Source organism: Amphibalanus amphitrite, unplaced genomic scaffold (genome assembly GCF_019059575.1).
Source record: "Amphibalanus amphitrite isolate SeventyFive unplaced genomic scaffold, NRLGWU_Aamphi_draft 000617F_arrow, whole genome shotgun sequence".
NCBI lineage: Eukaryota > Metazoa > Arthropoda > Thecostraca > Balanomorpha > Balanidae > Amphibalanus > Amphibalanus amphitrite.
This window is the reverse complement of record NW_024882111.1, coordinates 290617-345056: the sequence shown is the minus strand read 5'-3', so window position 1 is coordinate 345056 and position 54440 is coordinate 290617. Positions and strand designations below refer to the sequence as shown.

The following is a 54440-nucleotide window of genomic DNA, read 5'->3' as shown; positions in this document are numbered from 1 at the left end:
AGTATTTGCTGCAGTAATCAATAGTCGGTCAAAATTGACTACAGTAGTAAAAACAATGTCAACATTTGCTACAGTGCAGGCTAAGAGTCTGTCAAGTGTCAACAAAGTCCGTTGTTGAAAGTTCGTCAGCACTGCTAACGTAGTCAAAAGTCTGCCAGTATTTGCTGTAATTGTCTAGAGTCTGTCATTATTTGCTACAGCGGTCGACAGTCCGTCATGATCTGCTACAGTGGTCGATTCTGTTATAATTTACTACAGCAGTCAATAGTTCGTCGGTATTTGCTACAGTGGTCTAGTACCGATCATCATTCACTTGAGTGGTCGAGTCTGTCAACATTTGCTACAGTGGTCGCGAGTCTTGTCAACAATTGCTTCAGTGGTTGTGTGTCCGTCAGCATTTGCTACAGCAGTTAATAGTCCGCCAGTGTTTGCTGCAGTGGTCTAGTGGCGGTCACCAGTTGCTTGAGTGGTCGAGTCTGTCAACATTTGATACAATGGCTAATAATTTGTTAGCACTTGATACAGACTTCAGTGTTTGCTACAGTGGTCTGTCAGTATTTGCTACAGAAGTCAAGAGTTTGTTAGTACTTTAGTACAGAGGTCAGTAGTTAGTCAGCAGTGGGTACAGTGGTCAAGAAGTCTATTAGTACATTTACTACAGCAGTCAATAGCCCGTTAGTGTTTTCTTCAGCGTCAGGACTCTGTCAGCATTTGCTTAAGTAGTGTAGTCGGTCAGTACTTGCTACAGTAGTCATGAGCCAAGTGTCAGTATTTACTACAGGGACCATACTCAGCATGCAGTTTATCAGTATTTATTTTAGAGATGGAGATTCCGTCAGTATTTCTTACTGTGGTTAATAGTCCTTCACTATTGACCGCAGTGGTCGAGAGTCTGTCATCATTTACTACAGTGGTCGACAGACCGTCATTTTTAATTCACTAGTCAATATTCTCTCAGTACATATTTGCTACAGTAGGCGAGTGTCTAGCAACATTTGCTATCAGTGTTCAAGAGTCTGTCCACATTCACTGCAATAGTGGAAAATATGTCAACATTTGCTACAGTGGTTGAAAGTCCGTCAGCATTGCTGAAGCAGTCAAAAGCCCGTCAGTATTTGCTCAGGTGGTCGAGATCACGTCAGCATTTACTACAGTGTTGGATAGTCCCGTCAGTATTTGCTACAAGGGTCCGTCAGTACCGTCGGTACAGTTACATCCGTCAAGAGTTCGTCAGCACTGTCAAGACCGTGTGTCTGTCAGAATATGCTACAGTGGTCGACGGTCCGTCAAGATTTGCTACAGTGGTCGCGAGTCTTGTCAGGATTTGCTACAGCAGTCAATAGTCCACCAGTATCTGCTACAGTGGTCTAACTAGTATCGGTCATCAGTTGCTAGAGCGGTCGAGTCTTTCTACATTTGCTACAATAGTCAAGAGTGCATCAACATTTCCTACAACAGTCAGTAGTCTGTCAGCATTTGCTGCGGTGATTAATAGTCTGTCAGTATTCGCTGAAGTTGCCCATAGTCTGTCATTATTTAATAGTGTGGTTTATTGTCAGTCAGCATTTGCTACAGCCTACAACAATGAAGAGTCGCTCAACATTTCCTACAGTGGCCAAGCATGCGTAAAAAATTGCTTCAGTGGTCAGTGTTTGCTATAGCGATCATAGCTACAGAAGTCTGGAGTCTGCCAGTTTTTGCTAGAGTAATCAAGAGTCTCAGTATTTACCTACCAGTAAAACGCCTTTTGGGCGAAGAACGAGCGAGCGAGATAGTGAGCCCTGCACGTGCGGAAGGGCGAGAGGGTACTTCCAACGGGCTTGTGCAAAGCACCCTTCTAACCGGTCGCTAGCGGTGTGCCAAATTTGAACGCAATCGGCCCATCGGTTCCTGAGATCTGGAAGCGGCATTCTGCACGTGCGCACGTGCAAACGGGGTCCAAAATGACTTTTGCACGGCACCCTACTAACTGGTCCCCAACCGTGTACCAAATTTGAGCGCAATCGGCCCAGCCGTTCTCGAGATCTGGAAACGCCCCCTGCACGTGCGCACGTGCAGTAGCACCCTAACCGCAACACATGGGAATGCAATGCCTGGTGGGTGCCTACCTGTATGCCAAGTTTCAGCGAAATCGCCCCAGTAATTACCGAGTTATTAAAATGGGAACAAATTTGACACCTCTTATTGTTGTATTTTGCACGTGCAATGGGGGTGACCCACATACATCGAGAGTATCCTATTTTGGGTAGAAGGGATGCTGCTACCCTACAAAAATTACCGCAAGTCAATCGCCCAAGCGGCTGCTGAGATATGAGCCTCTCAAAATCACTACTTTTGCAAAACAGCTTGAACACCCTTGACTTTTCACGTGGCACGTGCCACGACGGTCACTGAGATGTATCAAAAGTAGTCAATTACGGGGTAGAAGGGATGGGGCTACCCAACAAAAAAGACCGCAGGCCAATCGGTCCAGCGGTTGCTGAGATATAAGCCTCTCAAAAGCGTTACAGGCCGGGCCGGGCCGGGCCGGGCCGGGCCGCTCATACTGAGATTTTTCCGTTATATTGAAAAGACTCACTTCGCTCGCTGCGCTCGCTCGCTCGTAACTACAGAGTTCCATAGTTTGTCAGTGCTGCCTACAGTGGTCGATAGTCTGTCAGTATTGCCTGTAATAGTCAATAGTCTAGATTTGCTACAGTGGTCGGAACTCTGTCGTCATTTGCTACAGCGGTCTAGAGTCCGTCATTTGCTGCAGTGGTCTACAGTCGGTCATCATTTGCCACAGTGGTCGAGCGCGTGCCATTCGCCGCCGTGATTGAGAGTCTGGTATCATGTACAGCGGTCACTCAATAGCCTCACATCATTTACTTGGAACAGCGTCCAAGAGTCTGTCAGTGTTTGCTTCAGTGGTCAAAAGTCCGTCACCATTTACTACAATGATGAATAGTCTCGTATAACTATTCTATTTTCAGTACCTATTTGCTACAGCTGCCAATAGTCAGATAGCATTGCTATGGTAGTCGAGAGTTTGTCAGTATTTGCTAGTGGTCAAAATTCAGTCATCGTTTGCTACAGTAGCCAATGGTTCGTCAGAACTAGCAACAGTAGCCATTAGCCCATGGGCATTGGCTACAGAATTCAAGGGTCCAGTAGCATTTGCTGCAGAGGTTGATAGTCCGTTGGTGTTTGCTACAGTAATCAATAGTTTGTCAGCATTGGCTACAGCGGTCGAGAGTTTGTCAGTAGGTATTTGTTGCAGTGGTTGATAATCCGTCAGCATTGTATACAGTATAGTTAATAGTCCGTTAGTATTCCTACAGCGTTCAATAGTTTATGTCAGCCTATTGCTATAGCAGTAAAGAGTTTGCCAGCATAGACTCTAGTAGTCAAAAGTCCGTCTGGGTTTAGCTACAATAGTCAGTAGCAGGGGTGCGGAGTCGGAGCCGGAGTCGGTCGGAATCGGTCGGAATCGATAATTTTGACCGGAGGCGGAGTCAGAGTCGGAGTCGGTTTTGGAAACCGGAGTCGGAGTCGGAGTCACTGAAAATTCGTCGACTCCGCAGCCCTGCCAGGTCTCCGAAGTCGGAGTTGGAGTTGGTCGGAGTCGACGGTTCTGCCCGGAGTCGGATTCGGAGTCGGAGTTGGTTTTTGAAAGCAGGAGTCTGAGTCGGAGTCACCGGAAATCCATCGACTACTCAGCCCTGGTCAGTAGTCCCGTCAGCATTGGCTATTGTAGTCAAGAGACCGTCAGTATTTGCTACAGAATTCAAGTGTCCGATGGGCATTTGTATTCAAGGTAAAAAGGCGATGTCTCTGGTTGTCTGTGTCAAAGACATGGTCATGTATCGATTGTCCGAAGATATTAGGTAGTCAATGTCTAAGTGCGTGATCTGTCAGTGTCTTTTGGTAGCCAGAGAAGTGTCTGCATTCTTTGGTGGTCGAAGTTAAGGGTGTGTGGTCTTGTATCGACTGTCTTCTGTAGTCTTTGGTAATGAGGTCTGTGTAAGTATCCTCCTGTTTGAGGCGTCAAATACGTGGTCATGTGTCGGTTGTCCGTTGGCCTTTGCTAGTCAAGGGGCGTGGTCTTTATGACTGTCTTGTTAGTCACTGTCGGAGAAGTGTCGGTGGTCTCTGGTAGTCAAGGTTTAAGTTTGTGGTCAGTGTCGGTGTCTTCTGGCAGCCAGGGTCTGGCAAGTATCAGATGTCTTTGGTAGCATGTGTCGAAGAGTCTTTGCGGGTGGTCTTTAAATAGGCCGTGTCGAGGGATATAATATGTGTCAGTCAATCATTTGGCGGTCCATGTGAAAAGACCGTAGTCTGTACGGGCGGTGTCTCTGGTGGTCATTGTCAGAGGGTCATTATTTGGTAGTCATTTTATGTCCTAACAGTCATTGACAGGTGTCGTGTAGGCTTTGGTCGCGTACGACGTGCGTTGAAGATTTTTTTGGTTGGTATGACACTTGTGCGGTGGAGTTATGCCTCAAGAAATGAAACTATTGGCCTGTAATGTTCGCAAAGTCAACCATTCATTTGTTTGTCGAAGCTTAGGGTCGCTGTCGGGAGGTTGGGTCTTCATTTGGGTCTCTAGCATGCGGTCGCTATTGGTTCCCTGGTTGATGTAAGTCATGTTTGTTAGCAGACACCTATGATAAGTCGACAGATGTCAGGAAAGTTCGCCTCCGCTTCTATCTCGTCTTCGTCTTGTCTCCGTCCGTCTTTGTCCCGTCTATCATTTCCCTCAGTCTCCCTCCCCGTTTTTGTCTCCTTCCCTGCCTGTCCTTGTGTCCATCTCTGTCTCGTCTCTGCCAGTTTCCCGGTCGCATTTGTCTTAAGAAGCGTCAGCAGTCAACAGTTCGTCTCAAAGGGTCATGTCTGTTCTTTGTGGTTTATTTCACACGCATCCACGTAGTGAGGACCGGGTGTAATACACATCCACCGTAGTGAGGACCGGGTGTCACACACATCTACGTTATGAGGACCGAGTCACACACATCTACCGTAGTGAGGACTGGGTGTCACATCTACGTAATGAGGACCGAGTCACACACATCTGCGTAGATCGGAGTGCCATACACATCTACGTAGTGAGGACTGGGTGTCACACATACAGATAGCAGAGACCGCGAACGTCTAACCCTCGAAGTCAGTGGGACTCAAAACCGAGGTCGGTGACGTCTTTGTCCACAAACACACACACACGCATACACACAGTGAGCTTTGGTGCCGTGGTCGGTCAGAGTCCACAGTCGTCCCACAGGGTCAGTTACAGCCCGCGTCCGTCTGCCCCGTCCGTCAGTGAAGTCTCACAGGTAGACCAGCGATGGATGAGATATATCACAATGAGTGCGATCCTCTTGGGAGAGGAGAGCCAGCGAGCGACAGGCTTTGGTGATCTGGATATATGGCCGAACTAAAGTGGAAAAGTAGTATAGGATTTCAGCCACGATTTCGGCGATACCAGTCCAGCTGAGCATCCCGTGAATGTTTGGCCGAACCGCAGGGGACATTTGTCCGTCAGATAATTGCAGCGCCTAGCCGCCGTCGTCATTTAGTTCAATAAATAGAAATGGTCATACGTCCGCAGGACGCAGGTCAAATGCTTTGAATATCGTATATCAGTTCAAAGGTTGGTCGAGCATCAGCCCAATAAAAGAAATATCTGCTACTATACAACAGCTTTTGACGCTCCCCATATCAATGTACATCTAATGAGTGTATCCCAATCTTTAGCGAACCATGTTCCTTATCAACAAATTAACAAGAAAGGGCAACCTTAAAATGAGTTAACAAAATGTGCGTCATCTGCTTAAAACAAAATAACAAAACCCATTGCGACGTCCTTAAAACAAGTCAACAAAATTGATGGGTCCTTACAACAAGTTAACAAAACTTGAGATGTCCTAACTTCAGACATTATAGGTAAATAAGCATGCCTACTTAAAGATGATGCTGTCAGCCTACTCCTTAAAACAAAATAACAAAAACGTTAGAACTTCTACGAAACCTGAGAGTTAAATCGGTTTTGTATGCAACTACCCCATAGGAAGGCATAATTCGAAAAAAAGCATACACGCCTGGTTGTTAAACCAAGCGCATCACTGCAATACAAGCCAACTGCAATACAAAAAAATCCTTAAAACAAGTCAACTGCAAAAAACAAGCTTCCTTAAAACAAGTCAACAACAACAAACGCTACTCTACAACAACTCAACAATGTTGATTAAACAACTTAAAACAAGATAACAAATGGAAACAACAATTAATAAAAAAAAATGCGTATTCAATTCCAATACGTAATGTTATCGAAGCGGGAATAGATAGGTCTTGTCGAATGGATTATGTCCAAATGAAATGCAAATCAATTTATCTTATTTGTGCCAGTCACGTCCGTAAAGACAGCATGTTGTGCATTTTCATACCACCGCTTCTACTCCATTAATAAGCATGTAAAACAGTCAATAGCTGGGTACATTTGTCGAGCATGCCAATGCCAGACCAGTGAAAGTGATGTGGTCGTTCCATGACAGGCCCAGGACGGAAGTCAAGAATTACTTTGAGGTCACCAAGCGGTTAGGTCAAGTCAGGTTTCAGAGATGTTGACTGTCAGCTCCGGCCAAACATGAGTCGACAATTTTGAGTAGGCATACTTTATGGTCATGTCGTACTCAGCTTGATTGTCTGGCTATATATGGTCAGCAGTTGAGTGGAGAGTAAAACTCATCAACACCATAGTCAAGTTAAATCAGATTATTTGCATCGAGTCGGTTCTGCCTACGGTCAACAGTCGTGATAGTCTGGGCAACAGTCGAGTTAGTCTCTAGGAAATATTCCAGTCAGTCTTTATCAATAGTATAGTCAGATGATGGTCATCGAGTCGAGTCAGAGTCAGTAGTAACGTTACACTACGGTCACTAGTCTGGTCGGACTCCGACCCATATTTGAGTCAGATTATGAACAATAATTGAGTAGGATTTGAGTCAATAGTAATGTAGAACGAAAGTAAATAGCCAAGTCGGGATGCAATGAAAATGTAGGAAATGGTCAAAGACTACGGTCAATAGCCAAGTCTGAGTGTGTAGAGACTAGAGAAGTCTAGTCAGACTACAGTCATGTCGAGTAGGATTTTATACAGTAGTCCAGTCAAACTATAGTCAATAGCCGTGTCAGATTGTGAAGAGTAGTTCAGTCAGACTACAGTCAATTGACGAGTTAGGATGTGCTTAGTCGTCCAGTCAGGTCAATAGTAGAGTAGAAATGAGTACTTTAGTCCAATCCAGTAAGACTACGGTCAATAGTCTTGTTGGAAAGTATACAGTAGTCCAGTCAGGCTACAGTCAATCGACGAGTGAGTCAGGTTGTGCTTAGTCGTCCAGTCAGGTCAATATTCGAGTCGCAATGAGTAAACTAATCCAGTCTAGTCACGCTACGGTCAATGGTATTGTTGGAACTTTGTTGGAAAGTCCAATCCAGTCAAACTACGGTTAGTAGTCTTGTTGGAAAGTATACAGGGTGTCCCATAAGTTCGTTCTCACCTAAATTTTACGTTTTTAGGCTTTCTTGCTTAAAGGCACGCTGAAATTGGTTCGTAACTGAGCTTACATGGTTGCCATGGCTGGTAGAAATATGCTCCACAGTAACTAATTTCTGTAGACAAAATAGTTTTTGCTAGAGAGCCCGCTTCCTACAGAGACGGCTAACGCCGCAACATAGAGGTCTCCGATACGGGTACGTCTCAGTATTTAGTCAGCACGTGACCATTCGCGACGATTGAGGGTGATTGAGGCCTACCAGTCTGTAGCCAATATCCATCGCTAACTGGACGCACAGTCAGCAAGTGACGCCGATGATTTGTTGGGAGTCAATCACTGCAAGTTTATCCTCTTTCTAGCCAGCCCTCAGGAATGAGCCAAGTGGCCAAAACTGTGTGGCGCCAAAGTGGCCATCAAAAAGGTCAAAGGGTTAAAAAGTTGGTAAACAGACTTTTCATGATGGATTACCAGCTGTCTAAGAGTGTTCTTTCGGGGTACATAACTCAAGGTGACTTAAGCTTTGCTTACCGGAGGGCACAAAACAGTCAAAAACGTCTTAAAATGGCCAAACATGAGTTTCGTTATGCCTGAGGCTAAACAAAACTAGAGGGCTGATGACATCAACCAGGTCATCTGGACTAACTAGTCCACGTTCGAGATGAAACACCCGTCCAAACCCGAAAACAACCCCATAAGGGCGAAGGAGGAGGCCTTCATTTCGTCCCGTTATGTTCCTATGCAAAAGGCCAGGGTCACTGTGTTGTGGGGTTATAGGCGTTCTGGAGTTGATCAAGTTACAAGTGGCAACCCAGAAACAGTTTTAGGAAGCAGAATGCTTTTCCAAGAACATCTAGGAGGAATTTCAGCCCTCAAGCTGAACTCGAACCGCGAGTATGAACACATTTATAGAGGAGAAAATGGCATCCGGGAGGTCGTAGGCCCATCTTCAGGCAAGACAGTGCATCAGTGCACAGGTCAAGCAAAGCTTAAAAGCGGTGCAAGGAGACTGTGACAGGCGTTTGTGGCAAGATCACATGCCAGGCACCTCATCGGATCAAAATTTCATAAAAATTTGTTGGTTATGCTGAAGTTGAGGCTCGTCGAAGCGTAGCGCTGTTCCAGCCTCGAGGAGCTCACGGCGCATGTCAAGTCAGTCTGGGTTAACTTTAAGCCTGCTATGCAGCCAAACATGCCGGTTGGCATGCCGCAGCATGCATTCATGTGTTTGCCTATTAAATGGGGAGCACATTGAGGGGTCATAAATATACCAAAACGCAATGTACTCTGTTTCACATGCAAACATAATGTGAGAACGAACTTATGGGACACCCTGTACATTAGTCAAGTCAGGCTGTAGTCAAGTTGAGGCTCACTGCTTACAATAGTCCCTGTAGTCTAGTCAGATTGTGTACAGCAGTCCTGTCAGAATATGGTCCAGTCCAGTCGGATTGTACACGGTAGTAAAATCAGACTACAATCAGAAGTCGAGTCGGATTGTATACATATAGTAGTCCGGTCAGATCACGGTCAAGTCGAGTCACGCTGAACGCAATAGTCCAGCAAGACTACGGTCAATAGTCGAGTCAGACTGTCCAGTCAGATTACGGTCAAGGCGATCATATTGTAGTCCAGTCATACTACAGCCATTAGTCAAGTCAAATTGTGTAGAGTATTTCAGTCAGATTACGGTCAATGGTCGAGTCAGATTGTCTTCAATAGTCCAGTCAGACTACGGTCAACAATTCAGTCGGATTGTGTCCAGTCAGACTACGTTCAAAAGTCGAGTCAGGGTGGTCCATTCAGGTTACGGTGAAGCCGATTTAGTTTGTGTACGCTAGTCCAATCATGTTAGAATCAATAGTCGAGTTGGATTGTGCACAGAAGTATGAGACTACTGTCAACAGTCCAGTCGGATTGTGTCCAGTCAGACTCCGGTCAAAAATCGAATCGATTGTGTATAGTGGTCCGACTACGGATTGCAGAGGTCAGACTTCGGTTTAACGGTCCGGTCGAATTGCAAACAGGAGTCCAGTCAGACTACAGTCAATTCAAATTGTCTATTATGGAGTCCAGTCAGACTTCGGTCAATTCGAGTCAGATTGTATAGAGTAGTCTAGTCAGACTACGGGTAATAGTCAAGTCAAATATTGTACCGTAGTCCAGTCAGACTACGCTCTACAGTAGAGTCTACTGTGAATAGCAATCCAGTCAGACTACAGTTAATGGTCGATTTGGATTATGTCTTGTCAGACTAGGATCAATAGTCGAGTCGGATTTTACCCAGTAGTAAAATCAGACTACACTCAAAAGTCGGGTCAAATTCTATACACAAGTCCAGTCAGACTAAAGTCAAGTCGAGTCACATTGTACCCAGTAATTCAGTCAGACTACGGCCAATAGTCGAGTTTGATTGTGTCCAGTCAGACTGCGGTCGAGTCTGACAGCAGTCTGACCAGACTAGTCGGTAGTCGGGTCGGGACAAAGGTCAGAATCAATGTCGACCTACCGTCGTCAGTCCAGTCGAACTACGGATACTAGTCAAGTCTAACTACTACTGACAGTATGGATGGACTATGTTCAATGGTGTTTGTCAATAGTCGAGTCGAACTGTATTTAAATTGTCAAGTCAGACTACGTCCAACAGTCGAGTCCGATGTTGTTAAGTAATACAGTCGCACTAAATTCAGTCAATAGTAACGTCCGTAGTCGAGTGGGACAAAAGTCAATAGTCATGATGTCGAACTATGATAAGCAGTCGAGTCAGACTACACTCAAGCTACGAGTCAAACTACTGAGTCAGAAGTTAGCATGGACTACGGTGAATAGTTTGATTATTCTCTTGTCAGAAGTAGGTACTCGCCTAATGTCAGATTACGGGTAGCTATCGTTATGGAGTATGGGTTACAGTTGAGTCAGATTTCGGTCAATAGTTGAAATCATGTACCTACTTCAGGTGAACTGCCATCAATAGTCAAGCGGCACATGGGATGATAGTTAAGTCAAAAGTCGAGTCAGATTGCGGTTACTTGTGAGATTTTCCAGTCAATAGTCGAGTCGAACTATGTTCAATAGTCAGATTAGGATTAGGCTTCTGTCAATTGTTGAGTCACACGATGTCAAAAGGTGAACAAAAACAGTCAATAGTTGAGTCACACGATGTCAAAAGTAGTGTCAGTGACCAAAAACGGTCAATAGTTGAGTCACACAATGTCAATTGTCAAAAGGAATTTCAGTGTCAAAAACGGTCGAAGGTTGAGTCACACGATGTCAAAAGGAATGTCAGTGACTAAAAACGGTCAAAAGTTGAGTCACACGATGTCGAAAGGAATGTCGGTGTCGGTCAATAGTTAAAGTCAAACATTGTCACTGGTACTACGATCGGAAATCGTATCAATAGCTAATTGTCATCATATTTCAGTCGGTAGTCGAGTCAGATTTCAAGTCGCATAGCAGCTAGTAACTGAGTCAGGTCATAGTCGAAAGTCACGTCGACTACAGTCATCAGCCTAGGTGAACTATGCCTATAATAAAGTAAGAGAAGTAAGCTAAGACAAATTGTGGTCAGCAGAAGAGTCGTGCTGATATTGATGGTCCAGTGAAATCATATTTCGGTCGGTATTAAGTCTGAATTTTGTCGATAGTAAAGTCTGACCGCTGTTAGCAGTCAAGTCTGACTTCTGTCGATAGTCAATCGGGACTTTCGTGAATAGTAAATCTGACGACTTTTGTTGATACCCATTCTGTCGGGAGTCGAGTCTGGCTGCTGTCAAAATCAAGCCCGACTTTTGTCGATAGTCAGGTCTGGCTTTTGTCAACAGTCAAGTTCTGTGAGTAATTTATGTCGATAGTCAAGTGAAACAAATGTCCACAGTCATCAAACGTAATGCTATACTAAACGGCTAGGTCCCCGTCATGGTCGCGGTCAACAATAGTCGAGTCACTATCACGGTCGAGTCAGACAGGTCGAGATAGTCAGACTACCTCGTCAATAGTTCAGTCACACATTATTCAATAGGTTTAGGGCTAAAGTCTGGATGAGTCGGTCTAGTGGGTACAGTCAGTAATCTAGTCGGATTAAAATCAAGAGTCGGGTCAGTTATCACCAGACTATGGGCAAAAGTCAAACCAGAAGACTACGATCAAACGTTGAAACACACTATAAGCTCAACTCGAGTCAAGTCAGACTTCAATTGGTAGTCGAGTCAACAGTCGGAGTCAGTTATAATCACGTTCAGTAGTGAATTTAAATTACAGTCAATGGTCGGTTCTGATTTATGTCCCTTGAGCAGCTTAACTGAATCAGTCTTACGTCAGGACGGTCGGTTGTGAGAAAGAGCGTCAGTTACGGTGGTTGGTAGTCGAGTCATTTGGGGAGGTCAAATCAGCTTGTGGTATTGCGTAAGTCAGATAAATTCCACCGTTGGGTCAAGTGTGATGTCAAAGTTAGATCAGTTATGTCAAGGTAAAAGTCATTCGTAAAACAAGCATACGGTATTTGGCGAATGTCGTGACAATTAGTCATGACAAACCGAAACCGTTTGGCTCGTCCAGACGGCGGTATGTGTTGTCATTCGGCTGGTCTGGCCTAATAGGATATTTCATCTGACGATTGTCAGCCGTCAGGGGTCAATCTGGTATCTGACAGGTCACGTCACATATAACAGTCACGAACTCCGAACGCTGGTCACTTCAGGAGAAAGTTGTAAGTCCTCAGAACCAGGTCAAGTTGATAGTAACTTTGTCTTTGCGTAACTTTGTTTCATTCAGATGATTGTGTCAGTATTTTGTTGGTCTATGGAATCAAAATTACGCAAGTCAATAGTTCGTCCATTTCATTCCAAGTTCCAATTCCAATTCCAAGTTCGTCCATTCAGGTCATAATGGTCTCGAAGTGACCAGGTCAGGCTAGCAGGGTCTAGTCGTGAAGTTAGTCAGCTGTGAATCTTTGGCGTCAAGTTACAAATGGAGGTCGGGACTTGGGAACAGTCTTGTCTGATCTAAGTCAACATGAAGTCAGTCTAGAGGTCTCAGAACTTACAACATATCATGAGAAGCATTTATGTTGCGTCTTTTGTGATGCTATCGGTCTTTGAGATCGTCAAGTCAGTCCTGATTATCGGCCTTTGTCAGGACAAGTCCACTTAGGAAGTCAGGTCTTTGCGGTCGTCAAGTCAGTCTCAAACTACCATGTCGGGTCATTATGTCATTCCAACGGCCAACAACGCTGGTCTTTTTAATGCTTTTAAGTGTTAACATGCTGGGCCTGTATGGTCGTACAAGGCTAGTGAGTCTAAACCAAGAGTCTTTTTTCAGGCCAAGTCAAGCCGGTTTGTCAGCTCTTACTGCACAAGTCAGTTTATGTCCAGTGTCAAATATGCCGTGAAGCTACAGTTAGTAGTCAAGGATGTCTCAAGCTAGTTACGTGGTGCCCGCATTTCAAGTCCGACTGGGTTGGTCACATGTTAGAACTCGCGGCAGGATGCAAACTTTGCATGTCGCCAAGTCAAGACTAGAGTCGTCAGCTATAGATAGTCGATAGTCGAGTTAGCCCTGATCATCAGATTTTGCATGTCACCAAGTCTAGCTATACCTAGTTGTTACTTGTTAGTCACTATTGGTCAAGTCAGTATGGAATTATCAGATATTTTCACGTCAAGTCAGTTTTGGGATGTCAGACATTATTTGGTCAAGTCATTCCGGAACTAGGTACTGAACTTTTCGATGTCAGGTCAGGGTTGCATTGTTAGGGATTACTGGATCAGTCAGCCTGGAACGTTCATATTTTAGACTTGTCAAGTCAACCCAGGTTAGACTATAAAACCTTGTCGTGTTGTCATGTCAGGTTACGAATGTTGGCACTATTGGTCAAGTCAGTATTGAACAGTCAGTCTCGGGCAAGTCGGTCTTGGCTTTATCATGCCGTCAGGTATAGGTTTCCTGTTTTACTGGTCCAGTTTGTATAAAACAACCATATTACACAATGCCGTCAAGTCAAGCTTTAGTTGCAAAGCATTCATAGTTTTCAGCAATCAAACTTTGTCATGTTACGTGAAATTTGATCGTCATCTCTCACTGGTCAAGGATCCACGATGCCGGTGTGGATAAAGGTGTCATGTCTTGGTAGAAGTCAACAAGGGTTCTCGACCTATGTGGCGTTAACATGTGAAGCCAGACTGGACTTGTCTGCACAGTCCTGTGACAGTCACTACAGACTTTTCAAGTCATTAAGCCATGTCATCGTCTTTGAGTTATCTAAGTCTCTATCGTACTTGATAAGTCAGTCTTGAACTGCTTAGGTTTGCCGTCGTCAAATTCTGACATGTCGTCAAGTCAGGCTAAAGAGTAAAGTTGTCAGTTAGTGATAGTCAAGTCAGTCTGAAACTATCAGGTTTTGCATATCGTCAAGTCAAGCTACGGTCGTCCACCATTATTGGTCAAGTCAGACTGAATCGTCATGCTTACTCTTGTTGCAAAGTCAACCTAGTTCGTCAGGTATTACTTGTCAAGTCAGTCTTCACCTATCAAACTCAGGTTTGGTCATGGTCCACGTCGTCAGGTCATGCTAGGGTTGACGGGTCTAAGTCATGTCATGGGCTAAGGCTGTTAGACATTCATGGTTCAGTCAGTTTTTAATAAGCAGACTGGTATGTCAGGTCAAGCTAGGGCTTTCAAGCACTTAAAGTCAAGTCAGTCTCTATCTGTCCAACTTTGTCATGTCGTCAAGTCGACCTAAGGTTGGAAGACATTGCTGTCTTGTCATCTGAACACTACTTTGTCGTATCGTGAAGTCAGTCTATGGATGTGTGTGTAAAGTCAATCTTGAATATCGGTAAAGTCAGGCTTAGGTTGTCAGATATTACTTATAGGTCAAGTCGGGCTTAGACTCTTGAGCTTTGAGGTCATATTATATTGCCAAGTCATTATAAAGTTGTCAGGCTTGTCATCTATTCAAATTTGAGACCGGCCATCACTAATCAATCTTCATCATGTCAGGTCAAGCAAGGGTTGTTTGATTTTACTAGTCAGGTCAGTCTTGAACAATTATGCCTTGTGATGTCAAATCAAGCTAAAGCTGTCAGACTTAACTGGCCCAGTAATTTGAACTAGGCTTTGACATTCAAGGCAGTCAAGCTAGGGCTGCCAGTCATAATTGGTCAAGTCCGTCCATCAAACTTTGCCATGTCAAGTCAAGGTTGTAAGGCATCACTGTTCAAGTCAAGTCTGAGCTGTCAGGTCAGGCCAAGGTTAGAGGAATTGTCCGGTAAAGGGAGGCTTCGTCAGTCGTCAAGTCGGGCCAGGGATATCAGAATTGTCGGTCAATCCAGGCTTTTTCAGTCGACATGTCAAGCTATGGTTATCAGAGTTAATCGGTCAAACCAGGCTTAGTCAGTCGTCAGGTCAGGCCAGGGTCATCAAAATTGTTCGGTAAAGTCAGTCTTTGTCAGCTGCCAGGTCGGACCAGGGCTTGTCGGTTAAGTCAGCCTTTGTCAGTTGTCAGGTCAGGCATTGTCCGGTCACGTCAGACTTTGTCAGTCGTCAGGTCATGCCAGGGCATCAGAATTATTCGGTCAAGTCAGTGTTGTGCTTCTAGGCATGTCATGCCTAAGCACACCAGGGTTGCCGGGTTTTGTGGTAGTCAGCTCAAGCTAGAGTCGTCATATCTTCTTGGTGGGAAAGCTGGAATAGAACATCACTTCACGACGTCGGTCCAAGATACCAGTGGCCTTTTTATTGATCGTCATGTTAATATGATCGTTAGCCTGAGTCGAAACCCCATGGCTTTGTTTGTACGTCTGTCAAGTCGGGACCGTCAGTTGGTACGGGTCGGTCACCCTTTCACGATTTAGTCATGTCATCATGTCCAGCTAGGATTGTCAGGGCTTGCTGGGATCAAGTCAACATACATAGAACCTATCCAGGTCAATTCAAGTCAAGTTTTTCATAGTTCATTCGTGATCGAACCGGCTAAAATATTTCAGTTAATGCCAAAACAAACTGGACTTGGCACGTCGCACGAATAGTTGAGTCAGATTAGGGATATCAGTCACACTGAGTCAATACAAACAGTACCATGCCATCAAGTCAAGTCAATGCTTGTGCGGGTCTCTGGTCGTCAAGTCACTCATCATTCTACCAGTTACCAGGGCGTCAGGTTGATTTGGTCCGGCATTTAGCTGGTAGTCAAGTTGGTTTTAAAGTCGGATCATTTGCGCCCGATTGGGCAGCCATTTATAGTGTCCAAGCCTGACTGATAAATTCAGTTGCATGTGTCGAGTCATGACAGAGTACCAAGTCAAAGCAAGGCGTCTGGCCAAGAAAAGTCATGATTCTGACCGGTCAGTATGCAATGGCGGGTCACACTGTGGAGCGCGGTACAGGTCATGTCAAAGTCGGATCGTGAGCAGTCTGCTCATCGCCGTCCGTCGTTCATCAACCAAGTCATATCGTCTGTCCACATAGGTCAGTCCCGTCAGACGTCAGAGGTCAGCTGTCCAATTGTCTGCAGATTGTCCAATAGACATGGTCGGTCCCGTCAGCGTCTGTCGGCTGGTCTGCTAGAAACTGTTTGTCATATAATCACAGCTCAAGCAGTATGTGGTCAGCTGCAGGTTCCGTCAACGTCTATCGAAGCGTCTGTCAAACGTGATCGGTTTCGTCAGTTCTGTCCAATAGTCTGCCCGGATATAATGGGCTCTGTCGATTGTTCAATTGTCTAGAAGCTGTCTGTACCGTCAGCGTCTGTCTTATTGTCTGTCTGTTTGTCCACCAGAAACTGTCTGTCATGTCATGGAAAGCTGTTTCTGGTTTGGTTCAGTTTCAGGCCCAAGCGTTTGTCTGTTAAAAACTGACAGAATTGTCTGTCTCGTAAACTGACGGCCCCGTCAGGGTCTACCCAAGTGTCCGTATGTCTGCCAGGAAAAGTCGGTAACGTCTGTTTGTCCAACGTCCGTCTGCACGTCTGCCAAGTACTTGCGATCATCCAGACCTCCAGTCGTCTGCACAGATCCCGTCAGTCCCGTCCACACTGTCCAGTCGTTGATCCGTCGGTGAACTGTCAGTCCAGCTGGTTCAGTCAGTCCCGCAAGATAGTCACAGACGGTGTCAGAAGTCCATTGTATGTCCATTGTCCACATAGGCACACAGGTCATACACAGTCAGTCTGTGGTCTGCAGTATGGAGTCACAGGTTGTCGGTCGTACAAGTCAGTATTGCAGTCACACAAGTACAATTGTCCGGTCAGTCTATTGTCATTCAACAGCACTAATTAGTTTACTGACAATCAAACGTAGTTCACAAGCGGATTTCTAGGAAACACCTTAGTCAAAGTCACGTCCGGCAGTAGGCTCGTCAAGGACACAAGTCGAGATTGCTCCGTCAAATATCGGATTACCAAGTCCGTTAAGCACATTGGTCATGTCTGGTTCGTCTGTCCGATCAACGCAATCGATAGCAAAATTGTCAGCGTCCAATGTCCAAACATGGCTTTATCGGTCACAAAGGGAAGCTCGAATCGTAGCCATACTGCCATGCTGTTTTAAGCTAAAAATGTGACTATTCCCGGTCACAAAATATAGTCTTTGATAAAGGACTCATCGGGTAATGGTATGCCTAATCCTTGCAAAGAATTTTTCATGTGCTCCTTGCACAACTTATTTGCATGCAACAATTAAACTACAGGAAGAAAAAGGGCATGCTGGTACAACTTTCCAAAAGCGTTAGGAACCCTCTTAAATTAATCGATATGTTCAACTATAATTCGAATTGGTAACGGGTCATTTGAGGCTTATCACATTATGACCTTGTCTTTTGTTAAGCCGAAACATTCGGCGAATATTTACAAACATTGAAATCATGCCACTGGACAACCAATACTTCCAGCTTGGTGCCTGATTTCTGCGGCAAGTAGGTAACATCACGGTCCTTTAGCGGGGTTTGGGTGTGAAAGCTCAGGTTTTCGTCTCCAAGAGGAGCTCGGTAACATCGACTGGAGGGTTTGTCGTTCACACATGACTGATCAGACGCCCCAGTTAGCTCGTGGTACGGTGGGTTCGTTACCAAAGGCTCGTGTGCACCAGTCTCACAGGATAGGTACGTCTCATCACGATATGTCACCAAATTGTCACATCATGTCACGAAGTTGTCACGCCACGCACCACACGTCACAGTACAGATTTGGGTGGGAGCGTAATTGTAGCGTCCAAGTCACGTATTGGCGAGATCATGTATCGATATGGTCACGGATCAAGGTGAACCTGCCTTGAAGACTCTTTTCACGAAAACGTCTCACAACTCAACTTATTGCAAAAATAGGGCGTCGCAGCGGGGTTGCCGTGGTCCGGTACGTTAACTGTTTAGGGTTCACTGATAAATAATAGATTCCGAACCTATGCTCGGGTTCACTTACTGAATACTGACTCTTGATCAGTAAAACTCAACAAAATATGTAACAAAACAAAATAACAACTTACACATATAACAACAAAAAGACAGCCGTAGTCAGTAAATCTACGAATGGAAAGCCAGTCGGGGGCTGACTATAAAACGCCCGTGTGGGGCAGTCGTGTGTCCGGTCAGTTCAGTGGCTGTGTCACCGGAGCTACTCCCCAGGGCCTCTACTGTCGCAGATGGTGCGGCCGGACGTGCAGCGGTCACTGTCAGTCCCCTCCCGTCCCTTCCCGTGTGGAGCGGTCGGGAGTTCAGTAACTGTCCCCTCCCGTCCCTCCCCGATCGGTGCTGTCGTCAGTCGGGTCGGATCAGTACCACTGTCAGTGCCACTGTCGGCTGTCAGTCCCCGGCAGACTGTACCGGACAGGCTGCCAGTGCCGGGCTGACCGGGCTGACCGGGCCGAGCCGCGCCCTCAGGCGGCCGGCGGTGTGGCGCCCGCCGCCCGGCGCCGGCGCACCGGCCGGCGCGCCAGCAGGTCACCCAGGTCGAGCAGGTCGTACAGCGGCCGTCCCGTGTAGGCGATGGAGGCCGGCAGCGGCGCCGGCAGCTCCTCCAGGTAGTTCTCGGCCGGCTCCTGGGCGGCCTCCAGCTCGTCTTCCAGCAGGTACTGGGGCGACGGCCGCCGGTTGCTGAGCGAGCTGCGGGCCGGCACCGACCGAGTGTCAGCGAGACAGCAGAGAGAGGGCGGTGGCAGTGGCGTTGGGAGGACGGCAAATGGGATTTGGATTAACAACAGAGCACGAAAGGCCAGCTGAGGTGTTTCTGTCGTTTCTACAGTCTGACCGGTTGAACCCTGTCCCGAGTACAGATGTGACCCATGTGACCCTCAGCTGAGCCCTCCACCTCGTGGCCCGTCGCCCGTCTCACCTGTGTATCTCTGCGAGCTCCGCAATCTGCTGCTGGCCCAGCGCCGTGATGTTGAGGCGCACGCGGTTCTTGGGGGTGAACTGGAAGGCCTCGGCCGGTCGGGAGAGGGCCGGCTCGGCCGGTGGCGGCGGAGGGGACGGGGACGGCCGCGGCGGCGGCTCCTGGTTCTCGGCCCACGGTCTCAGGCTCACCCGGCGGATCAGCTGACACGACACCGGGCGGTTCCTGCGGCGGCGAGGGGATGGGTAAGATCGAAGAATCCAAATCACCCAAACAAGCAAATATAAATCCATTAACTTTTGTTTGTTGAAATTATTGAAAGAAATATTGAAGAAAAAAAACGAATCGTCTTTCAGTCATTAAAAAAAAAAATCGAGCAAAGCAATCATTCTTTTATCATCTTTGACATGGCGTTACCCGGGGCCCGCTCACCACCACCCAAACCCCCGCCATTCGCGCGCTTCTCCTCACCTCTCGCTGACGAACCCGGTCCGCATGACCAGCGGCCGCACCACGTCGATGTCGTCCAGGTTGTCGCACAGCACGCGCGCCAGCGTCGTCTTCCGCAGCTGGTGCAGCTGGGAGGGTGTGAAGGACGACTTCATGCCGCCGTTCTCGAACCAGAACCGGTCGCCCACCTGGAGGGGGAGGGGAGAAGACGGAGTTTGTCAGGTCTGATGGTTGGAACTTGGAACAATGCTTGGAGACACGGTAATGGAGTTTTTCCGTCGTTGTTGAGTTATGGCTTGACATTTGAGGGCGGATGATCCCTTAATGATTTTGTTGTATTTGTTCATTGATGCGGCCGAATAGCGATAAATCTAGCATTCATCTATCGTATTCAATTATTAATACGGTTAATTGACGGTACCTTGAGGTTGAGGAACTGCTGACCGATGATGCAGGAGAATGTGGGCCCCACGAGGCCGCCCTTGACGGGCCGCTCGGCCAGGCCTCCGGCGAACAGGTCGATGTCATCCAGATGTCTGCCGAGAGATGTCCCGGGTCAGACGGCTGCCGGCAGCCCAGTCGGACGGCCGCGAATAGCTCTCCGTCCGGCCGCCAAAGGTCAGACGTCGGTCGAATGTGGGCGGAAAGCTCAGCCGGCGGGGATGCCGACGTTCGAACTTCAGTCGAATGTGAAATTGAATTCTCGCATGGCGATCGGTCAAATATCCGGGTTTTCGCTCAGCCCACGTCAAACTCTGGTGCTGTTTTGAATTGCTTACATACTGGAGTTGGCAGATGAACGGATAGTTTGGAATCCCGATGAACTGAACTGAATAAAACCGGCAGCCCGGCGAGTGGACTCACTTGTAGGCCACACGGAGCCTGCCGACGCTGTCGTCGTCCATGACTTTGAGCAGCTGGGCCCAGTTGGTGAAGCGGCGCAGGCCGCACTCGCGTCTCCAGGTGTTGTACGGCGGGAGTCCGTGGTCCCGCCCCCGCTGGATGTTAATCGATGCCAGGTCCATGCCGAACGGCTCTGTGGGAGTCAAATGAGAAACAAACGATCACCAAACGGCCGCGCGGAACCATTTAGGAACCAGGAAGCGTCGTTAAGACAGTGAGGACGGAGCCGGGACGGCTCAAAACCTGTCTATCGCCCTATTTTGGCATCACTCACAGATCCAATGTCTTCTCATTGAGCATGAAACAAGTAATACAAGCACCGTGAGTCTCAGGAAGTGTTAGGCACTCGGCACTCGCGGAGATACATGCCCGTGCGTCTGAGTTTGCGGTGCGACACTCACGGTTGGTCTGGAAGAGTCGGTTGGTGAGCTCGCGGCTTATGAAGACGTCGCGCCGCTGCGCCGGCTGGTAGAGCAGCCCGAACATCAGTCGGTCCACGCTGCCGATGTTGTGCAGCTGAGCAGGATTCATCAGCTCCTTGTGCAGCGAGATGTCTGCAGGGGATGAGCTACAGTCAGCCAAAGACAGCGTGGGCTCAGTTCGTACAGTTTCATTGGAGGATAACTTAAAATGTGGAATTGTGTGATGTATTGTGAAGAGCCATTGGCAGCGGAGCTCATCGGAAAGCAGTCTCTGTCGTTTAGAGCTTGGATGTTTGATTATGATGGCATTGCGATGAAGTCATGCATATTGCGTCTATCGCATGCAATACCTGCATCATTTTTACCGCACACTGCATATGTGCAGTGAGCGAGCTGTTGTGTGGCAACAGGCAGCCGAGGAGGAGCCAAATTGTCTCAGCGACACTAAGCCGCCACCAGCGCGATTCGCTCGCTCACCCACCGAGGTTCATGTGGTTGCCGAACTTGTCGCAGCGGCTGAGTTTGGAGTTGACCAGCGAGTGGCCGAACCGGAACGCGGCCGCCCCGAACGAGTTGGCGATGCTCGGGTTCACCGAGCTGTTGTAGCCGTAAAAGTAGCCGTACTTTTGCAGCGTCACGTCGAATATCTTGATGACTGAGCGGCCTGAACGGAGACACAAAGGCGTCAGTTAACTACCGATAGAAGAAATCCGCAGAAAACTAGAACATTTGTGTAATGTGAATTATTTACTTTTACTTACTCATCGTCATTGATAGCGTCAAATAATCCAAAATGAGTTAGTTCGCTCACCGAGGACGACGGGCAGCCACTCGTTGTAGGTGATGACCTGCATCATAGCACCAACCACCTTCCTGGACTCGTGGAAGAGCCGGTCGTCGCCCCAGCCGGGGTTGAAGCGCGCCAGCTCGCGCGCCACCCGGTTGTGCTCGCGCAGCCACAGCGTGTGCATTGACGTCAGACCTGCAGCGGAAGTGCGTCGTCAGAGCGAGCGCAGAGCGGTCGCCGAGCGGCGGTCAGCGCGTGTGTTGCGACACGCAGCCGGTCGCGGTGCGACGCACAACGACCGGCCCGTGGCGGCGCACGTGCTGCGCGGTCGGTCGCTCGGGGACAGTTTCACTGGGATAGTGTGCAGACCGGCCCTGGGGGTCGGTCGGTCGGTCGAGTCGCTGCATGGTATCAGTCCCAATCGCTGTACGATTTAGATTTGGGTGGAGGACGCGTGTGCTAGTCGAAAGTACGGTCTCCGAAAAGGTGTCGATGGCTTGCGAATTACGGTTGATCTCGGATACTCTATCAGATCTTAACGGGGACAGTCCTAACGGCGCGGTGGCTGGCTGAGTCTGCCGGTTCTTCACAACCGAGCCACTGCCGTTAGCTGGATTCTATTGCCAATCGTTAGGTAGCACTGCACCTTTTTACGGTGAGGAGCGACCGAGCCAAGCCCAATCAGAGACCAGTGCCGCCCATCTACCGTGAAACCCGACCCGATGACCATGACGTCACGCAGGGGCGGATCCAGAAAATCTCCAAGGGAGGGGCCATTAGAAACCAGGAGCCCCCCCCCCCATAGTCCCACCTGTTGGAGGCCCCATCTTCCCACTTGGTGGCCCCCCCCAAAAAAAAACTGCGTCTATTGAGCTTATCTAGCTGTTCAGGCAACATCTCAACATCTGTGCAGGCTTGGAGGCCCTCTGTGCAGGTTAGGAGGCCCTGTAAAAGTGGTCATCTCTGTGAGTATAAGAGACCTCCAAGTTATGAAAAGCCTTACCAATCTTCTAACAAAGAAGTCTTCTCAGCTAGTCTTCTAAGAAATAACTAAGTGGGTAGGTTAAAAAAAAACTCATCGGATTTCGGCCACTTTATTTTCAGGAGGCCCCCTTTTCAGCTTTTTAACTTTTTAACTTTTTATTTTATTTTTGAAAAAAATCGGCCAAGGGGGGGGGCCATGGCCCCCATGGCCCCCCCCCCTTGTATCCGCGCCTGACGTCACGTGACGTGACGGCTGTGTGACGGCCGCGGCAGATAAGCGTCACCCGGCCGGACGGCGTCATCTGCGCGGTGACGGACGTCACGGTGGCCGATGGCGGACCTAGCGGACTGTCAGACCGACCCGCTAGTCAGGAGAAACGCTCGGGATGCTGCGTCGTTACAGCGGTCCGCGCAGATGCCCGGCAGAGGCCAGTTTCGCACGGTCATTTGCTGTCGCCGCCCGTGGGAGAGTTTGGTTTGGACAATTATAAATGACCGGCGATGTGTGTTTTACAGATGTTCTCAAAGCGCGACGCTAAACGGTAAATTCTAGCAGAGCTGACTGATGAGATTTTGACTTATCACGGAGGCCGGAGCTACCCACTAGCAAATGTATATAGCGACCTGCCCGGCTAACTGCCCTGACTGGTCGACTGACCCGGTGCGACTCTGAAGACTTCCCGACTGGCCCGACCTCTCTGACCGTCGGACTGACCTGGCTGCTCGTTGACGCGGTCGTCGCCGGCCGTGAAGCAGTAGAGGTTGTCGTTGGTCATCCTGCACTCGGAGTGCACATCGGCGCCGCCCGGCGGCAGCAGCGGCTTCCGGTAACGCAGATGGGTGTAGCGCAGCATACCTGTTGGGTGACAATGGTTCTGGAGTTAGTATCTCACCGCTGTCGACGAGGACATATGAGCGATTCTTTGGTAAAAGTGTAGCGCACCCAAGTTCAGTCGGTACAGTGACTGTCGTCCCGTCGGCTGGACGTGCCGGCGCGAAGCTCACCTCCGTTGAAGAGCCGCAGCTGGGTCATCTCCTCGTCAGAGGAGCCGTACACGTTGCTGGCGTCCAGATACGAGGTGATCTGGTTGATCTGGTCCCGGGGACCGAGGGTGCAGTCGGGCCGAGGGGCCGGCGACGACCTGGCACAGAAGGTTACAGCGTTAGCTCCACAGACCCCAAAGTTTGGGGTGGTTGTGCAGCAATTATTTTACTTAAAGATTGTACAAGAGGCACTAGAGAGAGCAAGCAAATGTAAACATTATTTCGGGCTACAAAGTGAGCGGGCGAGGAGCGTCTAAGTACCTACCTGACGAACTCCATGCAGGTCTGGTTGAAGCGCGAGTAGAACGGGTCGTAGGTGGGGATGTTGATGGGCATGCAGTCCGGGTGGCGTTCGTCCACGGGCAGCTCTCGGCCATCCAGGCAGCAGCGCGGCACAGAGCCGTTGAAACCGCGCGCCTGCGCAGAGGCTATCGAAAGGGGGCGGGGACATCCGGTCAGAGGAGGCTATAGACCGTGGTGGGAGCTGTAGGTAGAAATGACCCTACGAGCAACGCTAGCAAAGTAATTTGTTCAAAACAAATTGTATAAAGGTGCATTGAAACAAATAACAAATTAGCAGTATCTTATTTAAGCGTGAGAGTGTGACACGAGAGGCCGCTCGGGGGTGGGATCAGCAGAGGAGCCGAGTTGCGGGCGCGCGGAGATACTCACAGGTGAGGTCGTGGTCCAGAAACTGCCCCCACTGCATCACCATCATGGTGATGCGCGTGGAGGTGAGGTTCACATCGCGGTGCACCGTCAGACTGACGTCCCTGGCCGACGGCAGTGGAGTGCCGCCGTTCACCGATCGGCGCGCCGTCTGCACTCCTGTGGGCAGCCACCGCGCCGCTGACGTCAGAACACCGCGCGCCACTGACGTCACCGCGCGCCGCGCGCAGGGCCTTCACCGCCAATCGCGCGGAAAGTGGCGTTATGAGCATCATCAGGCCCACTGATTGGAGCTCCAGTCGCGTAATAGGAAACCGCCCGTCTGGCCCGATCGGAATGTAATGGGAATATTGCGCTCCAGTGAGCACATTCTCACAGATAACCAAATTAAAAGCAGAAACAAAGTGCACTCAATGCGCGTGGCGCCGAGCGCCAGGCTGAGGTAGGCGCCTAATTGCCAGGATACGGTGTCACGTAATGCTCCGTCTACCAGTAATTGCCGAGGCTCTTTTATTACAATATTCATATAATTTTTCAGAGACAGTTTTTCAGTTTTACTTTCTTTAAACGAAATGAAATATAGATTTTAACGTCACCAAAAATATGTTTGAAACACCACTGCATTTATGTGCTGGGATGAAGGCGTTTGTAGCTCCGCCTACAAACCCGTCTTACCATCGTTGTATCTGGGTGGCAGGAAGCGGGCGAACGGTGTCATGGCGGCTCCGAGATACCTGCTGTTGGCATTGTTACAGCTGCCGTCCGCCGTCCTGAAGAGGTATGGGGCGAAATGTCAGATGTGAATACCGAGAACACATCCGGGACGTTTATTGGATTACGAATCCCTCCGTCATGTGAGGAATAAATCAACCGAAATAAAAGGTAATGAAATGCCGTGATATTTTGAGCTAATATATCCGGCTCGGTATGAAGTTACATAATTGTCAGCTTTCATGGTCTCTTCTAAATGCCACCGGACGTCTATATGGTAAATCCTTGACCCGGAGTGACTGATCTTTAGGTATATGACTGCCGAGACTGTATAGGGACTGCTGGGAGCCTGACCGGATATACTGACCTGAAGTAGACAGAGAGCGGCGGACAGGGCTCGGTCTGGTCGGGCTCGGGCGACTTGGTCGGACAGCCGTCGTAGAGGTCCGTGCCGCGCACAGAGACCTCCTGCAGCTGGACCATGTGTTGGCGGGCCAGCTGGTACCTGAGGGTGCCGGCACAGCTGTCAGGGACACCGCAGGACCGTGGTTATACAGCGGCATCGAGGGCACGTCACGGGAGCTGTGCTTGCATTGGGTTTGGGGTTTTGGAAGGCTCAAGCAAGGATATTGAATTGTCCTAGAGCCCATCAGGTAGTGCACGTAGCTGTAACGGACCGTGAAATGCAAATTTAGCGTCGTCCCTCGCGTAGCGGTGGTTCGGAGGCTGCTCCGCCGGCGGTCCCGTTATAAGGTGAGGCTCTGCGAGGGCCGGTACCGGTGTCTAAATGCAGTCCGCTTTACGGCTCTGTGGTTACATCTCCGCCTGACCGTATGGAGGCTGGCAGGGAGACGAGAGAGGAGAGAGAGAGAGAGAGAGAGAGAGAGAGAGAGAGAGAGAGAGAGAGAGAGGGGAGGGAGGGAGAGAGAGAGAGGACCGTCACGGACGACTTGTCACCGCCGCAGATGTCCCTCTGAGACCGATATGTGCCGTGTGACGTTGCGGTACCCAAGTTAGGTATGACTGAACCGTTCTCCGTTACACAAATCATTACGGGTGGTACAAAATCCACTAACTGGCTTTGCTTTAGCTTCCCCACGATTTCAATGTTTAGGCAAAAACGGAAATCGGCTGCCCGAGCTGCTTTTTCCTGCAATCTTCGCGACTTTCATGAACTCAGGACAGCTCTCTATTTGTTCAGCCGGTTCAGGCTGTTCGAAAGCGCGTCCCGACAACTTCTTAACGCGCGCTTTCCAGCTTTTCCACCCCACCAAGCCGCATTCCTGTGCCACCGATGAGCACGGATGTTTTGTTTAATCCCTTCGCTCAACATTATCTCTTTGTTATCTACCCCACGTCAGCCTGTGAGTCAGGTTTTCACGTCACCCCGACCAGCGTTGCTGGTGGAGCGGTTGCAGCCTACCCTCTCTCCCTCCCTCCTCCTTGCTACGTCACGTGACCGGTTGTGGGTCAGCGACGAGCCGGGTCAGCAGCCTCGCGGGGAGCTTCCATGGAACCGGCTCGGCGCGCGGGCTGACCCACTTGGCGGTGAGCGGCCCCGCCGCGCCGGGCCGGGTCAGCCGGACTGACGAGTGGCTCACAACGGGCTCACCGGCACGGATTGCAGCCCTAAGTGTGCCGACCGGACCGGCTGATCGAACGGAGACGGAACTGGTAGCTGCAGCGACTCACGAATGGTACAAGGGATTGAAGGACGAAGTAAGCCGTCCAGTCCGATGGCTAAGTTGTCATTATTATTGGTACGATGACGACTGACAAGGCAGATATTTACGCAATTGTGTTTTCACAAGTATGAACAGCTTCGGACATTAGTTTGCCTTGGGACGTTTTTTATGACCCGTAGCGCGCATTTAAACGGCATTACACCCAAACGGACGGTCTCGTTACATGAGAGAGGACAATGGCTTGCGGATAAGAGCGCCAGATCGGCTTACGAAAGGATCCCGATGAGAGTGATACCGTTCGCGGCGTTTCCAAGGAGATTCACGACGAATAAAGTAAACTTTATATATCGCTCATTCGCGGCAGTTCCCCCACCAAATCCACCGAATTTCAGCAGAGTGAGTATGCGCAGGATTTCTCGAAGCTGTTTAGCAAAGAAACGTTAAATACCTACTAAATGGCTACAGTCAGGGGCTAATCAAGCTGCGGTAAGTGATTAGATTGGGAGCGAAATATGGTAATGGAGCTAGGACTCCGCCCACATTTGACATTTAGATCAGGAACAGTTACCAGCTTATGTCGGTTCTCATGACCAACCCGATGTGCATTTTTTGTTATCATTAATTAGATTTAAACACATCCCCAGCTCCCAGCTCTAACTCCATCGAGGCACTCTATGATCATGCAGACCCTCCCGACTCACGGCTCATGAGTAGCGACTGACCTTTTCGATATGAGGCGGCTGGCGTGCAGACTGGCGTAGCCATACTTGGCGAGGTGCTTGGCGCGGGGCCGCTGTCGGTTGAAGGCGGCCAGGTACGAGCCGGGCTCGTCCGGAGACAGGGACAGACCTGCCGAGGAAGTCGGTCGTCACTCGGGAGTCAGAGTCACCGTCACAGCGCGCCGGTCGGAGTCCGTCCCGTCGGCTGGCGGAGTCGCGTCTGCCGCCGGCCCGGACGGACCGACGGACCGGCCCACCGCTGGCCCACTTCACATGGACGGCCAGTGCGGTCGGTCGGCCGGCGAGCCGACCTGGATAGGAGCCGCGGCCGGGGCCGGTGAACCGGGACCGTCAGCCGCCCACTGACCCGGAACGCAGCGCCCGAGAGCGGGCCGACCGACCGCCGCGCCGGCTCCCGGAACACCCGCCGCTCATGGCGCAGTTCGCAAAGACTTAACACGCGCGCATACTATGCACTGTTATAAAACAACGGCTTTGCTCAGCGAACTTGAGCACAATACGAGCCGTGCTTCGTGAACGAGTTCCATACATGTGTCAGAAAGAACTATAACATCCACGTGAGTAAGCGTAACATTATAAATTTAATTTTAAGTGTTTATCTTATTTAGGTCTTTATTTACTTATATCATTGCTTATGTCTTGCTCAATGGCACGTTCTCTGTTACAGACGGAAACAGTTTGATATCAGCATTCACTTGGTAATTTGGCAATCGCAGTAAGCGTGGTGGATGGGCACGCGGGTCGCCCAGGTCTGTCCTGTTACTGAACCCTCTCCATTTCTGCGCTCGGGACTCTGGTGTCCCGGAGCCGCTCCTGTTGTCGGCTGCCCTGTCTGGTGCTCGTTTTTGTCCACGGGGCGTGACCCGCCGTGTCGGCTGGGCCACCGAACTGGGCCACCGTAGAAGTAGGTGAGGAGGCGACCGTTAACGGTCCTACCGCCAAGGCACGATCGTGAAGAACAAGACGGAACGATAGTCATCGCGACAACCGTGACGCAGCCGGGCGTCAAGGAGGGAGGAGGGGACTCATGATTCTCCGCTGCACACTGAGGCAGCGACCTGGAACGGTGAAATTCATACACCAGCCGCGGCGTCCAATTATGAGCAGCGGAGACGCTCCGTGGCGCGCCCGTCACGCCGGGCCGTCACGCGCTCGTGTCGCGTGCGGCACACATGTGACCGGCGCGTGACGGGACGCTCTCTTGCCGGCGACTGAGACGCTCTCTTGTCCTCAGCGACAGAGCGCTGAGGACGTCACGTGCAGTGCCTCGTGCCGGAGTTCCGGCGCCGGTCGATCGTTAGTCAGCTCTCGTTGGAAAGAGACGGGCTCGGCCGCGATTATGAGCAACCATCCCCCGGGAAAATGTTGGCGGAAGGCGTTACCAGCCGCTCGTTGCCAGCTTATTTAGCTATTTTTGTACGGCCTCCACCAGTAGACAAAACATGGCTTAAAGTCCCGTTCTTATGCCCTATGACCTAACGAAACACTATTTCCACAAAGTTGCGCTACCGTTGCGCTCGTCAAATGATGTTTTACGCAACGCATTTACCGTCGAGAATGCATCCAACCACGGTGTCTTTAACTCAATGACGTGGGAAGGATGCCAACAGGGACACCGAACTGTATAGTTTATCACCGAACACTAAGCAGTTGTGCCTATTTGGAGGCAAACCGCTGTAAAATTGCGCCGGATGTGGTACGGGTCGACGGAAACCGCAGTATTAGTTCTCATATACCGACGGCCTCGGAGCGGCCGGCCGGAGCTGAACGGAGCTCGGCGAGTCCGGCCGGACGGTAAGACGAGCAACGCTTTGGAGTTCTGGGGCCCGGCACTACTGTCGTGTTACACGATCGGTTTTGCAGTTACAAACAAGGTGCAATATGTAATACGCTCATTTGCAATATGTTGACAGCCTGCTGTTCGTTGGTGGAGAAGATAAGTCAATCAAAGTTAATCGGTCTATCATTATGCATATTGACTGTCATGGAGAATAGTTTATACGTAATTTCACCCCTATTCAAATTGTTATGACAACAATTCAATACCACTTAAGGTAAGTTTCTCCCGTTTACATCTAATGAGCATAAGAATAAATGAGTGCTGTTGTGGTGCTCGAGAACAGAAGTCACCGGCCGCCGTTATACACAAATATTCACGTATTGTACTCACCATTGCCGTCATGATTCTATCAGCGATGACACCAGTCACCGACTCAGCTTCAATACTGATACTGCTGTCCTGAGCGTGTGTGTCTACTGGAGGCGTCACCACTACTGACTGAGGGAGCGGCGGGTCGGCTGGCAGCTGCCGCGCGCGACGCCCACCCTCCACCACTGCTGAGGAGAAACTGCCACCACCACCGCCGCCGCCGCCGCCGCCGCCGCCGCCGCCAACGGCAGACGACCGGTGAGCGGCCGTCACGTGATCGTCGTCACAGCGCCACCAAAGCACCACGTGACACTATAGCGGACGCACTGACCCCAATCGTACCGATTTCTCGCCGGGGCTGTTTGGCGGACTCGGTAAAAGAACTGGCTCGTGGCTGACCGTCCGGGCGACTCCCGACCGGTGACGTCCGGTTATCGGCGGCGACTCAATCCGCATTCCAGGACGATGCACATCAACATGGCTAATAATACTTAATGTAAGTATAAAGGTGTATGTGTATGTATAGGTGACATATACCTATCTTTTTTGTTGTTGCATCGATGAACGTCAACCCACACCAAAGTTGAAACCGGTTACCTATATCTAAAATGTTTGCTTTAGCGATGATTAACGGTTAATAGGTTCGACTTTGGAGCAATATAATAGATAAATAAAGTATAAACTGATTGACTGATGTAAGAAATGCAAAATTCCAGCCTTTAAACTCACTTTTGATTATTAAGGCGCTAAATGCCATACGAGGGTAGGTACGGTTGTTTTTAGGATAACATCTGCCTAAGAACTCCGTTTATTAAATTTGTTGACTAACTCAGCTCAAAACATTAGTACCTAAGCATATACGATCTCAACCCTATGCGGCGTAAGATTACGGGCGCTAATAGATTCTACATACTGGTCAAAGACGAGAAGGAAGGCTCCTACAGGCACTTCCACGTTATATTTTCAATATACCCCGATTCGCGCACTTAATGAGCAAAAAACTAATAGCTTCCACCGACCACCCAACGTAAGCATTAGGACGCGGGTGGAGCACCTTCGACTGGGAAATTCCATATATCCGTACTCCGATACCTCTCAGTTCCACAGCAAATGAGCACAGCCAAAGATAATCTGAGTCGGCGGCCCACCAGGGTGCCACAAGAAGTTCGTAAAATCCACCGTTAACGCTGGTGCTTTTTCTCTGTAAGCAAAAAAAAAACGTTGATGTGCATGTATGTCCGATAAGTTGTCCCTAATTAAGCGGCAGTCAAAAAGGCAGCTTGCTGTGGCAGGCACATTAAAAAGGGCATCTCGGTGTAGTTTCCACAACAAATTTGGAGCGTCTATAGATCTATTACCTATGGAACTTGCGTTTGGCACATCTCTCGAATTAATCCTGTCCTTCCATTATGCTATTACACTTGTGTCTTTTACATTGTCATACCCACCGGTTATCAATTTTGGGATACTTGTCTATCAGGATATAAACTAGAATATTCACTGTGACTGTTCGGAATACGGATCTATCAAAGCCCAATGTTATTATGAGATTACTTTGCAAGTCAAGTTGTTTTTCTACCTCACTTCCCCGTACGCTTTGCTCTTTTCTTTGGATATTGATATGCACTTCAAGGAAATGCGTGTGGCTATGATGACTCATTATGTAACCAAAGAACCATAATTAATAGCATTGTCCCCAGTGTTTTGATTGCTGTTACCCTAATCCCACTACACTGGTGTTGTAGTGGAGTAAAGTACCTGGCTTCGTTAACAATAACGATGCGATTATATACAACATGATCCCCTTTTCTCATGATTGGGGGTGGAGTCAGGTATCTACCTAAATGTATTGCGATCTGTAGCTACATCCCGCGCTAAATGCGCGTTTGTTATTTGGTAGAGCAATAATCAGTGATCACGTATTATCCGGGTAGCCTGAAAATGCTAGAAAATACAGAACTAGGAATACCATGTGTGATAGATGTGCTTCTTGCACATCTATCACACCAAGTCAATACTATCATGTGATAAGAATAAGCTTTGCTACCGTATCTCTCTCCCTTGTGCTGGCCGGTCAGCCTGCCCAGACCACGCCGGCGCGGTCAGTAGCCGTTCCGGAATAACCCACAAAAGGGAGCGGGGTGGCCCGCGGGCGCCGCTGTCGGCAGCCACGCTCACCAGCCCGTCCGTCTGTCCGTCTGTCTGTCTGTCTGCCGCAGTCTGTCTGTTTGTCTGTCTGTCGCGCTGTGGCGGCGGGCTGTGGCCGCGCCTCTCTCCACGCCTAAGCCCCCGACACTTCGAGCTGCGGCCAGCCGAGCCCGACTAGAGAGCGCGCGGTGCGGTGCGTGCGACCATACACCCAGCTGACGCGCCGGGTGCATCCCGTCACCAGACGGCACGCTTTCTTCCTGCGGCTGTCATTGGTGCAATGAGACGGCAACATACATCTCAATGTGGCCGGTGGTGGAGGGTGGAGAGACGGGCGTTCGTCTGTGTATAACTCATTGAACGGTGAGCACATCGGATGTGTGTAAACGCCGGGATGTTTACATTTTACAACGCAAGGTACTGCGGGGCTGGTTTCATCCATGACAGGAAATGATTTAAGTGGTAGAACGCATCACTGCATCACACTCACCACTAGTTCAGTCGGAAGGAATTACACTCAATTCATTTATACCTATTTATACCTTTTTTATTTGCAAGTACGGATGGATACTTTCATAAAAAAATGTTGATATTTAGTATGCTTTTTTTTGCTCTCGCTAGCAATATTATTACCAGTATAGCGCCTTTTGGGGCGACTAACGGAGCGAGCGAAGGGGTGAGTCTTGCACGTGCGAAATTTCGAGGGGGTACCTCCAACTGACTTGTGCAGGGCACCCTACTGACTGGTCTCTAGCGATGTGCCAAATTTGGGCACAATCGGCCCAGCCGTTCTCGAGATCTGGAAGCGGCACCCTGCACGTGCGCACGTGCAAAATGGGTCCCAACTGACTTGTGCACGGCACCCTAGTAACCGGTCCCTAACTGTGTACCAAATTTGAGCGCAATCGGTCGAGCCGTTCTCGAGATCTGGAAACGACCCCTGCACGTGCGCACGTGCAGCGGCACCCAACTCTGGCACATGGATATGCAGTGCCTAGTGGGTGCCTACCTACATGCCAACTTTCAGCGCAATCGGCCAAGTAGTTACCGAAATATTGCAACAATTACAAAAGTGACACCTCTTCGTTTTGCACGTGGCACGTGCATAAGGGGTCACCCACATGCATCGGGAATAGTCCAATACTTGGTAGAAGGAATGAAGCTACCCTACAAAAATTACCGCATGTATATCGGTCAAGTGGTTGCTGAGATATAAGCCTCGCAAAAGCGTCCGCACGGCCGGCCGGCCGGCCGGCCGCTCATACTCAGAAATTTCCGTTATTCTACGTAAGACTCCGCTCGCTTCGCTCGCTCCGTAACTACACTTACCACTTCATGTTCTCTTACCACTTCATATGCAATGAGTTTGTTTTGCCATTAGGTAAAGGCATGATGCATGCACCAATCAGCCTGCTGAAGTGCAGTCGTCCATCATATTGGAGCCTCTGTTACCATCGAGAATATCCGGCGGTGGCGACGGTAGCCATGGCGGTGACGAAAGAGGAGAAACTCGGAGCGCGCGCCGCCGTACGTCGACCTCACCCCCCCCCCCCCCCCTATCACTGTCCTGAAGGACCCCCGGCCGGCCGGCCCGTCACCTTGGCCTGGAGGACCAGCACCCTACCACGGCAGTCTCGTAGGACCGGCACCCTGATCGTGTCCATCTTAGACCAGCAACGGTCCTGAAGGATAGACCATCGTCACTGATCTGAAAGACTGTTGTTTGCAAGACTCTGTCCCAGAGCACCGTCGGTTCCTCTATCGCACTCGATGACCAATCGGGCCGCGAGCCGTCATCTGGTGCCCGCCATGGGCTCCGCGCCGCCGCCGGCGATGACCAGGCATCACAATCAGAGGGAAGAGAAAACGGGCCTCTCCCGCCGGCTCTGACCGGCCGTCGTCCAACGCCCGTCGATATGCGCACGAGTGCCATGTTGCGCAAGTGGCGATGTTTTCTCTTCTGACGACGGCTGGCCGGCCGGGAGAGATCCAGAGTCGGACTCGGAAGCGCAGCCAGCCGTGGAGAAGGGCTGTCGTGACGGCGGTGCGGGCTGACTGAATGGTAATCAGAGAAATTTTACTGAGCGCGGGCCAGTCATGGCCCAAAGAACCGCGATATTTTAGAAATGGAACTGAATAACATTAATGATACGGGTTTTCCAGGCTTCTATTCCCATTCTAAGACCGGTCATTTGATGCCCGTTTATAGTTACTTGTGAGTTAAAAGTGCAGACCACATTCCGTTTCGTTCCACTCATTGATTCCTAAATGCCGTCCATTGCTCGAGCTCGGTTAGCCTTTCATAAAGGCATCATCGAGGTAAATTTTCAGCTCCTCATTAAATCTTCCAAACGGAAGTAGAATATACAGCCGGTAGGTATTGGAACTTTCAAAACCCTCAACATCGAGGTAATCATCTAGGTAAATTTTCAGCTCCTCATTATATCTTCCAAACGGAAGCAGAAAATAAAGCCGGTTGTGCAACTTTTAAAACACTCAACAGCATTCAAAATTAAAGTTTCCATTCATTGAGTTTAAACGGACGACCAACAAATATGTTCTCAATGTAATGTTAGCCGTGAATGGACGGTTTACAAACTGTCAGCGCTCGCTCCTCCTCCCTCCCTTTCCTCGAAGTGCCGGCGCCGCGCTGAGGAGGCCGCCGGACGCCCGCCATCGTGGCCATCACCGCTGCCGCGCCGTAGTTTCACCAGCCGAATAAAACGTGGCGCGGCGGGCCGCGCGCGGCGCCGGCGGCCGGGACCGCTTTCTCCCGGCGCCGGGGTCGGTGGCCGAGCGACGTTTTCTCCAGAAAACGTGTCGCTCTTCCGGAGCGGCGCTCGTCGCCGACAGAGGAGGGAGCGAGGGACCGAGAGAGGGAAGGCGGACCACCGTCGCCGCAGAGCGCCGCTTCGACACGGTGCGGCCGCATGTTACGTCACGGCGAACAGTCGAACAGCGCGACACCCGGGGGAAGTTTTTAGCACCCTCCGGCGGTCTGCGGCGGCGGCGGCGGGGCGACTTTCTACAGCGCGGCGCGATGATGCGGCGCACTTCCGTTCTCCAACCGCGTCCGGGGAGAAGGAGCGCGCTGGTGCAAGGTATCCGGCCCGTCCCGGCCCGCCTGCAGTGGAGCGTCTCCTGCACGAGCTGCCACCAGCCGGGACCGGATCGGTCGGCCCGACTGTGACGAAATGCTGCGGCCGGCGGCGCCAGAGGTCGGTGACCCGACTGGGGGCCGCAGTGCCGCTCCACAGCCGCTCCCACATTCCTCCACACGGAGATTCACTACCGGAGCCCCCGGCACCCCGACAGCGAGGCTGACTGACCTGGCACTGGCTGTGCAATGCGCACCTCTGCAGAGCCTGGGAGGGTGCCAACAGCTCATTTGAATGGAAGATAGCCGTGTCTGCGCGCCCATCCATAAACATATTCAGTGTTACGCAGCAGTCTTTTAGGCAAAATAGGCGTGCCAACTGCACAATGCACATGGGCCAAGATAATACGCCTTTATCTTGTCACATCGTCGCTGCATATATTTCTCCTATCCGGCTTCATGCCTTCATCCAATACCTACTTCAATCTTTAGAGGTGTGACACTTCAACGTCGTCATTAGTAGCCAAAGACAGCACAGCTGCCAGTCCGGTAAATAAAACATAACAATAGTTAACACTTAACACGGACGCCAGGTAATCCTAAACCGATGGCTGACTCTCGTTTCTCCCTCTCCTGTCCTTTTAGTTCAGTGCTAGTATGCCTCCAGTCCCGACCATGCTACTACTTCTCTGGAGTTCTCCACAACACCATTTTCCCAGAACGCAGATATAGTGTAGAGAGCTGGGCTTCTCGCAGCGCCACGACTCCTGACTTTCTTACGCCACTTCAAAGAAGCACCGAAGGGCCTTCGGTGCTTCTTTGAAGTGGCGTAAGAAAGTCAGGAGTCGTTAAAAGCGCCGTTGGACATTTGCGTAACCCTCAATGAGTCTTCTTTGGCTGGGCAGTATCCGTTCCATGGTGACTAAGCCGGACATGAGCAAGTTCCGTTAGCGCTGGTCAAGTCCGGGTCAGGTCACATGAGGCCGGAAAGCCACCGGTACGCTCCGGGTCAGCCGCGAGGCAGGGCGTGACATATCGTGTCAGGTAAGGTCAGGTCTGGGCAGCTGAGTCTATTCAGCTTGTGTTAGAAAGAGTCTTATCAGGTCAGATCAAGTCAGCCCGTGCCAGGTCAGGTCAGATCAGCTCGTGTCAGGTCAGGTGCGCAACTCACCGGTGCGGTAAATGTCGGGCTCCAGCACGTCGTACAGGTACTGGGTGTGGTTCAGTCCGAGCTCGGCCAGCGAGATCAGCGTGCTGAGCTCGCGGGTGCCGGGGGTGCCCCTCTGCCGGCCGGCCAGATCGGCGGCCCCCCACTGGCCGCTGGCCGGCCGCAGCTGCAGCCAGCACGCGCAGGCCACTAGCAGCGCCCTGTAATGGAAAAACACGGGTCAGCGGACGGAAACAAGTGCGTAGAGGACGTGGGATAACAAAGGAGTTATTGTGTAAAACGGCCTCAGACAAAACGATCTCAGTTGACCTACTCACTACGCCGATACCTGAGAAAAGGCAGGTACGTAACTATAACAGGAGCTAGGCTGTGTTTATGTTATTGAGCTAGAATCAGTGTCTCCGTTGCAGCCTTGGAAGTCACGACAGTCAGCTATGTACTCACGTTTCAAGACTAAATGGTAAAGGCAAACTAACCTTCCGGGATCGGACGTTTTTATAACAGCGTTCGATTTCCGCATTCGCTGGCGATTTAATTAGTGACGTAACGGTATTTGATGAAATGATACCAAGGCGATGTGTTGGGAAAAGCTTTGGAAGTTCCTTTCATGGAAATGGGGGGAAAGAGAGAGAGAGAGAGAGAGAGGAGAGAGAGAGAGAGAGAGAGAGAGAGAGAGAGAGAGAGAGAGAGAGAGAGAGAGAGAGAGAGAGAGAGAGAGAGAGAGAGAGAGAGAGAGAGAGAGAGAGAGAGAGAGAGAGAGAGAGAGAGAGAGAGAAGGAAGAGAGGAAAAAGATGAAGAATAGAAAAATTGGAAAAAGTTTAAAAAAAAACGACAAGAATAACATTGAGGAAAGGTTAATTATAAGATAACAACGAATGAAAATGAATGAACCGTATATGTGCTGAGATCAATCAGAAGTGAGCTGACCGGCAACTCTCAACCCTACCGCATCCCTACGCTGAACCACCGATGACATTATGTAAATACAGAGAGGCCCGAGTCCTGGTTCGTGTCCCGGTGCCTCGGCGGCCGTCCCGGAACGTCAGTTGTCGCGGTCACGGGTGAGCGCCCCTGACTGACCTCTAGCTGGCCCGCACCGACCCGAACTCTAGCCGACACGGCCTCTGAGTAACGGTGGACGGGTGGCAGAGCTGGGAGCTGCGGAGGACAGAGCCCGGAGCTCGGAGAGCGAGAGCCCGGAGCTCAGAGAGCGAGCTCTCGAGAAGGTGGAGAAAATGTATTGTGATATCTTGGCCGGCTCCTGGCCACTGCTATATTGTTAAAGTGTTGTGGCGTAGCGTAACGCTCTGACTGGTGGAACGTATTTTTGAACGAAATAAGCGGCCAAATAAATCACATGTAATTGTGTACATCGCCTGAAACTATGTATTTTGTATGCATTATTTGGCGTAGGCATAGTGCTCTGGTCTATTTTTCATTTGTTCCGTAGCTTACAGTTATCCCTCCAAAGATCCTCTCGATACCTGAGTACATACATGTTTACTGAAATGTCCTAGCCAACCAGCTTCCGCGTAACGACACGACATTGCCCAACCAGGCAGCGGCGGTCTCTAAGGTGCTCAGAATACCAGCAAGCCAGCTCCCCCCGACTCAGATTTGTGAACTGATTTCTTCACACTCCTGAGTTCACTCGAAACACACGACTAACAAATCTTCTTACACGGAAGACATGCGCAAGAAGCACCATTCCACGAACCTTAGCGAACGTACGGACCTTTCTATAAGGGCCGGCGGCGCTAGCGATAACGCATATGGTATGCAGGACGGCCACAGGACCGGTCTCCCGACGACAGGATGGGAGACAGGACATCAGCGTCGTCATCTCGCCGCCACCTCGCCGCGAACGTCCCCGCCGCGCCACTCATGACGCACGACGCGTGTTTTATGAGGGAAAGTTTCGCCGGACCGTGCATGTGAGCTGCTCATCAGCATACCGAGCTGGCGCGAGCGGGTGTTTAAGCAGACAACATTGCGTGGCGCGCAGAATCGGCGCCGCTAAAAACGCGCGATGGACTGGCGGTGCGGCGCGATTTGGTCACCTCTCTCTCTCTCTCTGGCGCTGACGGCGTGCCGACGCTGGGGCGGTCGGTATGCGGTCCACGTGCACTGGTGGTGCTCAGACAGTGCCGCAGCGGGCTGACCCGTGCAGTGCGACTCTGCTATCGCCACCGCCGGAGCTGGTTTCCCACGTACACGCTGCCGCCGCCGCCGGTGTGAGTGTGTGTGAGTGTGTGTGTGTGTCGTAACAGTCGCCGGTTCGGGTATAGTTGTCTGAGTCCTCCGGGGGTGGGGAGGGAGGACCGGGCCCCACACAGCGCGCGTCAGCCACTCGAGGAATGCACCGCCGTTCACCGAGCGCTTTGGCCGGAAATGGCCGCAGACGGGTCCTGCTGCACTCTGAACACATTAGGGCGTGGTGGATATGAACGCTTTAAAATAGCTGCAATAAGGACGCTACTCGCGGGATGGGTTAAAATTAGCGCATCATATCGGAAGCCATAATGCGCTCCATTTCTCCAATTCGCTCCAACATAACTTTAAAGCTATGACGCAGTTTGTCTGCAGCTGACCTTTAAAATGTGTCGATTGCGTCACTGTTTGATAATTTCCCTCCCGAGTTCACCGACACACGGAGAGCCGCCGCGATCCATTGTGATATGATAATGGTCCTCCGCTCACCGAACCAGCCGGTGACGTAACCACCGCGGACGCCATGTCGGTCCTGATATGGCCGCCCGGGCTTCCGGCATCTGTCGGTACATTCTCGCGCCACCTCTCCATTTTGAGATCGCATTACGTCCATGATTGGCCCTGATTTACCCAAACTCACGCATGAGGGTCCGCACTTTAAGTGCGAATTAGCTGAATCTGTTTGCTTTATTGCTATTTTTCAAACAAATTGTGGTTCATTATTTCCTGCATCAGAACAGCAGCCCAGCACATCCTCAATGCCGGTGCTCTTAACCCTCGCACGACCAGGCCATTTCTCATAACACGAACGACCAGGGGGGGGGGTTGTTACGACCCCCCCCCCCTGGCGTTTCGAAACGGAAGGTCGTAGAGCTTAGCGGAGAAAACCAACGGATTGCTCTCAACGAGATCTCGCGATTGGTGGTATATTTTTTGGTCCTAGGTCAACATTTGACTTACTTATGACCGGTCAAAGGTCAAATTTTCCGAAAAAAATCAAACTTTTTCAACTTTCCGCGGCGATTGCGGCAAAACGGTGGGAGATATCGACTTGAAACCTTCACTATCGTGTTCCTTGATCAATTCTCTATCGTTTGGTATGTATTTCGTTTCCCTAGCTCTAAAAATGGCGCGTTGGGAGCGCCGGAAGTCGGCAAGGTCACAGTCGGCGGCAGAAATTCGAAAAATCAAAATTTAAATTTTTGAAATCTGATTGTATTTTTGGATTTGGGAGGTCCATTTGCTACCTATAGAAGCTAATATTGCTGCATATTCCCATTGAGGTGACAAGAATTAGCAAAATAGTGGTTCGGGCGCTTTTCAAAAATAGTACCGGACGCTGTTCCTCTTGTGACGTCATAGCTCCGTGACCTGACCTGACCCGGTCAATTTTCTTGCACCACACGATAGCCAATGCTTGCCCCAACATGCATGGGAAGTTTCATCATGATCCATCAATGATCCATCAAAACAATGTGGGTATCACCGGCAGAAAACCTAGGGATTCGGCGCACACGTTTGGTAACTGTCGGCCGGAGGCTGTACCTCTTATGACGTCATAACTCCGTGACCTGACATGACCCGATCAATTTTTTTTCGGCAAAAGATGCGCAAAGGTTGCCCCAGAGGGTATTGAAAATTTCAGCCCGCTACGACAAGCCGTTTAGCGTGCACTTCGAAAAAGCCTCAGGGGAGGGGGGTTGATACAACCCCCCCCCCCCCTAGGCGTTCTAGGGTTAAGTCTTAACCTTCTTTGCTCCTGCAACCGTATTGCTGGAGCCTGTGGACCTGAGTGTGGAGCCATTCATGCAGATTGGTGTTACTGTGTAACGCACAACTGCAGTCACCATGTATTGCGGCTCACTCTACAACTGCAGTGAGTCCGGCTGACGGAGACTGCAGGGACTACACAGAAAGGTAGCCAAGTACTGCGGCACAGCCTATCCTGTGAATCTTGGCCTGGGCCCTGGACTCCTGGACGCTCTTCGCAATGGATCGAAAGTTAGACAATTTCCAGTCAAAATTGCCCCATGATTTCGTTTTGATCATCTAACAAAATCAAAGACATAATTTCTGATTACGGGCATTCTGAAGCATGATTCACGAATAAGTTTATAAATCACTTTGTTCCAATATTCCTACACATTAAAACATCTAAATATTGTTTTGGGGATTATTTCTCTGCAGTTCTTCCAAGCTTGACGTCTACATAGTACATATAGCCTTTGTTTGCTTTACCTACGAATGTCGAGTGAATAATTCGAAACGTCGGAGCGTAGGTATTTGACGGCATGAAAGTTCTCTCTCTCTCTCTCTCTCTCTCTCTCTCTCTCTCTCTCTCTCTCTCTCTCTCTCTCTCTCTCTCTCTCTCTCTCTCTCTCTCTCTCTCTCTCTCTCTCTCTCTCTCTCACACACACACACACACACACATTCCCTCTTTTTCTTAACCGAGTAAAAAGGACCATAAGCAAAAATTATTCCATCGCAACCACGTTCCCTTTGAATTCATCAATAGTCATCTTCCTCACGACTTCCCACCACTCGAATGTACCACCTCACGCTCCGCGTCTCCTTCCGCGTGGCAGCGAAGGCGCAGCATCTGTCGCCAGCTACCCCCCAGACCCCGCGCACGCCGTCGCCGCCAAACAGCCAGTCGTCGATAGCGAAAGTGAAACGGTTTGGCCGCCCGGCCGGAGGGTCTGTCTGGCCGAGCGAGGGAGCCATGTGACCAGAGTCTGTCGTCGGCTCTCTCTCCTCTGACGAGAGTCATCGTCGACTCGGCACCTTCGGCGCGACAGCAGGGATTGGTGGGATTTCCAGACGCGAAACGGGAAAGGCCGGGATAAAGTGCTCAGCTACTGTAGATTTGTCGTGAGCATTTTGGGCGTGGTGACTGTTGAACAAGTTGCCTTGCTTCTTTTAACTGCATACCGAAGCGCCTGTGTGCTGAAGAAAATGATAAACTGCTATTTTTTTCCATAAGCTATTATGAGATAAGACGCCTTTAGATAACATTGCTCAGTTTCCGTGGCATGCCTACCTCGGCTCTTCTTACTATCAATGGATCAGAGCTACACAGCAATACCTATAAAACGCACCTACGTTTGCCGCAAAAAAAGAGAATGTTGTCATCATCTGATCTCACAACTATAAGACTTCGGCATATTTTGCTTGTTTCATTCGTCGTTCATGATTTCATCGGAATGCCTTTCGCCTCTTCTCATTTACCATGATATGAAACAGTATCGTTTGAGAAATATACAACGTGCACGTACATAATCAAAGTGCAAATATGTTCAGTTTATTGTAAACTTATACGAGTATTGCACTACGATAACGACGGCATTTTGCTTCACTGCTTTTATATCAATGTTCCTTTGAGCGATGATTTTTGTTTTAGACCAATTGCAAGTACCTACCTAATAAGGAATGTGCGGCGTACGTATGGGTATATGGGTAAATAACACCCGTAGGTACCTACAGGCTATGCTTATTGCTTATCCATACTTTTCCAGAATATCAGTAGGTATGCATAAAATTGGAGGCACCTGTGCCACACAAGACGAGGTTAGGTACCTACGGGAAATATGTAGAGACCCAAACATCGGGCTCAGGTCTGGCCAACGCGAACGGCAGGCGATGTGCGACACTGCCGCCATCTGGGACCTCTTCAGGTCCAGCTGAGATCCAGAAACTACTGATGGCGCCACCTGGGACAAGGTACCACGAACTAGTGCTTTCGTCATCGGCCGACCGTCGCGCTGGTGGCGCTGGTGAAGCGAAGGGACGAGTCGCTTTCTCGTCCACTCGACGTCTACATAGAATACGCCTTGATACATATTTTTTCCCACGATCATCTTACCAGTGAGACGCCTCTAGGGTTTCAAACGGGCGAGCGAGACAGTAAGACCTGCACGTGTGAAAGTGTTGTGCAAGACCTCCAACTGACCGGCTGGTGACCCTCTTGCCGATCCATAAGTGTACCAAACCCAGCCGCTCTCACCGTTCCGTGCTTCTATCCTCAGGAAACTGAAATCCTTCTCCTCCACGCCGCAACCCCCCTCCGGGCTGGACAGGCAACTTTATCTCATGCGGGCTGCTCCCTTGGAGCGGCACCGCTGCTCCCGAGGGAGCGCACCCCGTAGCCGGGTGCAGTGAGTGCCTTGTGGCTGGGTGGCCTGTCTTCGGACGGGCTCAGCCCCGGCGACTCACTAAGGTGCCTGCCCAGACCAATGTCTCCCCCTATATCCTATCATGCTCCCGGCTCTGAAATGGTCTAATTGGACCGAAAGGGCCTAACCCAACAAAAAAAGCAGCCGCTCTTGCGATGCAAGTACATGAAAGCGGCACCCTGTATGTGCGCACGTGCCAACTGAGATCCCAAATGACTTTTGAAAGGCACTCTGCTAGCGCTCCCTAACCGTACCTATACTTAATTTAAGCTCAATCGACCCAGCCATTCTAATAATGTGGAGGGGGCACAAGGTCCAGTTTGCACGAAATAAAAGTGCAAACTGGACCCCAATGGACTTGTGCAGGGCATCAAACTAGCTGGCCCCTAATGAAACTTGATATGGTTGGGTGGACGACTGGCCGATCGCAATTGGTCCAGCCGTTCTCGAAATGTGGAATCGACCCCTGAACATTCGCACGTATGTATATACAGCTGCACCCCTACATGGTAACGCATTATCTGGTCCATGTCCATCTATTGTCCAAGTTCCAACACAATCCACCAAGGCAACGCGTTGTCGTTGCCAGCGGAACAATTTTAGAATTCAGGCCCCCACTCGGCATGTGCTGGTCTGCATCAAAAGTAGTCATGTTCATGATTTAAGGGATGAATCAATTAGATGCAGAGGACCGCTTGTCGCTCGGTTGAGTCAGAGTGGTTGTCGAGATATGAGGCGTCACGGCGACGGGTTTGGCCGCTCATAGTGATATTTTCCGTTAAATCACGGATAAATTTAAACATCAGTTTCCTTGGAATACCCATGTATAATCTTACCGTTTATAGTGCGAAACTCAATAAACATCATAGTTTGGAGTCCGAACTAAAGAGGGATGGACGGATAACATGGCCGGGCTGATTGAGCTGGTCGCTGGTTCAGTCCGGACTCGTGGGATGGGGGAGTGATCCACCTGCAGTGAAAACGGCCTTAGATAACGGCCCTGACCGTGAACATGCCGTGAACGCTGAGAGCGACTGGGCTCGGCATATTTACATGCCGGGAGAGCGGGTCAAACTCAAAGCGCATTTACATTCCAGGAGAGCGGGTGCATAATAATTTATCATTGTGGAGTTGAATGAAGAAATGTTCAAAATGGAATTCCTTCAAAAATTTCATTATGTCTTTGTTTGATATGTGGCCCAAATGTAGGTATCTACATTTCGTGAATCAGTATCCGTATTATTAGCCTTCTCACGACGGCTATCTGGTACACATTTGGCTTATATATGGTGCAGATTTGGCGCAGATTTGGTCAAATTAGACTTAATGTGTTTCCTAGAAGTTATCAGTTTGGGTTGCTAGCATATTTATGTATTCCTATGCAATATGCACGCTTTTTCACATTATCAAACATTATTAAAACACTGAAATAAATGCATGAGATGAAGATCATGTTCTTAAAGAGACTTGGCGCAGATTTAGTTAAGTTTGGTGCATTCACCAAATATCCCGTCGTGAAAACAGCTATTATCTAATCGGTCGTATCAAATCGTCCATACCTAAACAATTTTCCCATGTCTCATGGTTGTGGTTGACTGTCCCCTGTGAAAGCGCAAGTGATCAGCTGACGACTGCCGGTCAGCTGATAGTCGGTCAGCTGATCCGGCAGCCGACTGTCAGCTGATCGTTGTTTACAGTCCGGCCGCGCGGAATAGAGGTGCGGTCATAGTGAAAACGGCCTCGTGGAGCGGCCCTGACCATGGGAAAGCTGACTGAACCACGAATGACACTTTCGGTGAACAAAACACAGCTGATAATCTCGCTTTTCAACTAATTATGCTACCATTGCTCCTTCATGCACTCCGAGATGCATTATATAGTAGCCTAAATAGGCTATTTGCCCACACATACATTTGTCGATGCATATCTCGCTCAATCCAGGAGTAAGTACCGATATGCAGGAATGCCTAGTGAGCTGCTTACAAAAAACTTCCAAAGAAAGAAATACTTACGACTATCTTTACCTTCCCTCTAGTACGTGACATTTAAGTCGTGTTTAGGTTGCGAAAGTGTAAAAATACAATATCTTTTATCTGATGCTTGACAGATTCGTGCACCAGCCATCTGATCGTCTTTTGCTCATCACAGATCGGATTGAAACCGTGCTTAAATTTCATGATATAGTTCCCGCTCGGTGTGGGTACTCGTGAATTCGTGACATAATCAAACGAAACTTGTACCGATATGAATAGACAACTTATCCATCATCATTATCGGCTTAGCTCTGAACCAGCTTTCTTTTGATTATGAATCGTGTGGATCACTAACAATGACTGTAACAGCCAACAGGTCCTGAGGCGACATCTTTGGCTCACATCTAATGACACATTTCCCGCGTTGTCCGCATTAAAATTCCGGGCGTGTTACGTCCGATGGCAGGCATTGTTCGCTCTGTCACGTGTGACACGATTATTCATTGATTGTAGGTCAGATGACCGGTCCAACACTACAGTACGTCCAGTGCCACCCACTCTGCTGCTCAGGTCGTTTCTCTAAAACTTCTCGTCTCTCGAATCACTTGCCCAGGTCCACATTCAGTAACCCACATTAGCTTGCCCGCTTCTTCCCCTCTAGCTTTTCCATAGCTGCCCAGTTTATAACATGCTTTCATTCCCCAGCGACGAGCACTTTATTTATTTTGAGCTTCTTTCTCCAACTCCATCTGCCTTCCGTGCTCTTCCATCCCAGCTGTAGTGTGAGAGTTATTACCTCTCGACCACTGGCAATCAATCGCAGCCGCCCGCCACTCGAACGGTTTTCTCTCGCCGTCTCCCCGTCCAGCCATTGTTCGGTTGGACGCATTCGGCGCGAGCTGGTGTCTGTGAGGCCAGTTTCTCGCTCTGCTGTCGCCGTGGCGTGGTTTCTCTGCCCGAGTAGGACTGTCTCTGGGTGCCACACACTGGAGTTTGGACCAGGCGCTCCCTCACCGCGGCGTAACCACGCCGGAGAAACTCCCCAACAGCAGCAGTTCGTGTTCTGGCTGAACGGTGCCGCGCCAAGCCACCAGACCGGACGGGTTAGCACCGACAGTGCTCACTCGATCACAAATAAACAGGCGGCCTTTGAGGCCTGGCACATCGATCGGAGCGCGACCCACCACCAGCCCGGGTGGCCGCGTCACCAGTATGCTGCGCAGATACAGTTGCTAACTGGTCCGTCAGCAGTGACGCCCAGCAGTGAAGGGTGACCCCGCTGCCCTGTCGATGTGTGGGAAGAGGATGTCCGGGTAAGACTGGATAAACACGCGGGGACGTCACGGCCCCCCGACCTCAGTGGGTCACGGCACAGTCCGTCACCCCCCAGTGACCGGGCGCCACGTCACACCGACCGGTTTCACTCTCTTCCATGGGCAGACATGGGTGACTGCCAGGCAACAGCCGACGCCTTCTCCCCAGATATGGCGCGAGAGAAATTGGCAGGTCTCAATCTCAGCCAGTTTGGATCAATGGTGGCATTAGTGTAGAAAGATAAGCCTTCTTAAAGGCCATACACCATTATAAGCCCCTATCCGACAAACGTGACCCAAATATCAGCTTCCGTTTTTCTGAACGTCATGATCAAAAGAAAAGAAAAGAAAATAGCAATGCCTGTTTACAAAGCACTTACAAATACTTTGTCTTATTGGAAGCGTTTGCTTTATCTAGCGAGGTAGAGTTCACGTCCCAGGTGGCATGCTGCTTAGCTTACATCGGTTCTAGCAAGCTTACGAGTCAATGAGTAGCTTGCCGTGCTTGAGAACCATTTTCTTTCCGGGCATAAAAAGCTCGACGGAACGGCATGCAAACAACAGGCGTCACTTTCGTTTGTTCCTGAGCGTGTGTTCGTGGGAGCCGCTCCTAAAATTATCGCCCACCGTGTAACCGGCGAGTAAAACAGCGACGTAGAAAGTGAAACCTACCGACATCTCGGCACCGAGCTGCGAGCCAGGCAGCAAATGACATACGGAGCCCAGAGGAGGCAACGAATGGGGATAGCGAGAGCGAAGGGGGAGAGCTAACCCGGATGCTGTCTACAGAGGCAAAACATACCGGGGCTGTCGTGACGTTTTGACTCGCCATTACAAGACACTGTGAAGCGTTCATCACGTGGTTTGCACCCACGGTAGCAAGCGGGGCAGCCGAGCGAGAGAAGAGAGAAGAGAGGAAACTCGGTGTCATGTCTGAGCATCACCCAAGACGGTAATGGCCCGTATAAATAGGTGACGGAATCAACCGTCTGTGACAGGAATGATTGCAAGCCTTCATGCGATTTTCTGTGAAAGCGTGATAAGATAGGTTATCCCTAGACATGCAAATTCCGATGCCGAACAATGTATCCGCTTCTGTGCAATAATTAAATCACACAAACCTAGATATGTCAAGACAATTAGCCAAAGCGGTGACCCACATGTAATGTCATAAACAGCTTTTAGTCAATCGAGTAATCAATATAGCGATTTACACTGTATTTCTAATGCGTATAAATATACCTATAAAGTGCAAATGTGTTCACTTTGTCATGCAATGCAAACACATTTCATGCCGTGCTGTTTGCCGTCGAAGGCGCGAATTTCGGTGGCAGGCACCGTTTGCGATCGTGTGTTTCATTATATAAATGCAGATCCGCGGCTGTTCTACATGCACCCACATAATCAATGAGATAAGTGTTCGATGCAATTAACTGGTTTGCATCCAGATGTTATCTTGAACCTGCTTGCGTAAAACCGGGACAACCCGTGCCTGTTGAATGGTGGAAATTGAACAAACGTAGTTCCTGAAATAGGTTAGAGAATTGTGGCTAATTCAATTACCTATTTACAGCTTCACCGATTTCACGTCGCCAAATAAATTGATGCATTGATCGTGTAACTACCTACAGGCTTTACGTACAAATTTAGACCTGCCTATTTTGGAGCCCCTAATTGGAAACAGCTTGCGATGCTAATGACTGCACATCTACCTCCCATCATCAAATGCATCCATCGGCGGTAGTTCAAGAGGTAAACAAATGGTTACAGTGCATTCATGATACCCACCCTGCTCAATAAGCCTCGTGCTTCCTGCACGCATGCTACCGGAATCGTACAAATCGGAACGTAACAGAAGAATCTGTTGTTTTGTGAACTTCCCTCTTTGTGCAGTTTTTTTATAATTGATACGTGATAATATTGAACCTGCGCTAATTGTTTTAAATGCTATTGATGTTTGATGTCAAGAGTAGGTATCATGCAAACGATATAAGAGGAAAGTGTGCAAACTATATGTTAAAACGTCGGAAACAGCGACGATGGAAACTGGACACAAAACAAAACTTTTATGTAGTCCCAGACTTATTTAGCGAATCGTGCCTGGTATAAACCATTGCAGATAGGTAGCTATGCAGTATTCAGTCTGGCATTGAGAGATATGCAGATAACCTACGCGATGCACACGTGTGTGCAAGGACAGGCCTTCCCCATCATTACCTGCGCATTGGCGCCTCCATGTCGGCTTCTCTGGACGGACCGCTATCTGGTGCTGAGTCTCAGGTGGAGCCGAGCTGTCACCTGTCACTGACACTGACACCTCACCACTGACCCGTCAACGCTGCAGGCACGTGACAGGAACTGCCGACACCCAGCCGCCGCCGACCGCGCCGTCAGCCCTCCTCGGCAGCACTGGCTGCTGCCGTCAGCCGGCGACTTTCTCGGCTGGCGGCGTGGGGCCCGGCCGCTGCCGGCGACCGGCTCCCGCCCCGCCCCCGCCCCCGCCCCGCTCAGTGGCGTGCTGACAACACTGTCATCGTTATGGTGATTGTTTGACAGCCTGCACCCAGACGGCGGAATATTGTCGCCGCAGAGCGGGGGCGGCGGCTGCTCAGCCCGCCCCGTGATCACCCAGCATTGCATGGAGAGGCCGCCGCGTGAGGTGAGCCAGGCAGAAGCGAAAGTGCTCGGAGCCGTAAGCGGGTCAGTCGAGTGTTCGTTCGGTGCCAAATTGTCCTGAAATGGCCCATTGACAGGTCTTGCTATTAATGTGTCTCACACGCACCATTCCAGCCTCGCTATTTACGCCAATCTGCGCACGCTTTCTTTTCTGGCGTTTTTCATCCCAGCGTGTTTTTGGGGAGACAATGGCTCCCTTATGCCGTGCACCAATTTGGACAACTTTCATCGGTTTCCCTTTCAGCCATGCCCGGTTTCCCTTAATTGTTTCTCCTGACACAGTGAGCGCTGTTGCAAATTAATGGAGTCGTAAAATACGGACTCTCAGAAAGCAGTGAGACATGGCAACTCATGGTACTGCTTGCTGAGTTGTTCAAGCTAAAACTTTTACTTTTCATCAAGTTACATAGCTTCAGAGAATAGCATTACTTTTTGCATGCATATGGTACAAATTTCGGGAAGTCAATATTGTTTTACCATGCCATAATAAGGAGACACAACTCAGAGTCTAAATACATGATACCGGGTTTAAATAAAAGTGCCAAACGATTTTTAATGCGTCCGCTTTGCCTTCGATTGTTGTTATTTCATTCGTAAATAGTCAATCAATGTTTTCCCCGCACACTGGCGGATCCAGAAAGGGGATCATGGACGCTGAGGGGGAGGGGGCATGCTCTCAAAAAGCCTCTTTAAATTCCAAAAAATTCTCGGATTTCGATTTCTTACGCACTGCTGTGCAGTTTAAAACAATCTTTACTTACCTAAATGAAGTTGTTTGGTTTTCTTTTTATCCTCGAAAACGGAAAATTTTCGTCGATATCGGGCACCGCGGGGAGGGGGAATTCCCCCCCCCATGCCCTCCCTGCGCAGCCAGTGGTCCTGCATGTGAGTAACTATAATTTCAGTCAACGTGAGTCTTCGCAGATATTTTCATGTGAATCTCCTGATCTGTCAAAAAGTAATCCAAAAGGGAAGATAGGTAAGGAAAGATTTAAGCGAGATTTTCAAGGACTGAGAGTGTCTCGAAAGTGAGACATTTTTATCGTGCAAAAGGGCACGCTTATGACGTGAGCTTACGGGTCATAAATCATAAGTCAATGAGATGCTAAAAGTTCCGGGTAAAGTCACTGGTTACGCAGACCTTACGACCAAAGGGAAAAGCATAATCAGTTGTGGCACCAGCTCCACGGCCAAACACTTTCAACGACAACAAACTCAGTAAGATAGTAACGTTGACGGGAGTAGACTTTCAGATTGCATACTAAAAGAAACGCCCATTTGGATGTCCAAACATCCAAATGTTGAGTGTGGCATGGCATCGGGCCGGACGGCGATGTTTGACTGTTTTTTTTTTCGCAGAAGGGATGGGAGAGGAGGGATTGTAAGAGCACGGGGACTAGCTGCTTTTTTGTTTTGATCTGAGTTGCGTGCCTTGCCTCTTTATGAAGGTTTCATGTCTGTGTGAAATAAATGTTTTGAAAAAAACGCCCAAGCAATACGTGATGATCTAGGTACTTGTTCATAATAACAACTTTTAGTGCTTATGGATGCGCACCCTTGCACAACAGGGACAGACCATTCGCTCTGATTCCGATATCTTCCGCTAGATGGCAGGGACGTCGGGCGCCTGCAGCTATACTGTGCCGCAGCACAGAAACTGACCGGCCGCGGCGGGTGAATACATATAGCAAAATGAGCCACATTTAGTGGAATCCACCGTTCCATGCTTCTATCCTCAGGATACTGAAATCCTTCTCCTCCACGCCGCAACCCCCCTCCGGGCTGGACAGGCAACTTTATCTCATGCGGGCTGCTCCCTTGGAGCGGCACCGCTGCTCCCGAGGGAGCGCACCCCGTAGCCGGGTGCAGTGAGTGCCTTGGGGCTGGGTGGCCTGTCTTCTGGACGGGCTCAGCCCCGGCGACTCACTAGGGTGCCTGCCCAGACCAATGTCTCCCCCTATATCCTATCATCCTCCCGGCTCTGAAATGGTCTAATTGGACCGAAAGGGCCTAACCCAAAAAAAAACATTTAGTGGAGCTAGTGTGACGTTTTGCTTTTATCATACTTAAGAATGTGCGAATATTAATCACCTGAGATGAGAGATTTGGTAGCCTCTAATATAGGTTCATGACGCCAACAGTTGATAGAAAACTGTCTATCGTCTGTGCTTAGCTCCTCTCTTTCTCTCTCTTTCTTTCTCTCTCTCTCTCTCTCTCTCTCTTTCTTTCTCTCTCTCTCTCTCTCTCTCTCTTCTTTCTCTCTCTCTCTCTCTCTCTCTCTCTCTCTCTCTCTCTCTCTCTCTCTCTCTCTCTCTCTCTCTCTCTCTCTCTCTCTCTCTCTCTCTCTCTCTCTCTCTCTCTCTCTCTCTCTCTCTCTCTCTCTCTCTCGCCTCTCCTCCTCTAAAATACAATTCAGGCGCTACTTGGAGACAAGTGCAGTGACATTCAGAAACATATCTGACTCGTCTTATGTCACCGGCTACAAAGGTAACTCGTGAACCATTGCGAGTCAATGCTGATATAAGTTAAGGCTAGCCAAAAGTAGGTTGTAGTCAATGCTATCGGAAATGTAACTGAGATCGATAGAAATGAAAGCAGGACTGGCATATGTGTTAATTTAGCGCGTCATCAATTCCACAGTGTCAATAAGAGCATCTTTTGATAGAATGACATCGCCGATACGGGCGTGCGATGCGGGCGGTTTCATTGTTTTGCGGCGTTTTTGCGGTTTTTTATTTGCGGTTTGCGGCGGGCGGGCGTTTGTTTATTTTTTGCGACCGTTGCGTTGGCGTTTCGGGCGTGCGTTTTGCGCGTTTTGCGGTGTTTGCGTTTTGCGGCGGGCGGACGTTTTTCATAATTCAAAGTCCAAACCTTCGGGCCACAGCGCTCCTCGAAAAGCGCTGCCCTCGAGTATGCATAACGGGACGGTGAAAAAAAACATGATTACTATATGATGAGGCATGATATAATCTAATTGATTGCAAACCACTTCCATTAGACTTTGGTAACGCTGGCGAAATCCACATCGGTCGAGAATTAGCAGGGTTTTCAAGACCGCTAAGTGATGAAAGCATGATCAAATTGCACTGAGAGGCACACCGTAATAACCCACTGCCCTCGAGCAGGACGCTCTGCTAGAGGGCAGTTGATAGCTCGGCGAGAGTCACCGGCCGTAGGCACAGCCAGCCGCGGCGAGGGCATGCACCGGCTACTGCAGCCCGTCAACTGGCACAGGTGAAACTCTGACCACTGACCACGATGACCGTCCACTGTCCGGTATTGGTGACCGTGATAATGGGACCTCGGTCACCGTCCGCCCAAGACCGACGTAAATGAGTTATATAGAGCGGATAGTGAGCACAACGGCCGCACCGTTACGTAACCTTTAAGGTTTAAACCTCAGCGTCTTGCCGTCAATGACATGACATAGGATGGCCATAATTTGGCCAAGAAATGCCGTACGAGTCCGTCAATGACAGCAATGACACAGTGATCGCACTCAGCAGTGACGTGTCATACCAGCTCCACCGTGCCTGTCCGTCAGTGACAGCAGTGAAACGATGGTGGCAGTGACGTCAACGTGTCATATCAGGCCCGTCCGTGCCGTGCCTGTCCGTCAGTGACAGCGGCGACTCCGTGACCGCAGCGTCCGTCCGGCCGGGACGCGCCTGGTAACAGACGGCCGTCCCAGTCGGCGACACCGGCCGAACGGAGGCCCGTTAGCGGCCGACGCGGCCGCCCCCGCCCTCGGCACGGAGCCGAGACGGTGACCCCGCCCCAATGGGTCACCCGGCGCGGTCAGAGGTCACCCGGTCAGTGGAGGAGCCGCCGGGGCCGGCCGGTCACGGTAGCTGACGGTAGCTGGTCACGTTGGCCGGTCACGGGTCACGGCTACAATGGTGTCAAAGGATAGCAAGTAGTGCGTCCTTCTGGTAGCATCATATGGACAAAGAAGACTGTCGCTGCCGGCTGACAGCAATGAATAGTGAATTTATGAGGAGACTGCTATATACGTGCACTATTCCTCGTAGCTGAACTGCAGAGGCACGTATCCTACACTACATGTGTTGCAGGACGCATTCAAATTTGCCGTCGCCAGAAACTGGGTAAATCATGAGCTTGTGTGCACTGTCAATCCAATCATTAGCATCTCTTTACAATGCGGGCTCGTGGCCTGCATGCATGGCGGGTCCACTGTGGTGCAGCGGAAGGAAACCAGGGAAGTCGGTCCTGACATCGCCCGATTTCTCCGTTGGCATGCATGACAATGAACATCAACGGCGGTAATTATGTAAATCAGTCACGCTCACCGAAATGTGGCATACCTACCTACTGGCCTATTATCACCAGAACAAAAAAAAAAAGACAACAACAACAAAAGCTGCACTGTCTCTGGTACCGTGCACTTTGTCGTGTAAATGATGCTTTACGTGCGATGATGTGACACAGTTTAAGCCATCGGATGCGCTGAAGCTGTGCAAGAGGGAAGGAGTCCACGTTGTATAGGCAAAGCCGCATCACGATCACGCGGTGTATTGCAAAGGGCTGTGAAACCATTAATCAAACATCTGCTCAACGGCAGATAATGGTTTTTAGGACGTCATCGTCGTTACGCAGTGTAAAAATAGGGCCAGTTAGCCGCGTGGTGGCCAGAACAGCGGTCACTGACCTGTCCTGTCAGCCACGCACACATCTAGTCCGTGTCGCAACACCCAGCTCCACAATGGAGCGCCGCGCGGCCGCTGCTGCGGGTCGGTGGCCTCAGTGACCTCTGCAGCTGACTTGGGGCACTCCCCTCCCTCCCCGCAGTCCACCCCACACTCCCCTCCCGCCTCCCAACAGCGGCGCCAGACACTCCCGGTACTCACCTCACTTGCTCGGCGGCGTCTTGGTCTTGTTGGATGAAGTGTTGAGTTTGGAGATGGACACCACCGGGCCGAAGAGGACACGGGCCGTCACCTGCACCCCGGAGCGAGACAGGTCGCCGGCACTGCCCGACAGACTGCCGGGCCGGAAAGTGGTCCGCTGGCTCTCCACACAGACGGGCTCCTGTTGAGACGAGCTGCCACCCAGGGAAGACATGCCGCCCGGCTGGTAGACGGGAGGGGCACGGGAGGGGGACGGCGGGAGCAGGTGGGGAGAGGGGCGGGGAACAGCGGCGGGAGGGGATGGTGGCAGAGGACGGAGGAGGAGGGTCACAGAGTGACGTCACGGTGATATGCCGTGAGCAGCACCGGGTCAGCAGACTGGGTAAGGTAGGGTGCGTCTCCCTAGCCTGTCAAAGCGGTTCAACTGAAGGATGTTTACGATAGGTGCAATATCAGAGACAGGGAAGGGTTGGGGACAGAGAGGAAGGCCGGAGGTCCAAGAGGAGGTGACCGGGCAGGAGTCACGTGACAGAGACGTCGGCGGTCGCGGCGGAAGTGGGCCGCCGGGGAGAGAAAAACCGCGGAGCTGGTCGCCGCGGCCGCCGCTGTCCACAGAGCTCGCCGTCAGTCACATACACGCGCACACACGCACCAGACGGAGCCGCGCCCTGGCCGGCGGCGGGAGGCAGAGGTCGGCGGCGGGCGGCTGCTGCTGACGGCACGGGCGGACGGCGACTGGCCGCGCACCACCGCCGACGCCACCGCCGCACCGCCGACCAAATTTGGGTCAGCGGGTCCCATCGTGCGGCGTGTGGCGGCCCGGAGCTGGGGTCGCGCCTGCCGCCACCCCCGCCCGCCGGGCCGGGCCGGTCCGACCGGCAGCTCAGCCGCCGGCCGGCCGACCGCCGCTGGCCGGCACAGCGTGCCGTATCGGCCCCGGGCAGAGCCGAGAGAGAGAGGTAGCGGTGCTGACAGGACACCGACCTAGCCCATCGTTCAAAAGCATCCAAACCACCACAAATGCATTCTCAAATGGGAACAGCGTTAATCATTGATTTGTGACTGACAAGGCAGGAAAAAAGAGAACCTGGCTTCAAGACCAGCAGCACAAACACATTCATGAGGTACTTCATCTTGCTGAAGACCTATGGCCCTACATGACAACGAGTTTAGGATTCTTCAAATGGAAGTGCCATCGATTCTAACCACCAAACGATCGCACATGTTGAGCGTGACAAGTCCTCACGAGCTTCTACTTATAGACGATCGACATACTGCAGTTGCCTCAGCTTGCATTTATGTAGACCTACAACTGGCTTTCTTAGCACGCAGATATAAAGGTTAAAATGTTACGAATATAAATAAATTGTCCCGTACCGCTCGGGTGTCCACTACTGCGCCTACCTCTTCATGTCTTGTCTTCATT

The 54440-nt window shown here is 50.3% G+C and overlaps 1 protein-coding gene across 2 annotated transcripts; it reads right to left on the bottom strand.

The window, feature by feature from the left end:
* Window positions 1-16626: 16626 nt before the first annotated feature.
* Window positions 16627-53760, bottom strand: LOC122363347 (peroxidase-like). Of its 2 annotated transcripts, XM_043332516.1 has the most exons (17): window positions 53015-53760; window positions 35804-36000; window positions 27221-27347; window positions 25181-25318; window positions 24778-24872; window positions 24106-24261; window positions 23699-23861; window positions 23395-23531; window positions 23105-23245; window positions 21430-21600; window positions 21100-21282; window positions 20598-20750; window positions 20158-20329; window positions 19715-19829; window positions 19315-19481; window positions 18844-19068; window positions 16627-18614 (listed from the first exon to the last, which is right to left on the bottom strand). In XM_043332516.1, the coding sequence occupies exons 4-17, from the start codon at window positions 25294-25296 to the stop codon at window positions 18389-18391; spliced, it is 2220 nt and encodes a 739-aa protein (XP_043188451.1). In that variant the 5' UTR covers window positions 25297-25318; window positions 27221-27347; window positions 35804-36000; window positions 53015-53760; the 3' UTR covers window positions 16627-18388. The 2 variants fall into 2 exon arrangements, with proteins under 2 accessions (XP_043188451.1, XP_043188450.1); XM_043332515.1 differs by lacking the exons at window positions 35804-36000; window positions 53015-53760 and adding an exon at window positions 29409-29590.
* Between the last annotated feature and the right edge of the window lie 680 nt (window positions 53761-54440).

Coding starts and splice junctions, on each gene's coding strand:
- LOC122363347 (XM_043332516.1), bottom strand. CDS start 25,296: ATGGTCCAGCTGCAGGAGGTCTCTGTGCGCGGCACGGACCTCTACGAC. Junction 23,862..24,105: donor TCTGGACCACGACCTCACCT/GTGAGTATCTCC, acceptor CCCTTTCGATAG/CCTCTGCGCAGGCGCGCGGT. Junction 20,330..20,597: donor CCGACTCTTCCAGACCAACC/GTGAGTGTCGCA, acceptor TGACTCCCACAG/AGCCGTTCGGCATGGACCTG.